We start from the raw sequence: 72,089 nt of genomic DNA on the forward strand, positions 1-72,089 counted from the left end.
TAACATTAAAGTGTATACATATTTTGTTATATTTACATGTAAGTATTTCATTTACTGAGTGATTGTAAAAGGTATTGCATTTTTAAATTTTGGTTTTCACATCCTCATTGCTAGTATATAAAAATAGAATTAATTTTTGGATACTGCTCTTGTACACCTGCAGCATGCTAAACTCAATTCTAGGAGTTTCTTTGTAGATTTCTTAGGACATGTTATATAGATAATAATGTCACCTGTGAATAGGGACAGTTTCTTCCTTTCCAATCTGTATGGTTTTATTTTCTTATCTTGTTTTATTGTAGTGTCTAGAACTTCCATTATTGTATTAAATGGCATCTTTGTCTTGTTTGCAGTCTGAAAGGAAATACATTCAGTTTTAAATCATTAAGTATGATACTGCTTGAAAGTTATCTGTGGAAGTTCTTTATCAAATTGTGGAAGTTGCCCCTATTTTCCTGGTTTTTATCATGATTGGGTGTTGAATTTCTTTAAATGCTTTTTCTGCGACACTTGATATGATCATTTGATTTCTGTTGCTGAGCCTGTCAATATCATGAATTAAATTGATTGAATATGTAATATTAAACTGACTTTGTTTTTCTGAAATGAACCCCATTTTGTCATGCTGTATAGTTCTTTTTACAAATTGTTGAATTTTATTGGCTAATATTTTGTTAAGGTCATTTGGATCTACATTCATGTGGGATATTGGTCTATAATTTTCCCTTTTCTTGTATTGTCTCGTTCTGGTTTTGGTATCAGAATAATAATTTATAAAATAAATTCAAAGCTGTTCCCTCTTTCATTTTCTGTAAGAGATTAAGTAAAATTTGTGTGAATTATTCTTTAAATACTTGATAGAATTATGTATTAAAAACACTTGGCCCTGGAGACTTCTTTTTAGGGAAGTTTTCAAATTAATATTCAATTTGTTTAATTTTTATAGGACTACTTAAATGACCTAAATATTAACTAGATATTACTAATTAAATATTAGGTGAGTTGTGACAGACTGTGCCTTTTGGGGCACTAGTCCATTTCATCAAAGTTGTCAAATCTGTGGGTTATGCTTTGATTGTTTGTCTCCTCCAAATCTCATATTGAAATATAGTTGTTGGTCAGGTGTGGTGGCTCACATCTATAATCTCAGCACTTTGGGAGACCAGAGTGGCAGAATTGCTTGAGCCTGGGAATTCAAGACTAGCCTGGGCAACATAGTGAGACCCTGTTTCTACAAATAATCAAAAAATTAGGCCAGGCACGATGGCTCACATCTGTAATCCCAGAATTTTGGGAGGCCAAGGCAGGCCGATTGCTTAAGCTCAGAAGTTTGAGACCAGCCTGGGCAACATGGCTCAACTCCATCTCTACAATGTATATATATGTAAAAAAACAAAGCCGAGCATAGTAGCAGGTGACTGTAGTCTGAGCAACTTGAGAGGCTGAAGTGAGAGGATGGCTTGAGCCCAGGAAGTGGAGATTGTAGTGAGCCGAGAATATGCCACTGCACTCCAGTTTGGTTGACAGAGTGAGACCCTGCCTCAAAAAAAAAAAAAAAAAAAAAAAAGAAAGAAAAGAAAAGAAAACAATAAAATTAGCCAGATGTTATAGCACATGCCTGTAGATACTTAGGAGGCTGATGCAGGAGGATTGCTTGAGCCTGGGCAGTCAAGGTTGAAGTGAGCTGAGATTGTGCCACTGTATTCCAGCTTGGGTGACAGAGTGAGAACCTGTCTAAAAAATAAAAAATAAAAAAGAGGCCGGGCGTGGTGGCTTACGCCTGTAATCCCAGCACTTTGGGAGGCCGAGGCAGGTGGATCACAAGGTCAGGAGATGAAGACCATCCTGGCTAACACGATGAAACCCCATCTCTACTAAAAAAAATACAAAAAAATTAGCAGGGCGAGGTGGCGGGCGCCTGTAGTGCCAGCTACTTGGGAGGCTGAGGAAGGAGAATGATGTGAACCCAGGGGGTGGAGCCTGCAGTGAGCTGAGATCACACCACTGCACTCCAGCCTGGGCGACAGCGAGACTCTGTCTCAAAAAAAAAAAAAAAAAGAAAGAAAGATAATTGTTATTGAAACAGTATTAAGAGGTGAGACCTCTAATAGGTGATTAAGCTATGAGTGTTTCATCTTCCTGGTTTGGAGTGGTGCCATTATAAAAGGGTAACTTTAGCCCCTTCTTGCTCTCTCTTGTCCTCTCGCCTCCTGCCATATAAAGAAAACACAGCAAGAAGGTCCAGTGCATTTATGTTCATTATAAATTTCCCAGGCTGCAGCATTCTGTTATTGCAACACAAAAAGAGGACTAAGACACTGTTTGCGCATTGTTAGTAGTAGTTTTTTTTTTTTTACTTTACTTTTGATGTCTGCCCAGTCTATAGATATATCCTGTTTGTTTCCTCATGTTAATTTCTTTCTTTGTCAGTCTTGCTAGAGGTTGATCAATTGTATTGACCTTTTCAAAGAGACAATTTTTTGTTTTATTGATTTTCTGTATTGTTTTCCTCTTTTCAATTCAATTATTTCTGCTTTTATCTTTCTTATTTCCTTCCTTCTGCTTGCTTTGGGTTTATATTACTCTTTATTAACTAGGTTCTGAGATTGGATCCTATATTATTGATCTGAGATATTTCGTCTTTGTTAGTATGAACATTTAGTACTATAAATTATTCTTTTTGCCTGCTTTAGCTGCATCCAACACATTATCATATGCGGTGTTTTCATTAGAGCCAGACATCAAAGAACAGAAGATCTGCCTTAAGAATACCCAAAAGCACAACTTGCAATCAAACTCTGAATTTCTGGAAAACAAAAAGAGCAAAACAAATTAATATATGAAAGAATAATCACAAAGAAGTCTGGGTGAGCCAAGTTACACACAACTGAGTATCAAACACAGAACATTATCAACTCTTGGCTCTAATCAGCATTTTTTCGTATCTTATGTTTAAATACTTCGAGTGCCTTTCTTAAGTCATTATTCCATAATTATTTCCTCTGTTTCTTCCTTGTGCACACAGTACAACAAATACACATAGCTTTATATTCCTCCACCAGTGAAGCTGATAAAATATCAAACACTCCATATAGGACAAATCAAGATGACATTTACAATTGCAGTGACACCAACAATTTACTAAAAAAGAAGGAACCAGTCTTACCTGGACTGAGCATTTTACATGTATTATTTTATTAAATACTCATGCAACTCTGAAAGTAGTTAAGATTACATTAAAAACTTAGAATGTTTTGCTGTGAATTATTTCTATATTTTTAGTAGCTAATGGTCCTAACCTGGAATCGACTGTTTGCTATGTGCCTTCTGTTGGTGCTTACAAATTCCTTCTTTGTTCTTTTCCATTCATCTCTCTGCCCTGGGAAAGGGAGGTGATCCTATGAGTCTGGCATCAAGGTACTCTCTTGCCAATGAATGAGAAGTACTGGCAGGATATTAGAGGATGGGAAGAGAATGACGTTCGTGTATTTAGTCCCATGGTCTGCTCTCTGTCAGTTGCTGCATAGTGTTTGTATCTCTGTACCTAATGTCACAGCTCTGGTTGGTTGGGTTTTGGGAGCTCTCTTCAAACAGATGCTTTTGCTGGATTCCAGTAATTGTTCTTTACTTTTTCCCTTCAAGCCAAGTACGCTAAGTGCTTCTATTGTTGTAAACCCCATTTCTTACTGGTTTCCCTTCTTATAGGTTTCCCTTAAGCCTATCTACAATGTTCTGTATAGCTTCATTCATCAAAATTTCTCAATTACCTCATTTGAGTGTGCCATCTATTTCTAGTTTTGTTCAGTGCAGACCGATTTATACATGTTTAAATTGTTAGTTTTGATCCCTTATATCTACAGTTTCCAAAGTAACTTTTGGTGGCTTCCATATAGTTTATTATTTTACAACACCATGTAAACTACTTATGTATTTCTCTCAAAATGTTCTAGAAAAAATTTCACTTTTAAAATATTGTTATTAAGGATATAACTTCCAAACATGATTCTTACTTTCAACAGCTGTTTGCCTTAGTTCAGAGAACAGCAATTACATTAGAAATATGGGATTCAACATTTTCATGATAAGTTTAGCCTGTTGAGGCCAATCTAGCATGTTAAACATATAAAAGGCTGATATTTAAACAAACACAAACAAAAAAAATTTTTTTGCTATTATAATATATTTTCTCCCAGTCCTACTGTTAACTTTACTGTTCCATTTCTAATAATCAGCCTTGGCTGCACCCGGAGAGAACTGGAAGGTTTTGATTAATTTACCAACCTACATGAGGAGGCTTCAGTGACTTATTGTGAGGTTGCTTTGGTTAGGCGTGGATGGTACATTACTGTTCTTTTCTAAGTTGATAATGTTCTGTGTTTGATACTCAGTTGTGTGTAACTTGGCTCACCCAGACTTCTTTGTGATTATTCTTTCATATATTAATTTGTTTTGATCTTTATGTTTTCCAGAAATTCATAGTTTGATTGCAAGTTGTGCTTTTGGGTATTCTTAAGGCAGATCTTCTGTTCTTTTATCAGCCTTGTTTTAGCTTCCTGTATGCCCAGCTGTGCAAGTGTACTGCCATCATCCATCAATTCCACATGTCCAGACTCGCAAAAGGGAATGGCTCTCGGCATTGCTTCCAAACTGGTAGCTGGCTGACATCCAGCTGCTCTTTGTTGGTGATTTTGTATGCTAATATCCCATAGGTAAATGTTATTGAAACTGGTTAAGCCACATCTTTGTAGTTTTTTTCCCCTCATGTGTTATGGCTTAAAGGAAGGATGGAAAATTTAGACTTCCAATATGATCAGTGTAAAGATCAATTCAAACACTCTTGTTTCTACCGAGGAGTTAGGTCCTGTAAAGAGTGTGGCCTTACAACTTTTGAATGTGGATGCATAATGAACTGATTACTATTGAATTCCTCTTTTTGGTATCATGTATGTTTACATGGTATGGATATCACCTACAGCCTTTTCCAACACCACAAATAACCGTTCTGATGCTAGAGACAACTTAGAATTAGATTCTTACTCCTTTAGTAGTTGTCTTTTCTATCATCATTTTTGAACTAAACAGTAAAGGTGATTGATACATAAGTGACAAAGAATGATGGGGACTGTAAAAATCTTAAGACAATGCAATGGCAATGGCAAGTATCTTTTGTGGATGTGTATTTCTGCTAAGCATTTGAAGTATATCCCATAATTTTCTATTTCTTATTAATAAAGTTATTGGATTTTAATAGCCTATGTATATCTTTTTCAAGCATAATTATTTTTGTCACTAACATTTCAACAAAACCAGCAACTATTCTTATTCATCTTTGAATGTACCCTGCCATTTTGCCTTAATAGGAGTAGATTTATAACCAGATTAAGCCTTGATTTTTAATCCAACGTTATTAGACAGTTAACTGAAGAAAAATAAATAATACAAATGAATTATTGCCTGAGAGTCTTCTTTTGATAGCATGGCATCTCCATCATTACTCTCATTTTTCTCTCTTAACCTTTTGTGATACCTGTGATATGTGATATACCAAATGACATCACTGTGGTTCAGAGCTCTAAAAGGCTTTCAGATAACCATTCTGAGAAGGACCACCTGCTTGACCTATGGACTTGCAAATGAAGGACTTGGCTTGAACCTCTGAATGGGGCCAAATGGCCATGACCACAACATTCTGGAACAGCTAAATTTTACCAGCAGTGCAACTCCTGAAAAGTGACAACCAATGAACTATGGACTTATATACTAAGCCAGCCACCTCCACCAATGACATTTCTTTCAAAACAACTTGTGTAATTATAATTGGCATCCTTTTAAAAAATCCCTATTACCCTTTCTCTCTTCAAAACTTGATTTGGCATCTAGCTGAACTGCGTCTCCTAAATTGCAGTTCCTAAGACCCCAATAAACACCTTGTCTTACTGTTTTGCGGTTTGATCATTTGTGTCTTCTTGGTTAATTAACCAAAAATCATTACAATTATGCCCTCAGAGCCTAGAAATCCTCTGCTTTTCAAGGTTAACGGCACTGCCCCCAATTGCTAGTGATATGAGGAGCAACTATAGCTCTTTTTGATAATGACTAATACATACATTGCCACAAGATATTTTGTGTAACAGAATTTTAAAGTTAATAAACTTACAAAGCTAACTAAAGAAACATGATAATGGAGTTGTTGAGATTGGAACCATATACCATCAGAGCATCAGTCTCTCCCAGAAATCTGTTCAATGTGCTAGGGGAAAATGTCTCTTTCTTTATATATTCATATTTTAGTAACTAAGATAGATAATACACCAATAGTAAAAAAGATGTAGATATGCTATCAGAAACTGTTGAGTTCCAGAAAGAAAAAATAAACAAAACAAAGGCAGAGAGAGTAAGGAAATGTTTTTTAGGTAGGAAAAAGAGGAAACCTCTCTGGGGAGGTGACAATGAGCAGAGATGTAAATGAAAGTGGGTCATGTGGATATCTGAGGGAATATTATTTCATGCAAAAGGAGCACAAGTTCAAGTGTGATTGGTTACTCTGGGAACATGAAGAGGAGCAGTATGATGAGAGCACTGTCAGCAAATGATAAAGTGATAGGATATCAGTTAGTTAATGTACCAAGATCTAGATCATTATAAGGTATTGCAGGTCAGAATGAGGACTTTAGTCAAAATGTGTTGGAAAACCAGTTAATGGTTGATGAGTGGTTTTAAACAAAGGGGAATAAAAAGCTCTATAGGGTCACTCTTGCTGCTGAGTGGACAACAGACTGCAGAGAAGCAGGAGTGAAGTAAAGAAGCCATTGTAAGAAAATTATAGTAGTCTAAGCAAGACATAGTCATGTTGTGGGCTAGACAATCACCTTAGATTATTGGCCATGATATCAGCAGATTTTTACAATCCTCAAAAAGAGAAATGAGGCCAGGCATGGTGGCTCACATCTGTAATCCCAGCACTTTGGGAGGCCGAGGCGGGTGGATCATCCGAGGTCAGGAGTTTGAGACCAGCCTGACCAACATGGTGAAACCTCATCTCTATTAAAAATGCAAAAATAAGCCGGGCATGGTGGCAGGCAACTGAAATCCCAGCTACTTGGGAGGCTGAGGTAAGAGAATCATTTGAACCTGGGAGGCAGAGGTTTCAGTGGGCAGAGATTGTGTCGCTGCACCCACTGCACTCCAGCCTAGGCGACAGACCAAGACTCCATCTTACACACACACACACACACACACACACACACACACACACACACACACACACACACACACACACACACACACACACACACACACACACACACACACACACAAAGAGCATGTTACAGAAAGTCATGCATTCAGTTTAGGAAGTATTTGGGAAATCTTTGAGTCAGTACAGACTAGTTCTGCCACCAAATATTAATGTCCCCTTGGGCAGAAAATTGCAATTTCCCATTTCAGTGCTCAGGGTTTGGACTAAATTATCACAATAACCTCCATCTCTGACCTTCTGTGTTTCTCAGCAGACTAATATAAATGATATAAAACATGAAAATGTGTGAGCTTTAGGACTCCAGTACAACATTAGAGTATCTTATGCCAAACTCCTTCTAATTACCAGGGAAACATTAGGAAACTACTATTATGTTGTAGAGAAAGAAAGGAGACTTTTTGGTAAGTTTTTTACAATGAATAATAAATGTGCAAAATCACTTAAAAAATCTATTCCTAGGAGCTGCTTCTTGATTTTTGTTTGATTGTCTATAATTATGCAATCCAAAGTCTCCAACTGAATTAAACATCCCATAACCATTTTAATGACTCAGGATAGAAAGAAAAAATTGCAGCATTTAAATTCTGTTTCAATATGATGACTCTTGAGAATTTTACTGACCTTGGTGGAATTTTTGGGATTTGAGTTCATTTATAATCAAACTAGAAAAAAATGTTTTGAAATGCTATTTAGATGCTCAAAAGGATTATTGGACCCTGAATAACTTTCATTACATGACATTTTGATAAGGTCATTGTAAGTGAGTCAGAAACATGGATTACATTTCCTTTAAAAATACACATCCCTTCACAACAGATTTGGTCCTAACTCATTTTGGCTTTTGCTGAATCCCAAGTGTTTTTCCTTCTATTTTTTTTCCCTTTAAATTCTCCAGTAAACTTGCTAAACCCGTAATCTAGGTGAGCTCACCTGCTCCTTCCACTCACTTCCCTGTTGAATTTAGCCTCGGGCTTTGCTTTAATAGCATGGATCCTTAGAGCAGAGAGTTTTATACACAGAAACAGGAGAAGCACAGAGTCTAATAAAGGCCTGGGAATTTTTTGTTGCTGTTGTTTCTTTTGAAAAAGGAGAGCTCTAAAGGAATGATATTGTTCCAGAGAACTGACTCAAATGTGTTCTGTATTTGAACTCTGTGATTATGAAATTTCAATTAAAGCTATAAAAAGCAAAACTAACAGACACCAGAGCATGCCAAAGAAAAACAGGATGTTCTTTTTTGATTGGGAAATAATTATCTAAGTTCAATGGCTGGGTCCAGGTAGTTGAGTTTACATTTGCTTCTCCCTCATTATAGAATCAGTTGAATTATGGTAAATTTTCCCCAAGCAGCCAAGCTGTCATTCAAAGGGGTGATTTTATTGGGGTGCAGATCCCTTTCGTTATTGCTTCAGTCCATTTTTTAAATGGATTTGAAGCCTGAGGGGAAAGTACAAATTAAGACAGACTTTTCTCTTTATGCGGTGAACCCAGCCTGTCCTGCCTGCTGCATCCCACTCTAGTACCTCCAGGGTGTTCATCTACCCGGAAAGTCCTCTGCTATTTTATTCTCTATGGAAGTGACATGTAAACAAAACTAGCTCACTTCTTTCTCACAAATCATTACACTGATTGGATTATGTCCTTAGCAACAGAATCAATCTCTCTACATGTGTATTACTCAGTGATTGAAAACTGAGGTTCAGTTTTGAGGTAAAGTAGAATGCACTAAAAAATTGTGGAATTGCAAATAGACAGTAACATTGCTAATGATTTTCCATGTCTTCCATGTGGGGGAAAGCAGGACAGAGAGTATGGCTTTTTAAAATACTGAAATTGACTCTTTAAAATTTTTAGAATTGGAGCTCTTCAGTTTATTGGAAATGACCCTGCTGAAGACAATTTAAACATTCTGTTTAAAGTAAATGAAAGAATTATACTGTAATAAAGATCTAAATGTTCACAAGGATTATAACAGAAACAAATTTATATATTACTTGCACCATTTTAACTAGATACTATAATGGAAAGGAAAAACAAAATCAGAAATGGTTATTCTCTTCTGGGGAGTCACTGGTAATGAACATACTTTCCTTAACGGCAGTGAAGGCATATTTTCTTTCTTTTTTGCCATAAGGGCAATAATGTCATAAGATATATTTTAGAGCTTAATACCCTGTCATCAGAAATTCAGTTTAATTTTTAAATATGACATCCTTACATTAAAATTTAGAAGAATAATTTTTATGTTAAGTAAGGATTTCAGTAAGTATACTATATATTTACATATATATGGAATATGAATATTTATGAAGACACACGTGAACACTCATATATTTTCTTCAGAACTTGAAATGACCTCAGAAAATTGTTAATTTTCTTCCTTTGTTTCATGGCAGCATTACCATAATCAGTTTTAGATATCATAATATGCATTATCTTGATATCCCACAAAATGGCATTTCATGAGTAATCTTCATTCTGCATCATCTAATCTAAGTTCTTCCTGCCATACCCTTAGACTTTTGTCCCTTGCTCTTTTATCAACAGAAATGGTCATCAGCATACAAACAATAATATTACTGCATTTCCTTGAAGCCTGTTATCACCGTCCTTCAAAATCTCACTCAAAGTCTGCTACCACCATCCTTGGAAATGTCACTTGGAACCAAATAATTACTATAAACTTCCTTAGCTAAACCTTTCAGTCTAGGCTTTGTATCAATTTCACTGCTCTCCTGGATTCTGTATTCATGTTGTACCCAACTATGTTAAGTCACAGAGAAGAAGACTGTTAGGTGATGGTCTAAATAATTTTGTGTATAATGGGAAAATTACGTTGGTTTTCTTCAGTGTACACTTTATTCATTCCTGAATTCTGCTTGGCTGTTAGAAATATTGCTGAATCACCTTCAAATCACATACTATTCTGAACTCAGGGACTGTCTTCTAATAAATTTCACATAGTCCAGTTACTGATTATCTAGTGTGTGTACAGTTATATTTCCTCTAAATATTTACCATATTTTATCTTTTCCTTTGATATCAATCAATTCCCTTATTTGAATAAGAAAAAGTTTTTGAATAATCATAACAGTTACTGATTACTAAACACTAACCCTGAAATATGCTGTTAAAATTGGTCTTATGATTATAATATTTGGGAGGATAGTTGCATATTATGTTTTATTCCTGTAGATTTAGAATGTATAAAGAAGCTCTATAGTAATCTATTTAATTTTGATGCAGAAGATTTTTTTTAATTCACAAACATTTTATTAAAAATATGAGCTTGTTGAATCAAATTCTTATAGGAATTTGAACTCAGACTATGGCAATTAGAAAAGTGGATGTCTTAGTCTATTTACTGTTGTTATAATAGAATAACTGAGACTGAGTCATTTATAAAGAAAAAAATTCTTATAGTTCTGGAGTTCTGGTGGTTTTTCTTAGATGAGATAACCTTATTCTTTTTCTCTTCTGATAAATGTGATAGTTTACATTGCTGAATTTTTTAAATGTTGAACTATCTTTGTATTCCTGGTATAAAAAACTCGATTTTTTTTCTTTTTTATATACATCTAGGTTGTATTTGATAATTTTAAAAAGATTTTTTAACTTATTTTCCTTTGTATCTTTCAAAATATGATCAGGTTTTAATAGCAAGTTTATGTTGAAAAAATCCAGTCTTATATTACATGTATATTGGTTTAACGATTTAACATTTTAACTCATGGACTCTGATAAGCCAGTTGTTAATCTTACTGGTTTTCTTTGTACGTGGTGAATTGTCTCTTACTGCTTTCAAGGTCTTTGTTTTTGACTTTAAACATTTGAATATAAAGTGTTGGGTATGGACCTCCTTCTGTTTATCCTAATTGGAGTTTACTGAACTTGTTGGGTTTATAGATTAATGTTGTCAACAAATCTGGGATATTTCTCACTGTAATTTCTTTGATTTTTTTTCTACTTTCTATCTTATTCATTTGGTACTCTCATTATGTACATGTTTGTGCCTTTACTGTTGTCCCACATATTTCTCTGAGTCTCAGTTCATTTTTCTTTCTTTTTTTCTCTCTGTTTTTCAGATTACATATTTTTTATGTATCTATCTAGTTTGGAGTTTCATATTTCTTTTATCTGCAAGTTCTAATATACTGCTGAGCCACTCTAATGCATTTCTTATTTTGGTTATTGCACTTTTCAACTCCAGAAATTCCATTTCATTATTTTTGAAAGTTTCGATTTTTTATCAAGTGTCTCTATTTGATAAGATACTATCATCAGTCCTTCTTTTGATTCTTTAAATGTGGTTTCTTTCAGTCTTTTAAATGTTTGTAATAGCTGCTTTGATTTATTTACCTGTTAAGTCCAAAATCTGGACCTTAATGCAGGCAATTTCTGATGCTTGCTTTTAGTCCTACGTGTACGAGTCATTTTTTTTTCTTTGGATATCTTGTAATTTGTCGAAAGTTAGACATTCTAGATAGTATATTGCAGCAGCTCTATACTGATTCCTATGGGGCTTGTTGTTATTATTGTTTGCCTGTTTATTTGTTTAGTGAGTTTTCTGGATTAGCTGAGTTATGTCTATTTCCCCTGAAGTTTTAGCTTCTAGTATCACCTTTCAGAGGGTACAACTTTGGGCAGGCACTCAGTAACCCTGGCCCTCATGCCCTATAAATGACAGGCTCTTTTTGACAATGTCTTACCTGGTATCCCTGTTAAACTACTGGGTGGTGTGCCTCTATTAGTATTACATACAGCTGTGAGCCTCCACTACTTGCTAACTAATTACTCAATTGTTTTGTCAAGTCTTTGTGCCTAAGTTGCTTCACTGTATAATCCAATTAAACTATGCCCCTCTGCTGAGATAGTCTTAGAGGCCCATCTCGGAAACTTGCTCTAATCCCAGGAGAACTCTTTTAACAGCCACATTCTTTGGTTCTCTGAAACTTCTAGTTGGTCTATCAATTTGCTTGCTCCTATCATGGTGCTTCCTACGTACTGTTGCATGTTTGTTTGTTGCATCCTCTTAATTGCTCACCACCAAAGTCTCCATTTTATTTTTACAATACTGATAGGCTTAAACTACCCCACTTTAATTACCAAATAAAGTCAGTCCCCTTAGGGAAAATTATGGATCTCTCTGTTCTTATAGCTAGCTTCTCCCATTGCAAAAAGAAAAACAAGTATCTCTGCAACACTCCGCCACTTCCTGGGGCAGGGACAGAGGCCTGTTTTTTTCAGAATGATGTTTCTGTCCTATGAGGGTAGTGCTGGAGTCCTGGGCTGGGGCAGTAACCACAGATCTTCTCCACTTGCAAATTTTGGGGAAAGTAAAATTTTGAGGCCAAGAAAATGTCTGTTTTTACTATTGCTTTCTAATTTATTTTTGTTGCAACCAAAAACATACTTTCTATGATTCAAATTATTTAAATTTATTGGGATTTGATTTGTGACCAGAAAATGATCTGTTTTGGTAAATATTACATTCAAAAGGAAAAGGATGTGTATTTTGCTATTTGAGGGTGGATGCCATATAAATGTCAATTAAGTCTGCCCTTTGATAGTGCTTTCTAGGTGTTTCTTGTCTACATTAATTTTATTCTGTGTGCTTTATTAGTTCCTGAGAGAGGTATATTAAAATCTTAACTATACTTATGTATTTGTCTACTTATCCTTTGATTTCTATCAATTTTCTTTGCATGTATTTTTAAATACATGTGTTTAAGAAAGCATGCTGATTGGGATTAAGTTTTCTTGATAAAAATAATCAAGAAAACATTATTATGAAATTTCCCTTTTTCGCCTCCCTGAAAAATTGCAGTTTCCAAAATACTGTTTGTCTGACATTAGTATAGCCACTCTAGTTTTATTTTGATTTTTTTATTATATCTTTTAAATTATTTTCACTTTAATACATTATATCACGATATTTAAATTATGATTGTTTCAGGCAGTTTAGAGGTGGGTCATGCATTTTTATGTCTGCCTTAAACATTTTTATGTTTATGACAATGTCTGCCTATCATTTGCAGTATTTAGACCATTTATATTTAATATAATTGTAAGGTTGACATTTTCAAAATTAAATCTAATATCTTTATGTCTGCTTATTTAGTTATATTTTCTTCTTTGCTTTTTTTGGAGTTACTGAATGTTTTAAATTTTCAATTTCTTGTTTGTATTGCATTATTAATTATGCCTATCTTAGTTTTTAATAATTGTTCTAGGGTTTACAATGTGCATTTTAAAATTATCACTATCTTCAAATATTATATATATTTACATATAGTTTAAGATACGTAAAAGTATAATATCATTTTCTCCTCTTGTATTGTGTTTTATTGTTTCTCTATATGTAAATTGCTGTTTCTATAAATTTAAATTCTATATATGAAAATAGAGTACTAGAATCAGTTATATGTTACTTCACAACAACTTGTTATTATAGTTTGCATTAAATAATTAATTCTAATTTAATTTAAAAAGGCTGAAAAATATCTTTTATATACATCCCAGTATTTACCTTTTTAACACACTTAATTTTGTATGTGGATTGAAATTTTCTTCTGGGATTTTCTTTTGCCTGAATAATTTGTATAAATATTTCTTGCAATGCAGGTATAGTTTTAATGGGTAACATATATTGCTATTTTCCAGGGAAAAAATTTGTTCTTATTTTAAAAATATAGTTTCATTGAGTACATTATCCTAAGGTGAAAGTGCTCATTCCCTTTTCACCTAATAAGGAGATCATATCGTTTAGATAGTATAAGTGTAAAATGTTGGAGATTTCTTAGCATAAGTTGACTCCATCACTGGTTTCCTGAGGATATAGAGGACAACAGTCCTATAGAGCAGAACAGACCCACAGTAAACTTTCTGTAAACAAGAAATTAGCTTCTCTTGTATTGGGTTCCTGAGATTTGGTGATGACTATTAACCATGGTATAATCTAACTGCATACTGACTGTTACCAAAAGTATTGCTATTAAAGGGAAACCTTTAGCACTTTGTGATTATTCAAGATAAATCATATTACATCTAGAATCTAGATTAAAGTCATAAAAAAGTAAATTACTATAAACTTATTTCGTGCTTTGATAACACTTTAAATTTAGGCTTTTTTTTTGCCATTTTTCAATGTTTATATGTTTTCATGAGGATTCAAGAAAAAAAAGAATGATTATATGTATTTAAGCTCTTTTCATGTCATTATCTTAGCAGCATCCAAAATGTTAAATTGAATTTGTGAATTATATTGTCATAAATTTATTATAAGATAGACAACTTCTGACCCTTTTCCAGTGGTTTAGTTATATAATATGCCAGATACTTAGAAGAAGGCAACTGGTTGCCTAAGTAAAATATCCTGATGGGTTGGAAATCAGGGGCTTCAACCTGGGAGGAAGAGTTATTGCTATCTTTTTTTAAGAGATGTTCCTTTCTGCAGTTTTGTCCAAAATGGAGAAATTTGTCTTTAGGATAAAGAAACAATCTGAATGTATCTAACTCTCCCAAAAAGGAATACATTCAGTATCCAAATGCAAAGTAACTATCTTAATGGGTGACAGGTTAGCAGAAAACAGAGCACTTGAATCAATTATATGTAACTGGAGGTGAGAGTGCTAATGGCAGGACTGAACCATTGTGGAGCCATTTAAATAAAACTCTTCATAGTTGCCCTATAGTTTCATTTGTAATAAGTTCACAAATGTAGCAACATTGGCTTAGTTAGGGTAGGTCTTCTCAAATCTGTCTGTATATTACTATCTTCTCCAGAGAGCTGGTTATTCTGTTTTTTGTTTTTGTTTTTGTTTTTTGTTTTTTTTTGAGATGGAGTTTCGCTCTTATTGCCCGGGGTGGAGTGCAGTGGCACAATCTCAGTTCACTGCTACCTCCACCTCCCAGGTTCAAGCGATTCTCCCACCTCAGCCTCCTGAGTAGCTGGGATTACAGGCATGCGCCACTACGCCTGGCTAATTTTGTATTTTTAGTAGAGACAGGGTTTCTCCATGTTGGTCAGGCTGGTCTCCAACTCCCGACCTCAGGTGATCTGCCTGCCTTGGCCTCCCAAAGTGCTAGGATTACAGGCATGAGCCACTGTGCCCGGCCTATTCTTTTAAATAAATGGAAATGTTCAAACCACTCACAGAAATTCTAATTCTGTACACTTACTGAGCATTTGACTTTTTAAAGTTTTCACTGCTGATTTTCATAAACATATAAGTCCTGCTGGAAATTGTTTTTGGTGTTCTTCATGTGTTATAAGGCATATTCTTGGTTTTTAGAACTGGAATAAGCCAAGCCCATGATTTGCTAAAAGAAACTTAAGAGATGAGTTTACGCTTATCTTTCCCTGGACATATTTCTAAAGCATACTCAGAAAGAGAAAAGAAAAATAAAAAAGGTGAAATATAAAGAGAATATAAGAAAATATTTCAAAAGACTATATATATAGTCTATCTATCATCTATATATCTATCTATTATCTATCTATCTATCTATCTATCTATCTATCTATCTATCTATCTATTATCTATCTATCTATCTATCTATCTATCTATCTATCTATCTATCTATCATCTATCTATCTATCCACCTATCTATCTATCTATCTGAGGTCAAATCAGAGTTTAATTTTTTGGGGCACATCTTCTGGAAAATGGCAGGAGTGATGTAATAGTTCAGTTAGAAAGGCATCCTTGCATCTCTCCAGCCACAAAACTTGATCCATAGAGAATAATGATCATTGCATTATAGTTTCCATCTATCATACTTTAAAATTAACTTTTATTCTTTAGTTTTGTCTATTATTTCTGATATATCCAAGCTACTTTCTCTGTTGCTCTGCAATAGTTTTGTATACTTACAGAACAACTTTATATTTAACACTTCCAAAAAAAGACTTAAATAATGTAATTTTTAAATGGTATATTTTATTTGGCTCCATAAAAACTTTTATAAAATAAGTAAAATTTATGAAATAAAAGAAAAAACTAAATTTTAAAATCTCTTTCACAATAGGCAAATAGGATAGCCCTTGTTATCAATTGGTGAATGATTTGATCAATATATTTTAATTATCAAGTATTGCCACTATAAGAAGATAGAAACTCCATTTTATAAAACGTGGGTGTCAAGAATAATTTGGGTTACTTGAATTCTGAAAATAATTCTTCCTGTATATGAACAATGCACTTGTTTAAACATTGAAGTACCTTGGAGTCACTGAAAATCACTAATACAACGGAAATTAATTCTGTGGAATATTTTAAATTGGCCATGAGGGACATTGTATTGAAGAGTAGACACCCTTTAAACAATAATTCTGGCTAAGGGAAATATGCTATTCATTGTAATTTTTAAAATGTATTCATTTAGTATAACATTTTTGACCTTAATATATGAAAATCATATATTAATTATGTAGATGTTTACAGTTCTTACTTTAAAAGACATATTTAATTTCCTTATACAACCCTTATGATTAAACTACTTAGATTCAATTGAAAAGACATTCATACAACCATTAAAAGGCATACAAATATTAAATACTCTCTTACCCCCTTCTACCCTACTTTCCAAGATTTATGAGCAGGGCTTATTTTCTACCAGCGACAATCTACATAAATCAAAATCTACCCATGCTATTTAACCAGAGGGTCACCTTCATTTCTAACTGTGGACCCTCCTATATACTAGTGTACCCACCTATACACAATAACAACGTATTTACTATTTTCCTCAAATAAATTCAACAATATTGCTTGGCACTTTCAGAAGTCTTAAAAAAAAAAAAACAACCAAAAAAAAACCAAAAAACAAAAGTAGCTTCTAAATTTCCCTCTTGTAATTGTTCTAATTTCAAGGCCATATATATATACACAAAGATTTTGTATTTGATGGTATGAACCCCATAAATATTTCAACAAAATTTGTGCCTGAGAAGTCAGCATAGAATCTGTAATAGTTATGTTGAATTTTATGGAAAGCAAATCAGTAATTGCATAAATAACTGTTTTATGAATTATGATGTGCTTTCATCATAAGACAGTATTTTTCTATAGGTATCAATAATATAACCATAGAATAATCTTAATTAATTAGACTCATTTATAATAAACCATTTTAATTTTTGGATGTTAGAGGGAAGAAGTAACTGCAGATTCTGTTATTAAACCACATGATTTTATACTAACGCTATCTTTGTCAAATGGAGTAGTCTATCCTTTCAGCCCAAAATATAAGCTTATACTAATTTTTCTTTGTGTATTCACTACTATGTTTCACCTTAAGTAAGCTTGGCTACAGGTGGATAAAAGTGAGCAGAAAGTTTTTACTTGTGATTCTCAAATTTTTATTTCAAATCTCTGAATTTATTAGTAAGAATTTTTTAGATATGTGTAATGTTCAAGATTGTTTTTATTTTAAAACTATCTCAGTCATTCTTTAAAATGTTAATTCATGTTATTCAAATGCTAAATATAATATTCCAGCCGTTTTATGTGCTATTCAAAAGATATACTTCTGCTAGGAATGGAAACACTTCACAACTTAATTTTACTCCCCTATCTTCTTGGTTACCATAGTTAATCTCCTCAGAAGTAAGTATCATCACTTAAAGGTAATATAAATGTATGGTAACCCTTTAAGCCACACTTAGCTAATAGATTGTATTTTTTTACAAGCCAATTTGTGTTTATCCTAAGATAATGTACTTACTTGAAACCATAATTGTTCACTGGTAGATTTGCTAACTATAAAATGTGTGTGTACATTTTTAAGCTAAATATAATAAATGGATTTCATAGGTATATGAAAATATAATAAAATAAATTAGGATCTACAGAGAGCTTTTAACTAGTATATATTTCAACCATTCAAGTTTCAATTTGTTAAATTTTTTATGTGCACATTCCAATATTACATGTAATATTAGAAGCTATGATTAGAAACAAGCCTGGGGGACTAGATGAATCATAGGGTTGCTAATAGGATATTAAGTCTTTTACATCTACATAGTCATTTGGTTGAAATCTAGCCAGCATTAATAGAAAACCATATTATAATCTGCCAAATTAAATGACTATGTTATGAGGCCCCGTTCTGTTGAATAGAGGGCTACAGTTCTTTATGCTGACCAATGCAATCATCATAAGATCAAAGATAGTTCACTTTATACTCACTCATGATTATCAATAATTGCTCTCTGAAAAATCAATAGCAGTCCTTAATTAGTATCTAGTGTGAGGACGTTTTATGTGATGTAAATATCAGGGTAGAAGGAATTAGACATTTAAATATCCTGTATCATAAGGACATTTTCAGAGACACATATTTTCTTTAAATGTCCTAACTACAATATGATAACAGAGCTAAACCTCAAAATATAGTAAATAAAAAAGCACCAAAGAGAGAAGTGAAGTTATTAATCAAGTTACGTGTCTCTTTAACATATTTCATGGTCTTAAATATAAAAAGTGACAACTTAATAGTCATTAGATCTGAAGCTAGTTCTATGAGATAAAGGAAGTAATCTGTACTAGAGTAACAATTGCACATGTTCATAAAAATTTATGGTTAAAGTTTAGAGATTTGCTGTAATATTTTTAATATAAAGCATGATTATAAAATTATTTTGATTTTATTTCAGATTGCTAAATTTGTTTTTTACCCATCCAGCCTTATGTCTGTGAGAGAGTTGTTTTAACATGCTCTTGGCATAAAGTATAAAATATATTGAAAGATAAGCACTTTTTAATGTACTTCTGGGCATTAAGAACATGAACAGTTCTCTAATTCATTAATTTGCTAGCAATTCTCTTCTGATGAAGAAATTTGCCAGTGGCTGTGACCTCAGCTCATAACTGAAGTAATGTGATGGGTTTCCATGAGCCATACATGGAAATTAGCTCCATTAATTCATAGTGGTTGTTTTCCAATTTGTTCTGTATCCCAAAATACCTGGAAAATTTAAAATCATTCATTGACAATAGTTGTTCAATAGGCAATAATTCTCAAATAGAGGTGGGGTTGTGGCACCTATCAAAATTTATTGAAAATGGGCATGTGATTATCTCACATGTCACTTCACCTTAAGGTATCACTATTTCTAGAAAACGTCTTACATGGCTAGAACAGGAGCAAGAGAGAGAGATGGGGGCTGTGCTACACACTTTTAAATAACCAGATCTCGTGAGAACTCACACTCACTGTCATGATAACAGCACCAAGGTGATGGTGCTACACCATTCATGAAGAATCCACCCCCATGACCCAATCACCTCCCACTAGGCCCCATCTCCAACACTGGGGATTACAATTCCACATGAGGTGGGTGAGGACAAAGATCCAAACCCTATCACCTACTCATCCAAATCTGAAAACAGTAGATCTAGAATAGGTTCAGAATTGGCATGACTCTGATGCAGGTGGGAGTTTAAGGACCACATGACACTTGGAATTTAGGGACCATTCCAATAAATTATGAAAACACAATGTATTTTTTTTACTTAGAGATGTGAGGAGGTAAGAGTGAGACACAATTCTTGCTCTTAAGAGTCATATATGGAAACTCATTAAAATAAAATGTAAGAAAGTATATACAATTGCTATACAAAAGGGGAGGAATGAAACTTCACTTATTCTGTTGTGGAGGTATCAGAAGTCTCCTAAATAAGTGTCACATGATATGAATCCAGTTGATAAACAGGAGTCAGTGAAACAGAGTGAAGGGTAGGATATGGAGTCATTGCAATTAAGGAAGCAATGTGAGAAAAAGTACAGAGACTTTTGTAAAATAGGTAACACGTATTAGTTTTCTATTTCCTGTAACAAATTAGCAAAAATAAGTGACTTATAACAACATACATCTATTATCTCATGGTTTCCATGGGTTAGGAGGTTGGCATAGTACAGCTGAGAACTCTGCTTTTGGGCACTGCAAGGATTCAATATAAGTGTTGACTGACATGTATTCCTTTCTGAAGCTGGGAGTCCTTTTCCAAGCTCACACGTTGTTGGCAGAATTCATTTCCTTGCAGTTGTAAGATTAAGGTCGCTGTTTTCTTATTGAAGATCTCCATTCCTTGTCATTTGAAACTTTCACAAGCCCTCTCTTAACAACATGGCAGCTTACTTTTTCAAAGCCCGTAGGAGAATCTCTTACTTGAGATAGATAATCATGAGAATAACTGTGCCATCATATTCACAATAGAACGTAACCTAATTAGGAGAATGGTATCCCAACACCTCTGGCATATTTTCTTGGCTCTGCCTACACTCCAGGGGATGGAATTGTACAAAGGCGTGACTCATTAGGGTTCATCTTAGAATGCTGCCTACCACAGAGCATCCAGGCCTAGTAAGAAAAATAGCCATAGGTTTCATACCACAGGCTTCTGTTTGAAGGATGAATCCTTTATATAGGGGCAAATGTAAAGCAAAATAGAGCAGGAAATATTCTAGGACATTTTGATGCATAAAGGAAGAAGTTTATCTATATTATCATAATATTTAGGCATGAAATATTGCTTACAGTACTTACTGGCATTCTGATTAAGAAACTAAGTTAATTGTATTCTTCTACCCCAAGGAAGCACAGTGACTGGTTTTTTGAATGTTTTTTGTAACGTGTTATAAATGTTTCATTTCTTTTGAATACTCAAATCACTAAAAATAAATAATATCACTCATTAAATATGATTGTTCCATACCATGCTTGGCACTGTACTTAATCTAAGCTTATTATATTGACATTTTTCACATAGATGTACTATTAGCATTTACATTTGCTGACAGAATATGGAAAACATGTTGTTTGCTGCAAAATCATTAGTGCAATGCAGTGTAGATCGAAGGGGAGTGTTCAACAAAATGGATGTAAATAATTCAAAATGAACTTAATTAAAAATAATGTCATTTTTTAAACAATAGTTTTTCATCGATGTTCTAATAAGCTATTAATAGCAAAACCTTTAAGCAACAGAATAGAATTTTACTAAAGAAGAACTATCACTTGGACAGTAGCCAGACCTAGAGAAAAAAAACCCTAGTATTTACTAGGTAAAAATGGGGAGAAGGTTTACCATCAATAACTCTATTGTCCAGCCTGTGGCAGAGTTGCTCCACTTAATTATACGTGTATATTATAAAATAAAACTCTGAACTTTGATTTCTAGTTTCTAGGCTATTTCTTTTTCTCAACTATAACAGATAATTACTCATCTTTTCACTAGGGTTGATTTTGAAGAAACTTCCAGGACTCATTTAAAAATAGGAGAATCTAGATTCTGTAGGCTTTTATACATGTATATTGAAAATGTTTAAATGCTATATATACTGTGCTATGAATATGTTATATTTTCCTTTAGAAATAATACTCATTGATGGCTTTTTTAGCCCCTACTAGTTGGAACATTGGCTACTGAGGTTCAGTTCAACACTGTACTTCTTTTAAAAAATATGTTTGGAAATGGACATAAGGAATAAATCACTTTACAAAAAAACACTCCTAACCTGCAATATGAAACACAGGTTTTACTTCATTGTATCCTTACAATCCCCCTATGCTATGAGTACTTTTATCACTCTTCTGCACTGATAAAGAGCCTGAAGCGCAGATCTGCCATTTTGTCTATTGCAAAATAAGAACTTCAGTCTAGGTCCATTTGACTTGAGAGCCTATGCCAAGTGCTTCCAAAACCCCATTCATTGGCTGAATAATTGCTCTGAATGAATTTTCAGAGTACCAAGATATTGACACTTCAGCCCTAGAGCTGCCAGACAGAGTTTGTGGTCTCTGAAGCCCTTAAGCTTGTTACTTCTGGGCCAATTCAAATGGTGTGGAGAAATCTTGTCATTTTATAACACATTAAAATTTAGTTAAGGACAGTGCCAAGTTCAGAGAACACTATTGTGAGTTGCACAGATCTGACATTGGACATTTGGAATTTAGATTCTAGTAGGAAAAGACATCACCTTCAAAAAGTAAACAAAAAATTCGTCAGAAATGTACCAAAAATAGGTTGAACATGCAAGCTCAAAGAAGAAGAAAGTACAATAAATTACATGATACATGAATGGTGTGAATAACATCATGAATGGTGTGAAATTACACGAATGATGTATGTCTTCGTCTGCTTTACAGAGACTAGTCAGTGAAGGCTTTTTTTGAGAAGGTGCTGTTTGAACTGATAGGAGAAAAGCATGAAGAATCTAGTCATTTGAAAAATCTGAGGGAAAAGTGTGCTAATCCAATCAAATTATCAAGGGCAAAAACAAGCAGTGCACCATGTTGTTTGAAATTCAAGTATCCTGTTTTATAAACTGCATTAAGCTAATCTATCCTAAAAATGCCTTTAAAATCAAAACTAGTGCTTAACCCAGGAAAACCAAATGCCCCTTATTATTATTTATAAAGTAATGAATAATTTTGATGATTATTCCTGGTTGCTGTGAGGTATTAGAGTATTCCATTCTGCAGGGTAGATTTGAACACATTGCTCTAAATTTGTCTCTGTTGGTGTATCTTATAATGGCTGAAGGTATTCAATAGCCCCTGGATAGATATGCTTCTTTGAAATTGGTTGATTAATAAAAATGGACAAACTTAATATCACTGTAACTTTTGAGTAATTAAAATTTATTGTTTTGGCCAATTATATTATTTAGTAAGTTCTCTCTACCATCTGGTATTAACATAGTGGCATTTCTGGAGGATTCATTACGGCTTTGTTAATTTTTCTGGTTCTATGCACTTGAACTCTTGTAGCCAGAAATTATTTAACTGAGATTGTCAAGTCATGTCAGAAAAAATATTATACTTCAGGTTTAAATTGGAATTTCAGATAAACAAATAATTATTGTCTAATATAAGCATGTCCCAAATTGCATGTGACATACTTATGCTGCAGAATATTAATTGTTCTTGTGTAACAAAAGAAATAAAATTATTACTACATTTTAATTTTAAGACATGCATAGTAAAAGGACGCTTTGGGGATTTGTGATACATAATAATTACATTTGAAAAAAATGTCATGGAGAAAGTATAACTGCTATAGAAGACAAGGTCAATTAAGGTTTTTCTCTCAGAAAACTTAATTTTTTTCTATTTAGGAGTTAAAATTTTAATTAAATTGCTTTTCTATGATGTTTAAATCATTCTTATGTGTATCTGGGTGTGGTAGCTCACATCTGTAATCCCAGAACTTTGGGAGGTTGAGGTGGGAGGATCACTTGAGGTCAGGAGTTTGAGACCAGCCTGGCCAACATAGCAAAAACCTGTCTCTAGTAAAAATACAAAAATTAGCTGGGCGTGGTGGTGCACACCTGTAATCCCAGCTACTCAGAAGGCTGAGACAGAAGAATCACTTGAACCCGGGAGGCAGAGGTTGCAGTGAGCCGAGATCACACCACTGCACTCCAGCCTGGGTGACAGAGTGAGACTCTGTCTCAAAACAAACAAACAAACATCATTCCCATGTGTGATTAGATTAAAATGACCACAACATATAGGAATGTTTAGCAACGTAAAAGGAAGAAATATATAGTGCGTTACTTATTCAATTTTGGTTATTATCATTTTCTACATGAAAGTGTAGCAACACATATTTACCAATTTACTAAGGCTGCCATAACGCAGTACTGCAAATGCAAACTGAGTGGCATAAACAATAAAAATGTATTGTCTCATATTTCTGGAGCTTAGATGTCCAAGCATAAGGTGATGGCAGGGCTGGCTCCTTTTGATAGCTGTGAGGGAGAATCTGTTGTTTGCCTCTCCCCTGGCTTCTGGTGATTTGCTGGTAATCTCTGGCATTCCTTGGCTTGCAGGAACATCACCATGATCTCTGCATTCATCTTCACATGACATTTTCTTTGTGGGTGTGTCTGTGTTACAAATTTCCCTTCTATAAGGACACTAGTCATATAAGCTGCTCACCCTGCTCCAGTATGACCTCAGCTTAACTAATCGTATCTGCAATGACCCTATTTCCAAATAAGATAACATTCTGAGGTATTGTGGTTAGAACTTCAAAATATTTATTTGGGGTTGGGATGAGGCATTCACAGGTGTTCAACCCATAATAACATGGCAGAAAAAAATGGACATGAAATTTCAAAATACCTAACACCCTATCTTCAAATTTGGTTCTTCACTACCTGAACTCCGCTTGGAAAATCTCTTAATTTCTTTTTCTCAGCTACATGATCTGTAAAATGGAGCTAATAATTTTAGCTTTGTTTACTTTGCAGGGATTTTGTGTTAACCCAAAAGAAATTGTGATTTTTTTTACACGTACTACCAAGTAAAATATAAATCAGCCATTTAGGATAAATTTGGAGCTAAATAAACTATTAGTCAAAAGATAACTGGTAAAAGCACACCATTAATTTTTAGTGTTTGAAATAAAACGTAGAAAATAACTTTGGAGTCACTCTCAACTACTTCTCTGCATTTTATCAATCCAGTCAACAGAGGGACCTACTAGTGTCAGTTCAGCCCCTTTTCTCTGCCAGTATAACCACTTCCTTGTTCTATGAAGTTTATCTCTTAACAGGTTTTTAAATCTGCATTATTAATCCTTTGTACCTGTCCTCATTCTTTTTTCAGTATAATATTATTAAGAATAATATGTGAACTTGGCCTTGGTTGTGCAAAGAAGAAAGTCCGGGAGGACCTCACCTTAACTAATTGCCATGACCCTATTTCCCACTTTCAAGAATTCTCCCTGCTTGATGTGCTTACAATCTATGGTGAACACAGCAGACAAAACAGAAAAGAAATAGAAACCTTATTAATAATGTCTATTTAGTTTTCATATTCTGATTTTAAATAATGAATAATAATATCAGGAGAAAAAACAGAAAATTAGGAGCCAGTATTGTTTGTGAATGAGATGCAGCAGAAAAAACAACAGCAAATTAATCCACCAGATTAATCTCTTATGGCCATGAATAGTTTATTCCAATAACTCAATGATGGTTCATAATAAAAACATTTATATATTTCTTTAACTTTTTAAAGGAAAATTACTTAAATGATTATATTGAAGATACCAAAATACTAAATTCAGCACTATTTCTTATTGAAAAACAACCTTCTGTGAGCTAGACATGTAATGAAAATATTTTTATATAAAATGCATGTACCTGACACTATCAGCAACATCATTTCTTATTCAGTAATTTTGAAATTCAAATGCACAGAAAAGAGTATAATAAATTGCAAGAATATGGCAATGAACATTTGTATATACATTTAGATTCACTATCTTTGAATATTTTACTACTTTTGTTTCATCTTCCTTTTTTCCTTTCAACTATTTGAGAGATATTTGACAGACAGGATACTAATTTATTCCTAAACACTTTATTACATGTTGCTTAAGTGATAGCATTCTCCTACATAGCCTTAATACAATGGTTATGCTCAGAAAATTTAGTAGTAAAAACATTATCTACTGTAGACCCCATATTTAAATATCCTCATTTATCTCAATGGACTTTTCCCCAGTCTTTGATTGTATGTTGTATTTAACTGATGTGCTGCGCTAGTCTCCATCATAGTAGAGCGTTTTCCCCATTGTTGTTGTTGTCAATGACATTCAGTTTTTAACAAAAATCAGATAAGTTCTACAACTTATCTCTTAATCTGAATTTGTCTGGCTAGTTTCAGGTTAAAATTTTTGGCAGGAATTCTACTTAGATTATGCCTGTTGCATTGTCATGTTCAGGGTTTCACACTTGGAGACTTGGGAATATCACTGTGTTTCATTTTGTTAATATGTTTTGTCATTGTATTAGTTTTTTATTGCTGTGCAACAAATTATCAAAATATTAGTACCTTAAAACAATACAAATTTGTCTCACAATTTCTGAGAATCTCAAGTCTGACACATTTTAACTGGGCTGTCTGCTCAGGATCTCACATGGCTGAAATCAAAGCATCTGTCTGATGCATCTGGAGGCTTGGACTAGGGAAAAGTCAGCTTCCTCTTTCAACTTGGCAGAATCATTTTCTTGCAGCTGTATTACCACAGTCCCTATTTGCTTGCTAACTCTTGGCCAGATCACTGTCAGCTTCTAGATCCTGCCCATAATTCCTTGCCACGTGGCTTCCATGGGCAATGCAGATGGATAGCTGCTGCTTCTCTTTCAGGCAAGCAGGAGCAAGTTTCTCTGTTTCCTCCCTCACCAAAAAGCCAGAGAAAACACTGTACTTTGAAAATCCTCACTTGATTAAGACAGGACAAATCAGGATAATTTCATTTTTGCTATATAACATAACATAGTTATGGGAGTGATATTTCATTATATTCATAGGTTCTACTCACATGCAATGGGAAGTTACTTTACAGAACTTTTATGCCAGAAAGTGACAACTATCAGATTTTACATCGTTTAAAAAAAGTGTGAGGGCAGGGGTGGGGGGCAGGTAGGGGTTGGGGGTTGGGGACAACTTAGAATTACTTGGTCTTTGAAGGTCTTAAGGATTTACATAAAGCATTATTTGACCTTTGTCTTTTGTATGGGTAGTTATTTGATACATTGTGTTACTTCCAAGGAAATTGATTCCTTTAAGTACTCAATCAGTTCTCCTGGGGTCAAGTATAATTGAAAAATATTTTAATTTAATATTTTCATTAAAAACACTTTATAAAATAAAATGTTATTAAAATGTTTATATAAAATATTTTGTATAAGCCTTAAAATGTGTCTGGGCCAGGTGCATTGGCTCATGCCTGTAATCCCAGCACTTTGGGAGGCCATGGCGGGCAGATCACCTGAGGTCCCCTGACCAGGTTCGAGACCAGCCTGGCCAACATGGTGAAACCCCATCTCTACTAAAAATACAAAGATGAGCTGGGCATGGTGGCACATGCCTGTAATCCCAGCTACTCAGGAGGCTGAGGCAGGAGAATCACTTGAACCCGGGAGGTGGAGGTTGCAGTGAGCCGAGATGGCACCACTGCACTCCAGCCTTGGCGGCAGAGTGAGACTCTATCTCAAAAAAAAAAAAAAAAAGTGTCTAAAATTTTGCAAAATATCCTTTATAATTCTATTGTTGCTTTGTTTTCATAACCTCCCTTTGTCATTTCTGATTTTGTATATGTATGTTCTGTATATGTATGTTATCTAGTTGCTTTGTTAAAAGTACAGCATTTTTATTCACTACTTTTCTACTTCTGTTTGCCTTTAACCTCTTAAATTGCTAATTTTGTCGTTATAGTTTCCTTCCTGGAGTGTTAAATGACCTCTTCAGATTTTATACTGGTTTTAAGAAAAAGAATAGCAGTAATATTTTCCTATGTGTTCTTTAAACAAAAAGTTCTCCTTGATCATATCAATTAAGTGCTGATCTGCTTCGTGTCACCTCTGTCTTTGAAACTAATACTTCACTTTTTAAATCCGCTTTTAAAAATTATATTTTATTCTTATAATTGTATAATCTTATATTTTTATATATTGCCTTGGTGAGCATAATTGAATTGCTTGTTTCTTACTCTTTATTCTTTGAATGAACCTCAGTATTCAAAAATGATCTTTTTTTTTAATTTATTTTCATTTTTTTATTATACTTTAGGTTTTAGGGTACATGTGCACAATGTGCAGGTTTGTTACATATGTATCCATGTGCCACGTTGATTTCCTGCACCCATTAACTCATCATTTAGCATTAGGTATATCTCCTAATGCTGTCCCTCCCCCCTCCCCTCACCCCACAACAGTCCCCGGAGTGTGATGTTCCCCTTCCTGTGTTCATGAGTTCTCATTGTTCAATTCCCACCTATGAGTGAGAACATGCGGTGTTTGGTTTTTTGTCTTTGCGATAGTTTACTGAGAATGATGTTTTCCAGTTTCATCCATGTCCCTACAAAGGATATGAACTCATCCTTTTTTATGGCTGCATAGTATTCCATGGTGTATATGTGCCACATTTTCTTAATCCAGTCTATCGTTGTTGGACATTTGGGTTGGTTCCAAGTCTTTGCTATTGTGAATAGTGCCGCAATAAACATACGTGTGCATGTGTCTTTATAGCAGCATGATTTATAGTCCTTTGGGTATATACCCAGTAATGGGATGGCTGGGTCAAATGGTATTTCTAGTTCTAGATCCCTGAGGAATCGCCACACTGACTTCCACAATGGTTGAACTAGTTTACAGTCCCACCAACAGTGTAAAAGTGTTCCTATTTCTCCACATCCTCTCTAGCACCTGTTGTTTCCTGATTTTTTAATGATGGCCATTCTAACTGGTGTGAATGGTATTTCACTGTGGTTTTGATTTGCATTTCTCTGATGGCCAGTGATGATGAGCATTTCTTCATGTGTTTTTTGGCTGCATAAATGTCTTCTTTTGAGAAGTGTCTGTTCATGTCCTTTGCCCACTTTTTGATGGGGTTGTTTGTTTTTTTCTTGTAAGTATATTTGAGTTCATTGTAGATTCTGGATATTAGCCCTTTGTCAGATGAGTAAGTTGCAAAAATTTTCTCCCATTCTGTAGGTTGCCTGTTCAAAAGCAAAAGCCAAAATTGACAAATGGGATCTAATTAAACTAAAGAGCTTCTGCACAGCAAAAATGATCTTTTAATATAATAGTTTTACAAATACTTTTAGCCTTTATTTTCATAGACAAGTGAGAATGACTTATATTTTTCTTATTATCTTTGTCTTATTTTAAACTAAAGACCATATTTACCTTAAGAAATTAGTTGAAGATGATGACATTTTTCTTCTTTGTTTAAAGGTATTTTCTACAACCTAATGATTTTGTTTTCTTTTTTTACAAGTTAGAAAGAACTGACCTATAAGCCAATCCTTGGATGTTCTTTAGTTTCTTGCTGCTGTTAGCACTTTTACCTATTTTGTTCACAATTTTTACTGTCCTATTTAAGTTGTCTCATTGGTATGTTAATTTTGGTCATTGTCTTTTTTTTTTTTTTTTTTTTTTTTTGAGACTGTGTCTTATTCTATTGGTCACGCTAGAGTGTAGTAGCGTGAACATAGTTCACTGCATCCTTGACCTCCCAGGCTCAAAGTACCCTCTCACCTCAGCCTCCTGAGTAGCTGGGACTATAGGCCCGTGCCACCACACTTGGCTAATATTTTTGAGAAATGATGTCTCACTATGTTGCCTACGCTGGTCTCCAACTCCTGGGCTCAAGCAACCCTCCCTCCTCAGCTTCCCAAACTGGTGAGATTATAGGTGTGAGCCACCTCGCCCAGCCAGTAATTGTCATTTTAAAATAAAACTATTTAAATATGGTTTCAGAAGTCTTCACATATATACACATATTGTATTTATATAAATTGATTATCTTTTTAAAAATTTCTACTAATATTATTGAAATTTGCAGATTGTTCAATTAGTACTGAAAGTAGAAAAACTAACATTATTTCTTTTAACAATTAAATTTTGTATTGATCTGGTAATTTTGCTTTAACTTTTCATTATTTTCTACTTTATTCCTTGGTTAACTTGTTCTTGTGCTAAAAACAAAATGCAAATCTTCAATTTGTTAATTTTTTCTCATCATTTTTGATTCATAAAAAATTTAAAGGAATGAAATACTTTACCCACACTCCAAAGTTTTGCTGTAGAGTATATGTTGGGCATTTAAAAATGTGTTAGTGATATCTGCATTTTTTTTCCTGAGCTCATTTGTGTGTGTGTGTGTGCACTTTCAATGCTTCTGTTTGGTTACTTAAAATTATAACTCTATTTGCTATAATGTGACTTGAAATATGTATATATCATTTACATTTAAATATTAATGATTCATTTTTCCCATACCCTTTTAAATATGCATATTTTTCTTATTCTATAAATTTGATAATGTAATTTTTAATATTTAATTTATTAAATATTTGCTTCCTTTACTCATAAGATATGAAAGTGATGTACTCAAGTTTTCTTCTAAAACTATTTTTCCCCTTTTCCTTGAATTCTTATTTTTTCCTTAATGAATCGTATTGCTCTGTTTCTACAGATAATCTAAAATGGGCCAACTCCTGATAAGCAGTAAAAAGATGTATAATAATAACAACAACAGTAACAATGGAAATTTTCTTATAAGATGATAATGATAGTTGTTGAGAGTTCCACCACTGACTATGTGTGTGGTGTGGTATGATACGGGAAATAAGAAAAAAAGCATGAAGCAGGAAAGGTGGCCAGAGTAGTATGATATTACTTCTGACATTAAGAGCAAGTAATAGTCTTGACATGTGTGGATTGCTTAATAATATTTTTTTATGGGAGTCCAACATACGGCTAAAAAGCTAAACATGTCTGCTGTTCAATTTCTATGTCAGTATCTTTTCTATCTTGCAAATGCCATCCAGGTTGAGTACAGAAAATAACAAATAAAAGAATATAAACCACTATTAATAATATCCAGAAAATAAAATACTAAACATATGTATATATTTAGAAAATAAATATACTGAGGGTGTATTTTAGTTATTTCTTTTCTATGCATGTTAACATTCACGCTGATTTGTTGAGAATATATGATTAAACTGATTCTTTATTTTAGCATCCTTCTTTCCCCCAACCAATAATATATTTTAAAATGTTTCGCATGTCATTAAATCGTCTTACATTACATTATATAAATGGCTCTATAATGACCCTGTAGGGCGAAGGCTGGCTAGGTGAATAATCCTAATTCTTCTTCCTGGCACAGAGGAAATTTCCCAGCCTAAAATATGTGCCTGTCTGATTTAAAAATCCTACACATACCATTAGGATCGTTTTGAGTAGTCAGAATGGCAATGATGAATCAGTAAATGCCAAGGTCAACAATGACCTTTATTCAATGTAAACACATTGAATAAAACCCCCTCTCTGTATCATGTTGATAATTGAAGTATTCTGATTTACTGCTATTACTTAAACAAAGAAACAGATAATATGACCTGTAAACAAGCACTTCTTTGAATGCAGGCATTTCTGGGAAGCAGGAGATTTAGAAGGGTTTAATTTGTGTTGTCACCATTGTCCTGCATCAGGAGAGTATTTGTGTTCTTGTGTTCAATTCAGAACCTCCCTACCCAGGCCTCACTGTTTTAACAATAGACAGGTAGAGAAATATCAATGTGAAAAATCTCTGTATGGAATTATTGGGGTGAAAACTCTTTTACAGAAAATGAGCCCATATACAGCTACAGTCCAGTGGATGGAATAAAAAACAAACAAAACATCTTAAATACCCACTTTATTCTCATGAAAAATGTGAATCTTTGTGTGCAATACATTTCTTTCCTAAATATCCTTCAACTAAAAGTCAAGGAACTGGCAAGTTAGCACTTCTGCGTGCTCTAGAGAAATGACCTTTGCAACCCTTTCATTTTCTTTCCTCCTGTTTCACTCTTATTCTGTTTTCCAACTATAATTTTTTTCTTTTAGTTGGCATTCCATGCAAACCAATGTTGTTACCTTTGGTTATGATTTTATATTTTAACCTTATTTCCTCCTTGACATTTACCTTTCCATCCATGATCTGTTTTTCCCTAGCAGCGGGACCTTCTTCTCCTTCTGTGCCACATAATAATAAGATCAAAAGGGTAGATGTGGGGTGCTCACAGCCTGATCTCTACTGCAGTTAAGTCTGCAAGGTTAGAACTATTATTATTTTACATTTAGCTTCTTTTGAGCTGTGCCTGTGAAACAAGTAATGAATGTTTTCTGAACTCTCATATTTTCCTTCCACCTTCCCTCTCCACTTTTCAGCAGCATTAACAGCCAGAAAAACAAATATTGTTTTGACAGCAGATTCCAGGTAATATATACAGACCAGGTTTTGTATATAACAATCATTCTTGAGTTAGCCAGTTTTAAAGAACAGTTAATAGAGAAAATCACATCGATGTGAAAAATGATGTCATTAAATCTTTTGTTTTTCTGCTCTCTCCTCTTGCTGTAAGCAAACACTTATCATAAATGTCACAGAAGGAAAATGTCCTGAGAGATTCTTGTCCTTTCAGCTTGAATGTTATGGCTGTAATTCTGAGGAAGACTGTTGCAATATTTTAAGATAAAAATACGAGTTTTGTTTCACCTGAAATTCTCCTGAAACCTCACGTGTTTCACCTCAAAGAAATAATTATATGCAGATAAGACAGCTATTGTTAACTCAGTTTAACAAATGTAACTTGCTCCCTTCAAAATTACCTGTGTATACTTTGAGTGTATATCTAGCCAAGAGATATTAAAAGTTCCAACTTCCTCTTATACTAAGTAGGCCACTGCGTAGGCAGTGATGTTAGTCAGCAGAATCACCAATCCGTGGTGATGAGTAATACCTCTTAACATTTTCCAAACCTATGTACACACAAATTGCCTTCATATTCCCCTACACACTTTTTAGAGAAATGGGGAAAATGTGAAGTATGAAGGTTTTTTAGAATACGTGTTAATTCCAAACAGTTTTAAAATAATACAATGAGATTTCAATCCGAACAAGTTGTAGTAGTTGCGAATTTACTTATCTCAGTGTCTCAGCAGTTTTGCATTTCAACAATAATAGCTGAGGGCTAATTTGAGATGATTGTATTGTTAATTGGAGTGGTTAGGAGGGTGTGTTTTTAATTTTTTTGTTTTTCATAGAAGCAAAGACTCTGTTATTTTAAAATAATATGCTCAAGCATTACTTTGTTATCATTTATTTGACAAAGCCAAGCTTGAGGTACATTTAACTATCAACTTACCATTGAAGCCTCATGATGTGTGTTGAGACACTGTTTTAGAAGATGAGAGCTCACAATATAGTGGAAAGTGATTAAGGTAAAATAATAAAGTGATTTCCTGTTTCTCTGAAGTACTTTTCAAAATTTATTGGTTCTTTTGGACAAAATCCTATTTTTTGTGTGTGTTAGATGGCGTTACTGGCCCAATTCTTCAACCATCCCTGTACCATTCCCCTACTATGAAATCATTATGGTTGGAGCATATTTCCTACCCTTGACTTTGGAATTGATTGTGTGATTTGCTTTCATGAATAGAAAGAGTCAAAAGTGACTGCTATTTTCAAGTCAAGGATTTAAGAGGCCTTGCATGTTTCTGTTTGCCCTATTTCACTTCTGCCATTATCATGAGAAGAATCTGTGCTAGTCAATCTGCCAGTCAAAAATGGATGACAAACATATCAGGCAGAGCCACCCAATGTTATCTAGAGGCTTTCAGAAAGATGGATATTAGTGCAAGCCTCTGCACGTGATCCTGGTTTAAATCAGCCGAGCTTTACAACATTGTGTATCTGTGAGGATAAATGAGTATTATATTAAAACACTAGGATTTGAATAATAGCTTTAGTGAGATTTAACTGAGTTATAATGAATAGCACATATTTAAGTTATACAATTTGGTGAGTTTTGACATATATTTCTACTCCTAAAATCATCATCACAAAATTACCATCACAAGATAATGAACATAATTATTCCCCAAATTCCAAAGTTTTCCCACACTATTTTGTTGTCCCTGATTTCTTCAATTCATTCCTTACCCCATTCACAGAAACCACAGATCTGCTTTTGGTCACTATAGATTTGTTTGTATTTTCTGAAGTTTTATCTGAATGAAATAATATAGTAGATATTATTTTTTGTCTAATTTCTGTCAGTAAAATTATTTTGAAGATCATCCATGTAGGAGTATGTATCAGTAGTTTCATCGTTTTTTTGTTTCTGAATAGTATTCTATTGCATAGTTGCACCACAATTGTGTTACTCATTAACCTTTTGAAAGCTCTTTGAGTTTTTTCAGTTTGACATTTTTAAAAACAAAGTTTTGTGAGCATTGAAGTACAACATTTTATATAAACAAATACTTTTCTTTCTCTTAAGTACATAACTGATACATATGGTAGATTACATTTGACTTATTAAAAACTGCCAGACTGTTTTCCAAAGTGATCATGCCATTTTGTTGCAAGATTTTTCTCTTGTCCCTTTGCCAGTGGGGGACCTCTGGCCAGTGATGCCAAAGGCCTCACTCAGGACATGCTACCTGCTGCAAGAGGCACCTTGTCCAATCGGCCCACTGGGCAGAGTCTGGCTTGTGCACTGGTTCCTGAGTTCTTGTACCACACCCAAGAAGAATGAGGATGCAGTGACAATGGAAGAGTGAGCAAGGCAGGGAGTTTTATTGAGTGATGAAACAGCTTTCAGCAGAGAGGGGATGTGTGGTGGTACTCCAACCCAAAGGCAAGAAAGTTCCCTCAGTGTGGCTGAGACCTGGGGCTTTATATGGGCTCAGAATAGGGGAGGGGCAGCCAAACAGGAACAGAAGTTCTCACTCTGTGTTGTGGGTTTCACCTGGGACCAGCAGTCCAGTCTTTCAGCCTTCGTGTGATTTTTGGCTTGAAGGTGGGGTTTCCCTGGGGAACCCCCTTTATCTGCCTAGGCATATGGCTTTCTTCTGTTGCTATCAATTTTACATTCCTCAAAAATAGTATATGAGGTTTCCAGTTTACCAATATCCTGATGAACACTTGATATTGTCAGTCTTTTTAATTTTAGACACCCTGATATAATAGAGTGGTATATCCTTGTGATTTTCATTTGTATTTCCCTGAAAAACTTTGATGTGGAGTATCTTTTTATTTTCTTATTTGTCAACCACATATCTTCTGCGGTGAAGTGCCCAAATTTTTGCCCATTTTTAATTAGGTTCTTTTTTCTTATTAGTGAGTTTTGTGAGTTCTGTATATACTTTAGATAGTCTTTTATTAGGTATGAGAATTTCAAATATTTTCTTCTAGTCTGTGAGTTATTTTTTATTCCCTTAGTGGTTGGTGTTTGTGAAAGATTAGACACCTTTAATTTTGATGAAATCCCATTTATCAATTTTTCCTCCATGAATTGTGCTTATTTGTTTTTAATACAAGAAATTATTGCAAAACCCAAGATTACACAAATTTCCTTCTCTGTTTCTCCTGGAAAGTTTGTAGTTTTGGATTTTAAATTTTGGGCTATAATCTATTTTGAGATAAGTACTTTATATATATGTAAGTTGAAGGTCAAAGGTCTTTTGGATTCCTGTTTTGCATATTGTTAACCAATAATTCTGACACTGTTATCTTTTCTCCCATTGAATTACCATAGCATTTAGTAAATAATAAAATTAGGCATTACTTAGTTTCATTGTTCTGTTTGTGTATCCTAACTCTAAAATAACAGTTTTATTTACTGTTGCATTATAATCAAACTTGAAATCTGGTAATGTAGTACTGTCATTTTGTTCTTGTTCTTTTAAGTTTTTTCTTTTTAACATACTTTATTTTCTTGCATATTTTTATATATTTTTAAATCAGCCTGTCAATTACTATAAAAAAATCTACTGAAATTTTGATTTGTATTGAATTGATTCTGTGGATTAATTTGCAGAGAATGGACCACTTATAAAAATATTGATTTTTCTGATCCATGATAATGGTATATCTATCCATTTATTTAGTTCTCCTTTAATCATTTCTATTTCTCTTAGCCACATTTGCAGTTTTTAGTATACAGTTACTACACATCTCTTGTCAAATTTATTCCTTACTAGATCATATTCTTGATGCTTATATAAATGACATTGCCTTTCAATTTAATTTCTTATTTTTGGCCCTTATTATATAGAAATAAAATGTATTAGTATATTAATCTTGTATTATATAAACTTACAAGGCTCAGTTATTAGTTCTAGTAGTTTTGAGTAAATTTAATAGGTTTTTCTACATTGCCAATTTGTCATGAGCTAAAACACACAATATTTATTTTTTCCTTTATTAACTACATGTCTATAACCTCTTTTCTTCTTACCCTTTTCCAGTTGTTGAACTGCTTATGTCATGTGAAATAGAAGTGATGACAGCAAATGTCTTTGCCTTGCTCCTGATCCTCAATTATAGTATTCTCTTTTTCAGCATTGAATATATTATTAGCTGTATTGTCTGGATTCCCTTGATCATGTTTACAAACTTTACTTGTGTTTCTAGTTTGCTGAGAAATTGTAACAGAAATATATGCATGCTAAATTTCCTAAACTGATTTTTCTGATGTCTCTTGAGATACTTATTATTTGTCTCTTAACTGGTATATTGCATTAATTTGATTTAAAAATATTAAATTAACTGGGAGACAAATACTGTACGTCACAATATATTATCTTTTTTATATATTGAGTTTGATTTGCTAACAGTTTTTTAGAGTTTTTTCATTTATGTTCATGAAAGACATTGGTCCATATTTCTCTTTTAGTTTCTTGTTATGAGTAATGTTGACTCACAGAAGTTACAGGGAAATATTCTGTCCTCTTCTATTTTTTTAAATAGTTTATGTAAAATTGGTATTGTTTCTTCCTTAGATGTTTGTTGACTTCAACAGTTAAATATATGGGACTGGTATCTTTTTTTTTTGATAAGGTTTCTGTTATACGTTCTATTTCTTTTATCGATATATACGTCAATTCAGATTACCTATTTCTTCTTTAATGAACTTTGGCAAATTATCTCTTTTAAGAAATTTTCCCTTTTCAGCCAAATTTATTGGTATTAGGTCATTAATATTTCCTTAATAACTTGTTAATATCTGTGGTGATGTAACTATTCTATTTACAGTTATGGGTTATTTGCATTTATTAAATGTTAATCATTTTTTGTTTATTTATTGACTATTAGTGAAAGGGAATCTCATTGAAAGTCAGAATTTAGTTTCATTGGCTACCACTACTGTTACTGTTTTCTGTCATTTAATCCTGCTCCTGTCTATCTTATTTCCTTTCTTCTGCTGACTTTTGTTTTCTTTTATTTTCTCTTTCTTTAAAGGTAGAGGCTAAGGTAATAGACTAGAGACCTTTCTACGTTTCTAATGTTTACTACTAGTGTTACAAATTACTCTCTCAATATTTCTTTGGTAGCATTTCACTAACTTTGATATATTTGGTTTTTAATTTCTTTTCCTGCATATTATTTTTACTTTCTCTTTCAATTTCATATTTTATTGATTGCTTATTAGAATTAGATTATCTGGCTTTCAAATATTTCGTGATTGTCTTGATATGGTTGATAAAAGAAAAGTTCTTTTACCTAATTAAATTCAGAGGAGTTTAACTGAGCAATGAATGCTTCATGAATCAGGCAGCCTTCTGAGCCAGGGTAGGCTCAGAGACTCCAGCACAGCTACATGGTGAAAGAACATTTATGGACAGAAAAAGGAAAGTGACGCACAGAAAATGGAAGTGAGATACAGGAACAGTTGGATTGGTTAAGGCTCATTGTTTGCCTTATTTGAACACAATTCAAATAATTGGCTACATATGATTGGCCAAGACTTAGTGGTTGGCACAAGTGTAGGCTACAGTCTGTTTACACCTCCACTTTTTATAGTTCATAATGTGCAGAAAAACCTTCAGGCCAAACTTAAAATATTTAAGGAGGCAGCTTTAGGCTAAACTTGATTTAACATGGTTCAATTAGTTGTTATTAATTCAATTACACTGGTCACAGAATATATGGTGTATCACTGAAGTACTTTAAAATATAATGAGACTTATTTTATAACACTTAGTATATCAACCTTCTTAAGTGTTTCATGTACACTTGTACGAATGTGTATTCTGCCCTTGTTGGGTGATATGTCCTACACATACAATTTAGGTTGATTTGTTTAATAGTACTGTTTAAATGTTTTGTACCCTTATTGAGTTTCTACCTGTCTTTCCTACCCATTATTGAGACAAGATCATTGAAAATTTTGATTAGAATTGTTTATTTGTATATTTCTTCTTAAAGTTATGCAAATATTTTGATTTATGTATTTTGAAGTCCTTTTATTAGGTGAAAAAAATAGAATTATTTTGTCTTCTTAATGAATTGATTCCTTTAGTATTATGAAATGGCCCTCTTTACCCCATCCAATATTCTTTGTTCTGAAATCAACTATCTGAGTTTAACACAGCACTTCAGGTTTCTTTTTATTATTTGCATGATAAATATTTTTCTATTCTGTTACTTTTGCTTTATTTACGTTGACATTAGTTATGTATAGGCAGCACATATATGGGTCAATTTTTTCACATTTTCTAATCTGAGTCACTTTTTTGGGGAGTAAACACTTCATGATTAATGTCATTATTAACGAGATTGGGTTATATCAATGATCTTGCTATTTAATTTATATTTTTCCCATATCATCATTGTTTTGCTGTTCCTCTTTTTCTGTTTCTTTTTAGATTGAATACTATTTTTTAAAATTATCTTCTTTATTGGCTTATTATCTGTACCTTTTTTGGATTATTTTAGTGATTGTTTTAGATTTTTTTGGTATACATGTTTCACTTTCATAGTCTGTCTGCAAGTAATATTATATCATTTCACATTTAGTATAAAGATTTTATAATAGTATACTTTAATTTCTCCCCTCCTAGCCTTTATGCTCTTATTGTCATACATACACTATTTATGTAAATCCTACAGTGTGTTGCCATTTTTTGCTTTAAATGACTCTCATGATTTAATATATAAGAAAGTGTGTTATATTTAATCACATGTTTACATTTTTGCTGCTTTTCTCTGTAGATATAGACTCCCATCTGAAATCACTATCTTCTTATAGAATTTTTAAAAATATTTATTGTAGTGAAGGTCTGCTAGTGATGGATTCTTTCAACTTTTGTATATGTGAAGATGTCTTTATATTCTCTTTATTTTTTGACAATAGAAAGGTTTTTGAAAACCTTTTGGCTGGATATAGAATTTGGGGTTGTCAGTTTTTTCTTTTAGTACTTTAAAAATGTTGCTTCATTGTCTTCTAACTTGTATTGCTTTGGATGAGCAATCTGCGGTTATATTTGCTTTCCTGCCTGTATATGACATTTCCCCGCTCTGGCTGATTTTAAGGTGTTCTCCTTATCTTTGATTTTAAACAATAAAATTATATGCGCTTTTTGCACTTAGAGTTCACAAAACATATTGGATAGATGAGTTTATTGTTTTTATGAAATGTGGAAAATATACCCAATATTCCTTTATATATATTTTATAATGCTCCCTGTCCCTCAGAGACTCTAAGTATACATGTAGTGAGTCTCTTGAAGTTGTTTTGCCACTCACAGTGCTCTTTTCAATTTTAAAATTCTTTTTTACTGTTTGTATTTTATTTTAGACAGTTTATATTGCTAGCTTTCTAGTTCATTGATTTTTTTCATCAACGTTTAATCTACTGTTAATCTTAAGTAGTGTATTTTTTAACTCCAAATTGTATTGTTTAGCTCTAGAAGTTCTATTTCAATGTTCATCTTTAATGTTGCAACTCTTTACTTTAAATACTCAATTTTGTCGTCTATCTTTTTGAGTGCAATAGTTATCATTGCTATTTTATTAACAGTTTGCTTGAGTAATAGAATTAGCTACTATTAGCTAACACTTGAATGATAGAATTAGCTACTATTTTATAACAGCCTGCCTTCTAATTCTATTACTTGAGTCATTTCTGAGTGTGTTTCTATTGACTGAAATTTCTTCTCATTATGTGTCATATTTTTCTGCTACTTTGCATACTTAGTAATCATAATAGGATGTCAGACATTTAAATTTTATATTTTTGGCTGCTGATTTATTTATTTATTTATTTATTTATTTATTTATTTTGAGACAGAGTTTTGCTCTTGTCTCCCAGGCTAGTGTGCAGTGGTGTGATCTCAGCTCACTGCAACCTCCACCTCCCAGGTTCAAGCAATTATCCTGCCTCAGCCTCCTGAGTAGCTGGGATTACAGGGCCTGTCACCAAGCCTGGCTAATTTTTTTGTATTTTCAGTAGAGATGGGTTTTTGCCATGTTGGGTAGGCTGGTCTCGAACTCCTGACCTCGGCCTCCCAAAGTGCTGGGGTTACAGGTGTGAGCCACCACGCCCGGCCAGGTGCTGAATATTTTTGTATTTCTATAAATATACTTAAATTGTATTCTGAAGCAGTATTTTTCACCTGAGTATAATTTGATTCTTTCTAATCTTGCTTTTAAATTTGTTATAAGTGCGCTGGGTGCAGTGGCTCACACCTGTAATCCCAGCACTTTGGGAGGCCGGGGCAGGTGGATCATGAGGTCAGGAGATCGAGACCATCCTGGCTAACATGGTGAAACCTCATCTCTACTAAAAATAAAAAAAAAAAATAGCCAGGTGTGGTGGCAGGCACCTGCAGTCTCAGCTACCTGGGAGGCTGAAGCAGGAGAATTGCTTGAACTCGGGAGGCAGAAGTTGCTGTGAGCCTAGATTGTGCCACTGCACTCCAACCTGGGCAACAGAATGAGACTCTGTCTCAAAAAAAAAAAAGAAAAAACTTGTTATAAGTGATCACAACTGCCTTTATTTTACTTCTCGACTGAGGCAACACTCGTTACGTACTTTTTCCAATGCCTTATGACTCACCAGATTTTCTACTTTGGTTTGTTGGAGCACAAGCAATTCCTGACCTTGTATAATCTTTGAGGATTTTTCTCTCCCTTTTATTTGAGCGCTTTTTCTCTGGCCTCTGCTGTTTTCCTTATATGCGTTTACTGATTAGAATCTATCTGCTGACTTGGGATACCATTCACTGGTTTTCAGAACTCTTTTTCTCTAGTTAACTCTCTCTTTCCTAGTTCCCTGCAAATTCTACCTGTATCAGCTTCACTACTCTCATTTTCTCAACTCAAGTCCTGTGCACTGCATCTCAGCTCCACTGCCCTAGGCAGTGTTCTGGAAACTTTATGCAGATACTAAGCTGGAGCACTTCTAGGACTTACCTCACTTTCCTCTTCTCTCAGAGATCACCTTGCTGCCTAGTGTCAAATATCAGTAAGCCATGATTTCATGTATTTTGTCTATTTTATTTTAGTTATTTTGAGTATGAGCATTAAGCCAGCCCTGTTACTCAGTCTTTGCCAGAAGCAAAATTCCAGTCTGTGAATTCTTAACATAGGCATAAAAGCAATTCAATGATCAACCATGAGTCTTTTTCATAAGTGGCACTGGGACAACTTTGTAAACATATGGGAAAAATTAACTTTGGTCCGTACCTCAGGCTATGCCCAGATTTAACCTGAGATGTATCACAGACTTAAGGTGAAAGCCAAAAGTTTAAACTAGAAGAAAAATTTATATAAGCTATTTTCTTTTTTTTTTTTTTCCTTAGAGATGGTACAAAATAAGCACATATTAAGATATAATCAAAATTAATTACTTCTCAACATTCTCAACACAAAACATCATTAAGAATATGCAAATAGTCTGGAGGACTATTTAACAAGTCACTTGCTTCCAGAATATCAAAAATTATGTATAGAATTCAACACTAAAAAAGATAAACAATTTAAAAATTTAATACAAAAAGTTAAATAGACCCTTCTCAAAGAGAAAAATTAATGAGTGAACAAAAAGCTCATAAAATATTGCTCATCATCATCAGTCATGAAGGGAATGAAAATTATAATCAGGTGAAATAAATTTTTGCAGCCACTATGATGCTCAGAATTAGAAACTATGACAATAATAAATCTCATTGAGAATGCAAAGCAACTGGAATATAGTAGAATCATTTTGAAAAAACGTATTGTTAGACAGACAGATAGAGGGCTAGATATATGTGTGTATGTGTGTGTGTGTGTATGTATGTATATCTGATCAAGGGATTTAATTTCTATGTTTTTATCCAAGATAAATAAAACAAAAGAATTGTGCAAGAATGTGTATAGTGGCTTTCTTCATATTAACTAAAGACTGGAAACAAAGCAAATGTCCATCAATATAAACACACATGATATATTCTTACTATAGACTAATATTTATCAAGAAAAATCAAATAATAAATTACAGATGCACAAAAGAATATAACAAAATTTAAAACATTATGCTAATTTTTAAACAATTTGGAACAATGAAATATGTTAAACATTATGAAAATTGTATATATGAATAATTTAACTACTGTAATGTTTAAAAATAGGCAAAACCAGTCTTTAGTGGTGGAAATAAGAATTGTCTGCAGTGGGTGCAACTAGAAAAAGAATGAGATCATTTTCTGTTGTAAAGACAGTATACTACACCCTGATTTAGGCATTGGTTGAATAGATTACACATTTATTAAAATTCATTGATCTGTACCTTGAAAATCCATTCATTGCAAACTATACAAACTGTTCTTCAATATAAATAAAATAGAATCAAGCAGATAAAAGAATAGACCTTCTAACACTATGACAATTAAACTTTGGGCATTTTTGAGAGGTCATGTATATTTTAAAATATATTGCATGATAATTGTATATTCTAAATACAGACACCTGAAATTGAGTATCCTTATCCATGATGGGCATTTTGGTCAAAATGTTGTACAGAAAATCACATAAGAAGATATTCAGTGCACTTTTCAGTCTTTACAGGAAAGGCAATTGGTTGATACAATAAACATATGGGTATAACGTAGGCAATTCGGGCAAATCTTCTTTTTTCTTTTTTTTTTTTTTTTTTGTTGGTTGATTGGTTGGTTTGTTTGAAATGGGATCTGGCTCTGTCATCCAGGCTGGAATGCAGTGGTGTGATTACAACTCACTACAACTTCTACCTCCTGGGCTCAAGCGATCCTTCCACCTCAGCCTCCTGAGTAGATGGGACTACGGGTGGGAGCCTCCACAGTCAACTATTTTTTTTTTTGTATTTTTTGTAGACATGGGATTTCACTATGTTGACCATGCTGGTCTGGAACTCCTGGGCTCAAGCAAATGGCTCTTCTCAGCCTCCCAAAGTGCTAGGATTATAGGCATGACCCACCATGCCCAGCAAGTCAGGAAAACCTTTGCTCAAGATTTCAGAACTAATGAGTGCCTCTACCTCTGTGATCTCCTTGAATTAGAAATAATAGATTAGAAGATGAAAGAAAGGAAGTATAAATTTTCAGATCCAATTACCTAAATGTAACCCTGAGCTTTGTTTTTGTGAAAGTAAAATGTATCATTCAGGGTTCTTCAGAGAAACAGAATCAGTAGAATATATATATGTATATGTGTGTCTTTGTGCACGAGTTTGTGTATTATAAGGAATTTGCTTACACTATTATAGAAGCTGAGAAGTCTCGGCTGTGAAGTCTCACAGTCTGTAGTCAGAAAGCTGGAGACCCAAGATAGCAGTGATGTAATTGCAGTCCAAATCTGGCATCCAAAGGCAGAAGACCAGAATCCCAGTTAGAAGACAGTCAGATAAAGAAAGTGAATTCTCCCTTACTCATCCTTTTTGTTCAATTCAGGTTTTCCATGGATTGGATGAGGCTCACCCATATTGGGGAGCGCAATTTACTTTACTGAGTCTATCCATTCAAATGTTAATATCACCCAGAAACACCCTCGTAGACATGTCCAGAATAATGTTTAACCAAATATCTGGGCACCCTGTGGCAAAGTCAACTTGACACATAAGATTAATTATCATAAGCAAAGTGAACAATCAGATTTCCCGTGCAAAGCTCTGCTCACTGGAAAGATCTCCCTTCATCACTGTCATTCGGGGATGTCCCAGAAAGGAGCTGTAATGTTGTAGTTGCCCACTTTGGGGTGATGCTTGCATGTAATGTAGGCCTGAGTCTTCTCTTCGTCTGTTGATCACAGGAAGTCTCCATAAGCCAATATGTGAAGGCTGGAAGAGAGAAGGGAGTGTGGCAGCAATGGGTGTCATGGACATTTGGTCCACTTCTTCATGTAACTTACTTGGATATTCCGGGCCTGCTTGGGCTTCATCATGCATGTTCCATTTCCATTTGATGTGCTGTGCACTCCTAACTTTACGGCTTGGGGGTTAGATAAAACCCAGTTCATGATAGAGGTTCAGGTCACATGATAATTTGGTGGCCCACAGTTAATTGTTCAGTTTCTAAGGCCCGATTACAGGCCAAGAGCTGTTTTCTCAAAAGGAGAATAGTTATCTGCAGAGGATGGCAGAACTTTGCTCCCAAAACCCAAGGGAGGAAACAGCATCCTTTTCTATCACTAACACTTCAAACACTATTGGATCAGCTGGATCATATGTCCAAGTGCAGAACAGCTTGCACTGCAGCCTGGACCTGCTGCAGAGTCTTCTATTGTTCTGGGCACCACTCAACTTTAACTGCTTTTCAAGTCACTTGGTGTATGTGCTGCAGTAACATATCTAAATGAGGAATATGGCCTCCGAAATCTGAAGAGGTCCATTAGGCATTCTGCTTCTGTTTTGGTTATAGGATTTGGATATGTAACAACTTATCCTGTATCTTGAATAACTCAACATGCTCCACACCACTAGACCCCTAGAAATTTCACTGAGGTGAAATTGCTTTCATTATACTCTGTGTTTTTCATATTTACTTCTTTTCTGTCCTATGCTATTTTCAAGTAATATTGTACAAAATGTTTCCATCTTGACACATATATAAAAGTGAAGAGTTAAAAAAAATATAGAAAACTTGTTGGTGAAAAAAATTACAAATTAGTTTCTGATTTTTTTTCTAAAAAGGAAAAACACTGTACCATGGAATAGAAATAAAATTATCATTGTAGTGAATCACTCTTTTAATAAGCTGTCTTAATTCCTAACATTTTGTTTTGGTTAGCAGGATATTACATTCATATATCCAGTATGAATATAAGTAGAATATATGTTTTACTAACATTTAGAAATAATTTACTAATGATCACCTAATGTGCTTACTTTTTTCTTACAAATTCGTCTAGTAAATGACCGTGACTAACATATCTTTTGAGCCTTATTGCAACAAGGAATGTGCTAGGCACATAAAAGAAATTCAGCAATGTGTACTTGATAAATTGCACATTTCACACGTCTGGTTAATTTATATTATTTCTCCAAGGCATTTATTCACATAGATACAAGTTGAAATTTTTTATTGCTTATTTCATTGAGATTTTTATTATTTCTTTTCCTATTACTGAGATTAGCAATTATTACAGTGAATACATTCTATGGTAACTTATGGTTTATGTTCAGTGTAAAGTTATTTGCACTATTCATTATGAACATCAGATCCCTTTTCTATTCAGTATTATTCTGAATAATATTATTTACTGGTAGGCTGTTCGCATTCATTAATATGCTGAAGTATGTGGATAAACGTATTTCCTATTACATGACTCATAATGTAACAGGCTTAGAAATCTACTGTCATAATAGAACACTCACACCATTAAGCTATATTGGCAATATTTTCATATTAGCATACTGTCAAGAAAACATATTATGTGGAGTACATTGAAATAAACATATATATGTTGGTGAAGCCAAGGATTTCAATGTTTTGCTATTTAATTAGGATAGAATATGAGAGGCTGATATTGTGGTAATTAATTGCTACACTCTTACTGTTAGATATTTGAGTCATGCTTGCATTGTAAATCTATATGGTCCTCATTTTGTCACTCACCATGATCTTTAGATAGTTTCTTTCTGTATTAGGGCCAGAAACAAAGTCAGCGAAGTCAGTTTTATCTGTAAATTGAAGAGAACTAAGAGAATTACAGTATACAAACTTTAAGTAAAACAGATTTGGGAAGTTTGATTTATTTTATCAGATATGTGTCATTTTTCTTCTGGAAAAAATGATTTCCATCTTTCTGAACAGCAAGTATGTTTAAACACAAAATACTGACAAGGTATTCAAATTCTAAATATAGCCTTCAGAATTTTCTGGGCTAGGAAATATTTGTTGATATGGAATAAATTTTACTTATGGAAACAAATAGGATTGTTTCAGCTAGCTCTCTTGGTCATAGCTTTATTCTGTATTCTTCCACAATGTAACAAGTATGCTGTAAGACAAGAAAGTATATATCTGTGTTCAATCTTTTGACTCCACCTGAAATGAAGTTGCTGTGCCCCTAAATCAATATCTCAGTGTTGAGTTGATTACATGTTTGACGTTTGTAAGGAATGAAAGAAATCTGAGGTATTGCTCTTTTGAGAAGTGGGAATGTGCGAGAACAACCCAAGTTATAACTACACGGAGTTATTATTTTCTCTTTTCTTGTCAGACCACGTTGCACAGAACTGATTTGGGAATCTGACTCCTGTTGTAAACTGTAGTTAGTGCAAACTACCGCTGAATTGAGAGGGGCTGGCTAGGACAGAAAGATGTAACAGTCAAGGCTGTCTTTTCAAGAAGAATACTAATCAATGCACCAAAATTATTACTAACTTAATTCACTTATAATTCTGGGTTAACTATCTGGACATTGTCTACTCTTCCATCCAGAAAGAAGTTATTCTTATATTAATTGTGTGTATGTCTAGGATGGAAGGCACTGCTGTTAAGGGAAGGGCACAGATGTGCTGACATTTACTGGTTAATACCCATTGGGTGTGGAGTTCTAGAAAAGGCTATGTCCTTCTTGAGGTTGGGAGGAACGAAAATAACAGATAGCTGGATGACTTTAGTAAGAGGAAACCTGTGCTTTCTTATTCTGGTGCAGTAGGACGTGATACTTCATCGTCTAGGGAACATCTAACTAGTTAGGAGAATTGGAACTGTCATCCAAGACATCTCCTTTTATTTTTCTCATGCAGTAAGAGAACAGCCACATATAAAAGGAGGTTGAAGAGGCACTTCTCAAAAGTAATTTAGAAGAATGTTCTCAAAGTATCTTCCACTGGCCTGCCCTTTCTAGCTTTTAGTGTATAGCTGTCAACAAATATGAGACTGATTTATCTAGAAGGATACTACTAATTGGCCTTTTGTAGCTTGAGAGCAGAGCATTTAAAAATTACTCATAATTGTACGTTACTTTTGAGATTTTATAGCAGAGTGATTTTTTTGGGGAAAGACTACTTTTATTTTTAGAGAGTTTTAGGTTAAGAGCAAAATTGAAAGGAAAGTAGAGGGATATCCCATATACTCCCTGCCCCCATGGCAGCATACATCCTTTACCAGATTGGTACATTTGTTACAATTGATGACACTATATGGACACATCATTTTTATCTGAAGCCCATAGTTTACATTAGGGTTCACTGTTGGTGCTGTACATTCTACGGATTTGAACAAATGTATAATGACACATATACACAATTAACAGTATCATACAGAATAGTTTCACTGTCCTGAAAATAATCTGTGCTTTGCCTATTCATCCCTCCTTTTCCCCTAATCCCTGGCAAACATTGATCTCTTTACTGTCTCCACAGTTTTTTTTTTTTTTTTTCTAGAATAGCATGTAGTGGGAATCATATAGCATGCAGCCATTTCAGACTGGGTTCTTTCACTTATGAAAATACATTTAAGTGCAGGGCGCGGTGGCTCACATCTGTAATCCCAGCACTTTGGGAGGCCAAGGCGGGTGGATCACCTGAGCTCAGGAGTTCGAGACCACCCAGGGCAACATGAAACCGCGTCTCTACTACAAAAAAATTAACCAGTGTGGTGTCACGCACCTCTAGTCCCACCTACTTGGGAGGCTGAGGCAGGAGAATTGCTTGAGCCCCAGAGGTGAAGGTTGCAGTGAGCCAAGATTGTGCCACTGCACTCCAGCTTGGGCTACAGAGTGACACTCCATCTCAAAAAAATATATGTATATTTAAGTTTCTTACATGTCTTTTCATGGTGTGATAACTCCCTTCTTTTTAGGACTAAATGATATTTCATTGTCTGGGTATACCACACTTTGTGTGTTTATTCACCTTGAGAAGGACATCTTGGTTGCTTCCAACTTTTGGTAATTAAGAATTGCTAAAGCTGCTATAAGCATCCATGTGCAGGTTTTGGTGTGGAGATAAATTTGTAACTCCTTTGCTTAAATACTAAAAAGCACAGTCACTGCATCATATGGTAAAAGTATGTTTAATTTTGTGAGAAACTGCCAAATTATCTTACAAAGTGACTGTAACATATTGTATTCCCACCAGGAATCAATGAGAGTTCTTGTTGTTTCACATCCTCGTCAGCATTTGGTGTTGCTGGGATTCTGGATTTTGACCATTCTAATAGGTGTATAGTGATATCTCATTGTAGTCATAATTTGCATTTCTCATATGATATATGATATGGTGCATCTTTTCATATGTTTATTTGCAGTCTTTATATTCTTGTTAGTGAAGTGTCTATTAAGGTCTTTAGTTCATTTTTTACTCTAGTTATTTGTTTTCTTATTATTGAGTTTTAACCCTTTTCCTGTTTGCTCCAAGAATACTTGCCAGGGGCGCTTGTGGCTACAGCATTTACCCTGAGATAACTTTGTCACAAACTATCTCACTTTTATTATTATTTTTGCATTGTTCTAGCATATCGACTTTGGAAAGAAAAGACACTATTCTATTTATAGCATTCTGTTTTAGTAGTAGTATTTCCATTTACAAAATATAGGAATTCTTGATTGCTGAAAATGGCAAATCCTAGAAAATGTAGCATTCCTAAGCATGATGTTAACATCTTTCTCAAAGAGTTGTTGGCCAAAGAATCATTTGATAAATCTGATTTTTCCAAAATAGGTGATTCTGCTGATTCAGATGATTCTGATATTAGTTCTATTTAGAAATAACTCCAAGAACAGTTTTTATATTTTATTTTCTCATCAAAAATCAGTCAGATTTGCTTCAGCCTCAAAGAGCATCTTGATGTAAAATTAAATGAGTGCTGGCAGTGAGCCGCACGTTTTTTTTTTTCAAAATGGGAAAAGAGTTAAGAGTTATTTGCATATTTTGGATAACATTATTTTATCAAATATGTCTTTTGCAAATACTTGTCTCCCAGTCTCTGGTTTCTGTTTTCATTCTCTTGATTGAGTGATTTTTAAACCATGTTCTATGTAGTTCTAGAAGCAGCACAAAGACTGCCATTGAGGATGAGAGGGATACCATTTGCTGGCCTTGGGTGTCTTATCTATATCAACAACAGCTGTTTCATCCTCATCGATTTTCTGTTTCCCCATAACATTTTTCTTTTTTTTTTTTTGATACGGAGTCTCGCTCTGTTGCCCAGGCTGGAGTGCAGTGGCGCAATCTCGGCTCACTACAAGCTCCGCCTCCCGGATTCACGCCATTCTCCCGCCTCAGCCTCCTGAGTAGCTGGGACTATAGGCGACCGCCACTGCGCCCAGCTAATTTTTTTTTTTTTTTGTATTTTTAGTAGAGACAGGGTTTCACCATGGTCTCGATCTCCTGACCTCGTGATCCACCCGCCTCGGCCTCCCAAAGTGCTGGGATTACAGGCATGAGCCACCGCACCCAGCCTCCCCCATAACATTTTATTTGAATAATATTTACTGCTAAAAATGTGATAAGATGTAGGTCAGGTGTGGGGGAGGTGTTGGGAATTAGAAGTAATTTCTTCCTCACTCGTTTTTGTATGCCACAAATCCTTATTGAGCACGTTTGTAGCTTAAGACAGCTAAAAGCCACAGAGGAGGGAATGGGATTTTCCAATATTTAGTGGAAACAGAGTAAATAGAAAGAGGTGGGGTAGCTGTTCTGATTATCTTAGCAAGGCAGTAAGTGATACAAAAGGAAAAGTGGAGCCATATATGCAGAGGTAACACAAGGTTAACTTGGCATCTGTCCTGACTAGAAACAAGTTAATGACTTCCAGTCTATGAAATCAAATCATAGATCAGTTTGTTTGAGTTTTAAGCTCTTTATTGGTAGTTTATACTTTTCCTTTAATATACTTAAGTAAAACATTTTTGTGAGACCTCAATGGCCTCTGTCATTTAATATTGAATCATATATAATAGATAATAGAAATATATATAATTGAAAAAAGTCAAATACAAACTATTTTATTACATAAAAGCTTTGATGTCCTGCGAATTGTGACAAAAGAAAGTCTGGAAAAATGTTTATAATTAACAGTCTGCACTACTAATTCATTTGCATAAATCCCAAATCATGGGTTTCAGTCTTTCTGTAAGGCATATTAATGGCTCACAAGTATAAATGCTTTATTTTTGGTATAGACACTTATTATGACAACTTAAAAAGTCACATTGCATATTATGCAGTAATTTTCTGTTAGAGGTTACTTACAATTTCAAAGGACTTCATATTTTTGGGAAAAAAACCAAGTTTGTAAAAAATTCCAATTTTACTGTTTTAATTTTAAGGTATAATTAATATGCTTTCAGTTTATCTTTAAAGGTTCTTTTTGATTAAGCATTCAAAGTCATGAAGAAGTTTAATTAAATTAAGCATGTTCTTACAATACTGATGAAATTAATCATTCTGATCGCTGTTTAAGTAACCCTTTTTCAAAGACTATCAAATTAAACATAAGTCTACACTTGAAAAAGAGAATCTAGATATTAAACCATATAATTAATGCCAGAAAATATTAATAGTTTTAATATGTTAATATTTTTGACTCTATACCTACCATTAATTTACACAAAATATTGTGTAGTGAAAGGTCACTGAATCGGGGCCCCCAAGTCCTGGTATCTAGCCCCCAAATTGAATTCATGACCTTGAGAAGATGACTTGACTTTTCTAAGCCCGTGATTCTGCAAATTTATAATGGGAGGGTTATTTTGATCCTTTTCAATTCTGCAAATGTACATGTATTTTTATTTGGATAGCTACCGAAGTTTTCACTTTGTTTTCATGAAACAAACTTTAGTAGTTATAAAAAATATGCTCAACTAAAGTTCTTTTTCTTGTATATATGTCTGAAATATATATCCTGCTAAGAATTACTTCAAAAATATGCTTTGCTTACTATATACAGCCAACATGAGAAGCTCTATCCTACCTCATGAAGGAGCACAGTATTGTAGAAAGCATTTCTTTACTTTTTTTTTTTTTAAACTCACATGTTCTGTAGCTCTCCTTTTCTAGTGGGACTAAACACCACCACTTGTATTGATAAATGATAGATGGATAGATAGATAGATAGATAGATAGATAGATAGATAGATAGATAGATAAAAAATATACAGAGTTAGATGAGTGGATGATTATTGTGCATAATACAATATCATATACATAGAAATGCTTGCTTGTAGTTGAGAAGATGCTCAAAATGCCTATATTGATCAACATACTGTATAATATGTTTGTTGAAAAGGACCACTTTATAATTGCAATATGAATAGCCAAACATTGATATTAAAAGTAAGTATCTCTGGCCACATAGACTCCAGGGAAGTCTTGGGCAATGTTAAAAATAGCATATCCCTGGCCACATAGATTCCAGGGAAGTCTTGAGCAATGGCAGGCAGCAAACTGTTCCCAGAGCAATGAGGACCCACGAAAATTAAGAGTCAGATCTACTGGCCAGTTCTGGTAATGTTAAAGGTACGTTAGCCTAAAATCTAAACTCTATAAAGCTGAGCTTATTTCTACTATCTCAGCAGTATTTCCCATTCAAGTGAAGTATGACATGGAAAAAAACTTCAAAATCAATCAAACTATTAACATTTCTGAATCAGTGAATTGGAATTACATACCATGATACATATAACCTCTAAGTGAAATCTCCTGTAAATCTGTTAAATCTCAGTCTTATATTGTATGCCATAGCTTCTGTCCTTGACATTCAGTCTTTTATTTCTCCTTCTCTATTCTTAAACTAATCCACCCAGAAGAGTCTTTCCCTTCTACTGTGTATTTTTACAGCTCTTACTGTGCCCTTTAATGTCAAGTAGTCTAGACTTTCTAATATGCTTCTAATTCTCTTCACTCACAACTAGAATTGCCATAACAAAGTGGGGCATAAATTCTCAAATACTAATAGATTTTGTCTTTATTACATGAACCAGTACAACACTATGAGATAAAAATAAGAAACCCAGTATAAGCACGTGTCAATATCCTTGAGGTCCACTGGGAAGGGAAGTTGAAAACTAAACTTCCAGCCAAAAGAATCCTGGTTGGCTTCAGACTTTATAGTAGGTGAACTAGCTGTAATCAGTAGATTTAAAGCAGATGGATGGAATTATCTGAAGTAAGATCCAATCTCAGGCAAAGTAGGATCCTGAAAATTATCTAAAGATAGAACTTTGGGCTGTTAGCTCTAGTGATCCTATGGGGAACAAGGAATCAGGGGACAGCAAACAGACAGTAAATTCTTGTATCAAGAATCTAGAATGAAGAGAACACTAACCAAATTAAGACCACAACAAGGAGGACATGAAAACAAAGTAGCTTCAGGGTGCTCTCATATGTACATATAATTGTGATTTCCGTTTAGACACAGCCATCAACTTTAAAAAAGTTGGATTCTTACAGAATTTAGAAATGCTCATGGGCTGGTTTGAATTTGACGAATCATAATTGTAAACATTGTGGTGGCAACAGAAGAGTAAGGGCCTAGCAGTTATTATCCTACTCAATAATTACAAAATATTAAACTGTGTCTATTTATCTAGAGATTATTGAAATTCAACCATTTCTGAGGCACTTACTTTGCAAGAGACATCCATATGGTTCTACATCTTTAAATGTACATATCTTGTTTTCTAAAATGCCGTTCTTCAGTCTCAATTTTCTGTCAGGCAAATGTCTATTTAAACAAAGTCAATATGAGATTATTGAAATTCAACCATTTCTGAGGCACTGAACAGGCAAACTCTTATAATTCATACTGACAGATACACACACACACGTCATTGATTGAATGTGCCCCCTCAGAATTCATCTACAGATGTTCCTTTGACTTACGATGGAGTTGTGTCTTAATAAACCCATCATAAGTTGAAAATATGGTAAGTCAAAATGCATTTACTATGCCTAACCTATTGAACATCATAGCTTAGGCTGGGCTAGCTTAAATATGCTCAGGACACTTACATTAGCCTACAGTTGGGAAAAATCATCTAATGCAAAATTTATTTTATAATAAAGTATTGAGTATCCCATGTAATTTATTACATATTGTACCGAAAGTGAAAAACAGAATATGTTTCACTTTCATGTCATTATAAAGTTGAAAAATTATAAGTCTAACCATTTTAAGTCGAGGACCACCTGTATTGAAATACTAACCCCCAATAAGATGCTATTAGGAGTTGAGGCTTTGGGGAGGTGATTAGGTCATGAAAGTGGAGCCCTCATGAATGGGATCAGTGCCCTTGTAAAAGAGACTTCAGAGCTCCTTCACCACTTCTGCCTTGTAAGAACACAGCAAAAAAAAAAAAAAACAAAACAAGACAAAAAACAAAAAACAAAAAAACAAAAAAAATCGAAACGGTACCATCTATGAACAAGAAAGCAGGCCCTCAACCAGGCACTGAGTTTCCTGGTGCCTTGATCTTGAACTTTCCAGTCTCCAGAACTGTGAGAAATAAATGTCTGTCATTTTAATCACCCAGTCTCTAGCAGTTTGAATTGACTAAAGCAATAGACAATCAGCATTCACCAAAATCCTTCCATGGTTTCCCCAGTCTTGTACTCAAATATGTTTTGGAACATAGAAGAGAGACGGGTAGACATGTGTGCTTCCATAGGCATTCATACCCCTGAGAGCCTCCCACCTTGATCCTGTAAGGCAACCATCACCATTAGGGATGTATTCCTAAAAGGGTTTATTCTCGGCAGAATGAAGTTCCGAACCATAGGGGTCATATCTATAATTGTGGATCTGAAAATTGAGATGTCTTCCCCAACTTCAGCTTCCTTTGGCTGTTCCACTGGATTTATGAAGATCCTGTTCACTATAATATATTGACCTATACTTAAAATATCAAGAGGAGCTTCTGCTTTTCTTATACATAGAGCAATTGAGCAATTAAAAATCACCCTTTGTTGAGGTTTTACTGTTGCTGTCTAGGCAATAATCATTGATGACAGAAAGATGATTTTAAAAATCCCTTCTTTCTAGAAGTTATTAGAAAAGAATATTTTATTCTTAGTTATTAGTCAAGTATATTTTCTTTTCTTTTTTCTTTTTTTGAGACAGAGTTTCTCTCTTGTTGCCCAGGCTGGGCACACAGTGGCATGATCTTGGCTCATAGCAACCTCCACATCCTGGGTTCAAGCGATGATTCTCCTGCCTCAGCCTAGTGAGTAGCTGGGATTACAGGCATGTGCCACCATGCCCAGCTAATTTTTGTATTTTTAGTAGAGACTGGGTTTCTCCATGTTGCTCAGGCTGGTCTTGAACTCCCGACCTCAGGTGATCCACCCACCTTGGTCTCCCAAAGTGCTGGGATTACAGGCATGAGCCACGGCGCCCGGGTGGGCCAAGTATATTTTCAAATACCTTGGTAAATAATAGGTAAAATGTTTGGGGCTGTGCTAAGCACACTTCTAAATTTTCCACATGCATTATCTTATTTAATGCTTACAACAGTCATAATTACTCTTATGCCCATTTCAGTAAGGAGGAAACTGAAACCTGTAAAGATTGAAGAATATGCGCAAGGTTGCACAGCTCATCAATGATAGAGTCATGATTCAAACTCAGGGTGTCTGACTCTGGAGCCAGGGTTCTCAGTGTGCTAGCATCACCTAAACAACAAGAGAATATAAAGTGCCATGGAATAAAATATAAATGTGATACATTTGGTTGGGTCAGTGGAAGGAAATTAGGTCAGAGATGGAAGCGGTGGAATAGAAATAATATTGGTATTGACTTTGTTTAAATAGACATTTGCCTGACAGAAAATTGAGACTGAAGAATGACATTTTAGAAAACAAGATATGTACATTTAAAGATGTAGAACCATAAAAATATACAGAATATTTAGCAAATGTTCAGAAGCCAAATGTGCCTAGAATTCTGGCTCCATGGATGAGAGAATGACATAGGAGTCTGCAGTGGTAGAATGGAGCCCTGGATGTCTCTTGCAAAATAAGTAAATTATGTATTTTTTAATTCTGGCATGTCTTTAAATCCAATCACTAAAAATAACTAAATTATTTTTGTGTCCTTGGTTGTGAATAAGGAAAAATGAGATCAGCACATTATGGGCAAGACATATAGTGAGGTTATCCCAGGTTCGGAGAATGAATGCCATAAAAACTACTTTCAGGTTTGTGAACTAAGGCTCATGACAATTTCTCTTTTGAGTCTATAGGTACTTTTTGAACCATCAGTGGTTTTGTGTAGAACAGGATGAGAAGATGTCAGTAATCAATTGTAAGAGGGGAGAGCTGTCAGATTATAAATTTTGTGCATGGTGTCTTGTAAAGGATGAAGATTTCCAGGACAGGCTCTTGGCATTAAAGGAAAGTCACCAAGAGCATTTGTGTGAGGTCCTCACACTCAGAATGTGCCTTTGATAATCTATTGTAGTGGATTCAAGAATAATAGAACTTGTATTTGTACATTTAATCAAAAGCACTAACATGTACTTTTTATGGGTTTTTTATGCATAGTGACTACTACTCAATTTGGTATTTTAGCTGTTACCTTTTAATTTTTAAATTTAAATGTTCCTTAAATGTATTTTAAGCTACAAGATCTGCCACTATCTGTTTCATTTCCATTCAATTTATATGATACTCATTACCATAGTTCTTTTGAGTACTTGATATTTTTCTTAAATGTCTTCAGGCCCACATCACCAAGTATACTTATGTGCAAATAAGGGGCAACATGTATATTTTGCTAATAAAGATGTTAGATTTGGTAAGTGGAATTTGTTATTTGTAGATAAGAATAGAGTTTTAGTATAAATTACTTAGAAGCATTTGTCACACAAATTGAACTATTATTAGAGTAAATTCGTAGGACTCAAATTAATTTTATGCACTTTCAGCCATGAGGAAAAGGCTTCTTTAATTTCTGTTCTATTTTTAAGCTTTAAAATTAGCATATATCTTTCACGTATTTTAATATAAATAAAGATCCTCTAAATTGTTACAATTACACTGAGGTCATAGCAGAGATAGTGATCCCAAAGGTATTAAAAAGAAGTAGATATTTCTGTTAAATATTTTTTTCTATCTTCTGATGTGACCTGCTAATTACTTAGTACACACAAAAAATGATACACTAAGTGAATAAATTAGCTAAGTTAAAAAAAACCCAATTTCTAAAAAGGTTAGTTATATTTTCTCAGTTATGTTTCTGCCTTTTTAAATTTTAACTAATTACAATCTAATTTCTCGTATTTATTATTTTAATGAAGTAGAATATTTAGGATATCAGAATTTCAATTGTTGAGTGGTAAGAATTTAAGGTTAAATATACATTATGCTGTTGGAACTTATTTTCATTTAAAATTAAAATAATTCTTTATTTCATTTATTTAAAATAAATTATTATTATTTGTTATTGTAGGCTATACTAGGCATAAAATGTTATTTCAAATGTATTTATCAATTAAAATATTGAACAATTAACCAAAATACATTGTTACAAATTTTAAAAATTGTTAATGTCTAAAATATTGGGAGTACCTACTAAGGTATCAGAAGTATGTTACTTTTAACTAGTAACTCTAAATTTTACAGTAAAACATTTTAGGTGTTATTATACATTTAACTTAAATATGAAAAGTGAGCTTCAGCATAGTTTAAAGAACATGTTCAAGGATGCATATCAAATAAATAGGAGTGCTAAGATTCAAAACCAGGTCTGTCAACATGAAAACCATTCTTTTTTTACTGTGCTGACTGTAGACACTTTAATTGATACGTACCATATTTATACTTATTTTAAGGGCATATGTACTATTTTTAATATTAAAATGTTTATTGAAATTATTGTAGATTCACATGCAGATGTAAGAAATAATAGCGATCCTGAGTACCCTTTACCCAGTTTCTTTCAAAGGTAATGTTTTACAATATTACAATTATTATATGTAATAGTACATGCATATCCACAGATCGTGTTCAGATTTTCCAGTTTTCCTTATACTTGTGTATGTATTTATAAATGCATTAGTTCCACGCAGTTTTATCACATGTATAGACTCATGTATCCACCACCACAGTGAAGATACCAAACAATTTTATTACCACAAAGTGACCTTCTGTTGTTTTTTTACAACCACACTGAGCCCTCTCTTGCCACCCCCACCTCCCAGTCACTAACCTCTGACAATCACTAAAATATGCATTCCCAATCTGTATGTTTTTGTAATTTCCAGAATGTTCTATACATGAAATCATAAATGTCACCTTTGATATAGGCTTTTTTTTTTCACTCAGCATAAGACCTGTGAGATCCATCCAAATTGTTGTGTATATAAACAGCTTATTGCTTTTTATTGCTAATATTCCATCCATGGTATATTATATGTTGGTGTAACCATTTATCTGTTGAAAAATATCTGAACTTGTTTCAGTAGTTTTTAGCTATTACAAATAAAGCAGCAATGAATATTCATGTACAGGTTTTTGTGTGAACTACATTTTTATTTCTCTGGGATAAATATCCAAGAGTGCAATTGCTTGGACATATGGTAATTGCATGTTTAGTTTTATACCAAACTGCTGAACTATTTTTGGAGTGGCTGTACCATATTTTTTTATTTTAACATCTCCACCAGCAGTGCTTCAGTAATCCAGTTTCTTCACATTGTCACCAGTAGCATCTGATGTCATCACTATTCGTAATTTCAACCATTCTGATAAATGTGTGTGAGATTTCATTGTGGTTTTAATTTTGTTTCTCTTTTGGCTAAAGATGTTGAACACCTTTTTATGAGATTATTTGCAATTTATATATCCTCTTCAGTGATATACCCCTTTATTCATTTTTTCCATTTTCTAATTGTATTATTTATATTTTCACTGTTAAGTTTTGGGAGTTCTTTATAAGTTCTAGATACAGGTTCTTTGCTATATATGTGGTTTAACAAACATGATCTTCCATTCTGTAGCTTTCTATTTATCCTATTCAGATGGTGTTTCACAGAGTAAAAGTTTTTATTCTGATGAGGTCTAACTTACCACTTTTCCTTTTATAGATTATGCTTGTAATGTTATGTTTAAGAACTCTTTCCAGGCATGGAAGTTTTAACACAATTGTTTATTCAAAAAAAGATCATACTTTTAGGTTTTATATTTGAATATATTTTCTATGTTGAATCCATTTTTGTGAAAAGTGTGAAGTTTGCTACGACTTGGATGTAGTTTGTTTGTCCCCACTAAAATTCATGCTGAAATTTGATTGCCAATGTATTGGGGTTGAGATTAGGACCTAGTGGGAGGTATTTTGCTTATAAGGTTGGAAGATCCCTCATGACTGACTTGGTGGTGTTCTTGGGGAATTGAGTTCTTGCTCTTGCAAGACTAGACTGATTCTTGCTAGGATGGATTAGTTTCTGTGAGAGCAAGTTGTTACAAAACCAGGACACCCCACGAGTTTTCTCCTTATTGCGTGTGTCTGGTTTCCCCTTGATCTTCTCCACCATGTTTGTGACACTGCATGGAAAGCCCTGGTCAGAAACCAGGGCCATGCCCTCATATTTCTCAGCCTGCAGAACCCTGAGCTAATTAATCCTCTTTTATTGATAAATTACCCTGTTTCAGATATTCTTTTAGAGCAATACAAAATGGACTAAGAATGGATTAAGACAAAGTTTAACTGAGAATCATGTGTGTGTTTTGGTTTTGGTTTTGTTCTGTGGTTCTCCAAATTTCTCTAGCACCATTTGTTGAAAGGCTATACTTCTTCCATTGAATTGTTTTTCATCTTTATTAGAATTTAGTTGGATTTATTTGTGTACTACATAGTCTTGATTACTGTAGTTACAGAATAAATACTGAATTTAGAAGACTGATTTCTCTCAATATATTCATATTTTTCAAAATGTTTTTGCTATTTTAGTTCCTTTGTTCTTTATATAAACTTTAGAAAAATCTTGTCTATATCTATAAAAAAAAAAAAAAAAACTGGCTAGGCATGGTGGCTCATGCCTGTAATCCCAGCATTTTGGGAGGCTGAGGCAGGCAGATCACAAAGTCAGAAGATCAAGATCATCCTGGCTAACGCAGTGAAACCCCATCTCTACTAAAAATACAAAAAAAAAAAAATTAGCCAGGCATGGTGGTGGGCGCCTGTAGTCCCAACTACTTGGGAGGCCAAGGCAGGAGAATGGCGTGGGCCCCAGAGACAAAGCTTACAGTGAGCCGAGGTGGCGCCACTGCACTCCAGCCTGGGTGACAGAGTGAGACTCCATCTTAAAAAAAAAAAAAAAACTTGTGAATATGATAAGAATTAGGTTAAATCTATATATTAATCTGGGGAACATTGACATACTACATCAATTTTTCCAATTTATGAATATTTTATGTCTCTCCATTTATTTACATCTGTTTGGATTTATTCCATCAATATTCTGTGGCTTTCAGCATACAAGTCTTACATATGTTTTGTTACTTTTTGCACAATTGTAAATGGTATCATATATTTAATTTTCACATGCTATGTTCATGGATAGTATATAGAAATATAATTGATTTTTATATGTTGATCTTATATTACCTTGTTAAACTCACAAACTTTTGTTTTTGTAAATTCTTTAGTTTTTTCTACATGTCCTATCATGTCATTGCAAATAGAAAGTTTTATTTCTTCCTTTCTATTTGTCTGTATGGTTCTATTTGCTTTTTTTACCTTACTGAACTTACTAGACTCCTAGTACTATAGAAAGCAAACTTTTCCAACCCTTGGTGTGCAGGACACATGAGGTCCAGGACGGCTTTCAATGTGGCCCAACACAAATTAGTAAACTTTCTTAAAACATTATAACATATTGTGTATGATTTTTTTTTTTTAGCTCATCAGCTGCTGTTAGCATTAGTGTATTTTATGTGTGGCCCAAGACAATTCTTCATCCAATGTGGCCCAAGGAAGCCAAAAGATTGGACAGCCCTGAAAGTATATTAAATAAGATGAATGAAAGCAGAAATTCTGTCTTTCACTATTAAGTGTGATGTTAGCTACAGAATTTTTGTAAGTTATTTTTATTAAGTTAAAGGAATTCCCCTGTATTTTTAACTTGCTGAGAGTTTTAATAAAAACCAGTGTTGGATTTTGTCAAACTCTTAATCTGCATCAATTGATATGGTCACATTTTGTTTTTCTTTTTAGCTTCTTGATGTGGTGGATTACATTTATTGATTTTCAAGTATGAAACCACCCTTTGCTAGGGTCAGAATATTTGTGTCATCCTGAAATTTATACATTGAAATCCTAACTCCCAAGACAATGATGACTGGGAGGTGGAGACATTTGAGTCATGAGGGTGGAGTTCTTATGCATGGTATTAGTGTCTTTATAAAAGAGGCCACAGAGAGATGCCTTGCTTTTTCCACTATCTGAGAACACAGTGAGAGGCACCATCTATGAACCAGAAAACAAGTCCTAACAGAACAACGATTCTATCATGATCTTGACTTCCCAGTCCCTAGAACTATAAGATATAAGTTTCTGTTGTTGACAAGCTAGCCAATCAATGGTATTTTGTTATAGCAGTCTGAACAGACTAAGACAGCCTAGTATCTATGTAATTACATAGATGTGATATATAATTATTTTTATATATTGCTGGATTAGCTAATATTTTATGAAATATTTTTGTCTATATTTATGAAGGCTATTTGTATTTTTAAAAAATACATTCACTCGTTTGGATATTCAGATAAAACTGCCTTTATAAAATGAATTGAGAAATGTGTCTCCTATTTTCTGGAAGAGTTTGATTTGAATTGGTGTTAATTATATAAATTTTTAGTAGAATTATCTACTAAAATCATCTGGACCCAGAGATTCATTTTTGGGAGCATTTCATTATGACTTTAATTTTCTTGATTATTATAAAGCTATTCAAATCATCTGTTTTATATTTGGTCAGTTATGGTAGTTGTGTTTTGGAGGAAGAAATCAATTTAAGCTAATTTGTTAAATTTATGTGTGTAGAGTTGTTTTTAATAGTTCCTTATTGTCCTTTTGATATCTAAAGTGTATATAGCAATATCCTGTTTGATTTCTAATATTTATAATTTGTGTCTTCTCTCTTTTTTCAGTTGTTAGTTTTTAATTTTTATTTAGTTAGTTTTTGCACATGAACTGCCAATTTTTCTGGAAAATTTGTTGAAACATACTATTATTTTCCCAGTGAATTGCTCTTATACTTTTGTGGAAACTCAATTGACCATATACATGTGGGTCTATTTCTGCACTCCCTACTGTTCCATTGATTTATTTGTCTAGTCCTATGACAATAGACCACTGTCTTGATGACTCCAACTCTGTAACTCTAAGTACTGTAACCATGACATTAAACATAAGATGTGAAACTATAAAAGTTTTAGAAGAAAACATGGCAGAAAACATTTTTATAGCCATTAAAAAATGACAAGAGGAGAAAAATGTCCCATAAATATAAAACAAAAAAATCTGGTAATATTAAATATATATATATAACAACCAAGTTTAATTTACTTTTGTAAGTGGAGGCTGTTTTAATCAATGCATATAACCCACAACACTAACAAAAATAATGTGATTATCACAATAAAATTCAGAATAAACATTTAATAAATTTCAATATCCAGTCATGGTAATAACTCTTAGCCAACTAGGTGTAGGAAGGAAATTTCTTAATTTGATAAAAATATCTAAAATAGTTCTATTGCAAACATTGAATTGCGATATTTTGAAACTTTGCTCTGAGAATAAAAATGACAATAATACCTATCATTGTTTTTATTAGACATCTTATTAAAGACTCATATAGTGATATAAGGCAGTAGAAAAATGTATGAAGATTAAAAGAAAGATGTAAACATCTTCTCACTCACAGATTATATGATTCTGATATATAACCTCCAAAAAACCCAGCACATACATTATGAGAATTAGTTAATTCATTTAGCAAAATCACTGGCTAAATGGTCAATATACAAAAGCAATTAGGTCTCCATATGCCAAAAACAAAAGGCAGAAAAAATATATTTGAAATTATGTAACTTATTTCCATATGAACAAATGTCATCTGTTTCCTAAAAACCTACTGAAATAAAAATAATAAAAATAAAATTGTAAATAAATACAATTTTGTAACTTAAAATGATATTGAATATATAAAATAAATATTATAAATCTGAAAAAAGATGGACAAGAATTCAACAAAAAAATTCACAAAATGTTAGTAGAATAGAAAGAAGAGAGATGCTTTCATGAATTTGAGGTTGTAATGTTGTAAATATGTCAACATTTATCAAAATGTTCTCTATATTAACTGTCATCTTAATCAGATGCCAGCAAAACTTTGTGTAGGCAGTATGTGTAATACAAGGGACCACACATAACTAAGCTGATCTTGAAAAAGTAGTGGAAAGACTTATTTTTATGGATATCAGAAGTTATTTTAGAGAACTTGTGCCCAGGATCTTATCTCAAAATGGCACTTCACTGAGGCATTCACATAGAAAACATATTGTTTTGTGTAACTTAGATTTACATTAGAGACAAAACTTTGATGCTCTGGTATATTAGAAGATGAAATAATTTTTTGTTTTTTGACTTAGTTATTTATATTCAAATAATTCTTTAAAATGTAATTTTGCATTTTCTTTCAGGAAATCAAATAAATTTATCCCTAATTTTTTTTACTAATTTTGAAATTATTTACTCTTAAGTTTTATTAAATTATTACATAAATGTAAATTTAATATACTTGGTGTTTAGTTATTAAAACAGTATGGTGGTATTGGTACAGAGACAAAGATAATAATAGAGGAGAATGGGTCATCCAGAAACAAAGTCTACAACATGTACAGTTGTTTTACAGCAAAATTATACTGCACAGAAGAAAGGAAATAATCGTTTTATTCAAATGATGCTAAATTAATTGGATATATGTATTAAAGACATATCTATAGCTAGGCATGGTGTTGTGTGCCTTTAATCCCAGCTACTCAGGAGACTGAGGCAGGAGAATTGGTTGATCCTAGGTAGAATCTGGAATGAGCTAGGATGGTACCACTGCACTCTAGCCTGGGCGACAGAGTGAGATCCTGTTTCAGAAAAAGAAAATTAAAAATAAAAACTAAAACCCACATATCTTGACACCTACCTCACCCTCTAGTAACACAGAGGCTTCTAGTTATGAAATGACAACATTAAGAGAATGTAATGCTAAGCAACATGTATGACAATAATACTTATAATTCATGTAACTGACATAGTGGTAGTCTTCATAATACTTAAACAATGCCTACAAATCAATAACAAGGGAGGAAAAAGAAACAGTAAAACAACCAACCAAAAATCATCAACTCAATAATAACATGGACAAAAAATATGAAAATGCATTTTCCAAAAGAAAATAGCCGAATTATATGACATGATGCTTAACCTCATTATTAGTTAGGAAAAATACAAATTAAACACTTTGAGATACCATAAACAAGACACATGAATGGTTTAAATAAAAAACACAAGGCCAGGTGCAGTGGCTCACACCTGTAATCCAAGCAGTTTGGGAAGCCAAGGCAGCGGATCACCTGAGGTCAGGAGTTCGAGACCAGCCTGGGCGACATGGTGAAACCCCGTCTCCACTTAAAAAACAAAAACGAAAACAAAAATCAGCTGGGCATGGTGGTGGGCTGCTGTAATCCCAGCTACTTAGAAGGCTGAGGCAGGAGAATCGCTTGAATCTGGGAGATGGAGGTTGTAGTGAGCCCAGATCACGCCACTGCACTCCAGCCTGGGCAACAGAGGGAGACTCTGTCTCAAAACAAAACAAAACAAACACAAACACAAACAATAGCATTTTTTGGCAGATATGTGCAGCAATATCAACTTTAACATGTTCCTGGTGGGAGTACAAATTGGAAAACTACTTGAGAAAAAAAATAATTGGTAGTATTTACTAATGCTGGGTATTTTATGTTATTTAATGCAGCACTTTGACTCCAGTGTTTATACCCAACAGAACTGAGTACATACATGCAACAGAACACCTTTGCAAAAATAGTAATTGTAGAATTATTTATAATATCTCCAAACTAGCAGCCAGAGTGGAATGTCTAAATTGTAGTAGATTCATACAATGAATACTCTCCAGTGATGAAAATAAATTAACTATCTCTACCCACAGCAGCATGAATGAAATATATTTTGAGTAAAAGGAAACAAGCCACAAATAAGTTGATTATAAAATTATATTTACATACATTTTCTAAAACGAAAAAAGTTATATGGCAATTGAAATAGAATAGGAGTAATCTTTTAGGAGTAAGGCTTTATAATAATTATGAAGAAACAAAAAGGGAGCTTCTAGGGTATTGTTCATTCTCTCTCTCTCTCTCTCTCTCTCACACACACACACACACACACACACACACACACACACCTTTTTGGCCTACACAATGCATCAAAGTATACATTTTCAATCTGTAAATTTTTTTGTCTGCATGGTAACTTGCAATAAAAATCAATGAACAAATTTCAGGATCAAATAAGTTTAGAAACAAATTTGGGAAATATGTTAACATTTAATAAGTTCAATTACTTCATAATGTTTAAGTCATTAAAATACTAATTTGTATTTTCCCTGTAAAAATGTAATATATTGTATATATGCCCCAGTTTACCTCTAGAGAATACATGTTGGGAAATATTAATCTATGTGCAAAATTATTAATCTATGTGCAACATATGCTGTTTATGACCTCTCTCCTACTAGCTTTCTCAGCTTCTGTTTTCTTTATTTCCAGGTTATTTCCTATATGTCAACTATGCTAGATTATATGGGCTCTTCAACACATAAGTCCACCTCTTTCATTTCTCTCTACCTTATAATGTAATGATATTCTTCCTGAAATATTTTTCTTTGTGTAACATACTTAAGCCCTAAGTAATTTCAAGACTCAAATTATTGTCATCCCCTTCAGAAAGACTGTTATAATTACCTAGACTGGATTAAATGTTCCCCTTTTGCTTCTCATAGTAACCTGGCCTCACTCTATCACGGCACTTACAATACTGAGTTGAAAATTAGAATATGAATACCATGTGTGACTGGCTTATTTTGCTTAGTATAATGTCCTCAGGGTTCATCCATGATTTTGTATGTGGTAGGATTTCCTTTTTTAAAGTAGAGAATAGTGCTTCATTAATGTGTCTAGTACATTTTCTTTCTTCATTCATCTACCAATAAACATTTAGGTTGCTTTCATATATTGTCTATTGGGAATAATGCTGCAATGAACATGGATGTGCTGGTATCTCTTTGAGATCCTGGTTTTAATTCTTTTGCATATATACTCAAAGGTGGAATAGCTGAATCAAATGGTAGATCTATTTTTAATTTGGGGGGATCCTCCATACTGTTTTCTATAATAGTTGCACCATTTTACATTCATATCAACAGTTTACAAAGATTTCAGTTTCTCCACATTCTTGCCAACACATCTTTTCTTTTAAAAAAACAGAAAATTTTACAGGTGTGAAATGACCTCTCGTTGTGATTTTGATTTGTATTTCCCTGATGATTAGCGATGTTGAAGATCTTTTCATTATCTATTAGACTTTTGTATGTCTTCTTTGGAGAAATGTGTCTTCAAGTTCTTTGCCTTTTAAAAATCAGGTTTTTTGTGTTTTTGCTATTAAGTCATAGGATTTTCCTGCACAGTTTAGGTACTAACCTTTTATCAGACATACGGTTTGCAAATATTTTTCCCATTACAAAGGTTGCCTTTTTATTCTGTTGATTGGGCCAGTCACAGAATGACAAATACTACATGATTTCATTTATATAAACTATTTAAAACAGTCAAACTCAAAGAAGTAGAAAGTAGTATGGTGGTTGACAGGGTCTGAGAAGAGGGGAAATGGGGAGCTGTAGCTCAACAGGTCTAAACTTTCAGTTATGAATGATAAGTAAATTCTAAAGATCTGTACAGTGTATTGCCTGTAGTAAACAATATTGTATAATCCACTTAAAATTTTGTTAAGACAGTAGATTTCATATTAAGTATTCTTACCATAAATAAACAAACAAACAAAAACCAAAGGACACAAGGAAACATATGGAAGTGATGGATGTGTCTAATAGCTTGACCATGGTGATGGTTTCATGGGTGTACGCTGTGAGAAAAGGAAAACTTTGCTTTTACCCATTTAGGGTCTCTGAATGGGCCTGCAGATTAATTTGCCATATGGCAGATTAACAGGAGAAAAAAATACATATTTGTTTAATAAAAGTTTTAATGAAAGTTTTATGTGACACAGGAGCCCTCATAAGGAAATAAAGACCAAAAGAACTGGCAAACCCTACATTCTTTTATATTGAATTGTGATATGGTTTGGCTGTATCCCCATGAAAATCTCATCTTGAGTTCCCATGTGTTGTGGGAGGGACTGGATGGGAGGTGATTGAACTTTGGGGGCGGGTCTTTCCTGTGCAGTTTTTGTGGTGGTGGATTAGTCTCAAGAGATCTGATGGTTTTAAAAAGAGGAGTTCCCCTGCACAAGCTCTCTTTTCTTGTCTGCTGCCATGTGAGATGTGCCTTTCACCTTCCACCATGACTGTGGGGCCTCCCTAGCCACGTGGAGCTGTGAGTCCGTTGAACCTCTTTCTTTTGTAAGTTGCCTAGTCCTGGCTGTGTCTTTCTGAGCAGCATGAAATCGGACTAATACAGATTGAAAAAACAGACAACAGTTGAAAAGCAGCTAAAATATATGAGAAGGCTAGAGGAAGATAAGAATTATTTTAACAAAGTCTATTTGTACAGAATTCTCTGTCATTTTTCTGTCCTTGAGGATGTTTCCTTTTTTTTTTTCTTTTTTTTCTCTTGGTCGCATAGGGAGGGCAGCTCTTACATGGGAATTTCATCTCTTTTTTTTTTTTTTTTTCTTTTTTTGAGATGGAGTCTCTCTGTGTCAGGATGGTCTCGATCTTTGACCTTGTGATCTGCCGCCTTGGCCTCCCAAAGTGTGGTTACAGGGTGAGACCGGCCGGCCCCATCTTTTTTAAGAAAAAAAAAAAAAAAGGGAGATGACAGTGTCCTTCTTACATCTGCTGTTTTTTAAGTTCCTTAACTCAAAAGAATCAATATACAGGAGTGACTTTTTTTAGGGTGAAGTTTTCTAAACTCTTTCAATGCATTTGTTCAAACTTATCAAATTTTTGTATACATTAAATATGTGCCACTAGGGGGTATATCAATTATACTTAATAAAATTGTTTAAAACAAGCATATCATCACCATGAAAATATTTCATTTATCTGTGTACCCCAAGCATCTATCACAGTTTGTACACATTAAGTATCAAATGGGTAAATTTATTGCATTTAGAAATCAAATAAATTTCAGCCTTCATCCTTATTTATCAAGTAGGGAAATCAAGGTCTAGCCAGAGTGTTGTGATGTTTCCTTTATGCTTATACATAACTAGAGAGATGTAGTGTCAAGGTCGAAATTCAGGTATCCAGACTTCCAACATATTGCTCTTTCATCATCAGCGTCTATGTAGAAAGCAACACAGTGCATCTCAGTATATTGGGATACTTCTACAATCTTCATTTCTATGTTGATGCAGTGTTTCTTTGGCAATGGTAGACAATATCTCCAGCTGCAGATTTCCTTACTGATAAAGGAATTATATATTTTCTGTGTGTCTGTGTTTTTCTCTGAATTGCTCTGTCAGCACATGAATGAATATGAAATACGCTTAGATAAGGAAGCACACCAATGTTAGATCAGATGGCTGGTTCTCAGCTTTGTATTTTATATGCTCTCAGGGTTATTCTGAGGATTAATTGATTTAATACATGTAAGGAGCTTAGACTAGTGCCTGGCACATAATAAAGCCTAGGTGACTGCTAATTATTGTCACCATTTTTCTTTATTATGTAAAGATTTGTCTTTGTACTACTATGGAAACGTGAAAAAGCATAAAAACACATAGTATATCTTTGTGTTAATGCAAGTGGATGCTATGTTGAAATAAAGAACAGTTAGGTACAAAATTGAACTTCATTACTAAAATGATTTCAGTGAAAAATGAACAAGGAAACTTAATACCATTCTCCTCTTCTTGTCATAGTGCTCATGTGTACAGGAGCTTACTTATACCTGACAAGCTGGAGTGGATAAGACATAGTCTATAGCGTCTCTCCCACTTTTTGTAGTTCTTGCTATGGTTGAAATGAAACTTTGTTATGATGCTCAGGTACCATTGATTGCTCATAAATATAAGTGAGAATGACAGTTTCTAAGGTTGAAATGGTTCCATTTTAAAATGAAAGATTAAGAAGTGCCAATATCTCTGAAAACTTGAGCTATGTAGCTTTCATCATGGCCTCGGGGTTATTTTAAAGAGTTTAAATTAGTAGGCAAGTATTATATGCATACAAACAATTTTCTACATAAAACATGGGAATCTGATATTATCTAGATCAAAGAACTCTTAGAAAGGAGACTTTCTATTCTTTTGTAAATGATCTGTAGACCCTTTTAACATAGCATACATTAAGAATGTTTAGTTCAAAAAATTTTGTTATGAATTGTACGAATCCTATTTAAGCTATTTAAGCGTGTTACTGTGGCTTATCTTAAAAAGAGAACTGTTTAATTTTCAGTCAGCTTCTAATTTGATATCAAATGATATTTACCTTCCAAAATAAAGTGGATGGGTTCAATGACACAAAAATATGTTATTAATTAAAAGTATGAAATGTGTTTTTATTAAAAATGCTTTCAGATGAGCTATATTTATTAATGCTCTCAATGCAAAAATAATTTTAGGTAATCTATTTACTTTATGCCACACATTTCTATTAATTATCGATGCATTTTTCTATTGGTTAATTTATGTTCTTGTTATTGATAGAATTTGATTTAATTTGAGAGCTGGAAGTTATGCTATAACTTTATACACTGGCAAATGTTATTTTATAATATAAGTTTATTAGTTCCCTGGGGCTGCAGTAACAAAGTACACACACTAAGTGGCTGAAGATAATGGATATGAATTATCTCCCAGATCTGGAAAATACAAGTTTGAGATCTGTAGGGTAGAGCCATATACCCTCTGAGACTCTAAGTAGACTCCTTCTTGCCTTTTCCTTGCTTCTGGTGGTTGCAGGCAACCCTTAGCATTCCTTGGCTTACAGCTGCATTAGCACGTTCCTCTATTTTCAAATGGCATCTTCCTGTGTGTCTTCTCATTGTCTTTCCTCTGTGTATGTCTGTCTCTGTCTAAACTTACCTTTCTTACAAGTACAGCAGTTACATTGGACTAGGGCCTACCTAACGTTATTTTAACTTCACTGGCTCCATAAAGACCTTATTTCCAAGAACCACATTTTGAGGTACTCAAGTTTAGGACTTCAACATATCTTTTTTGGGGTTGGGGAGGGGGTGATACAATTCAATCAATAACAGCAACTGTTAATGCAATTTGAAAATGTGGACATTGATCCAGTTGATTTCATTTAAAAGAAATTGGGGTGAGAAACATATAGCATGTCAAATATGTACAATGTCTTTTTGATTCAAAAGATCAGTAGCAAATTCAAAAATTTAAGAAATTGGCTGGGTGTGGTGGCTCACTCCTGTAATCCCAGCACTTTTGGAGGCTGAGGCAGGCAGATCACATGAGGCCAGGAGTTCTAGACCAGCCTGGCCAACATGGCAAAACTCCCTCTTGACTAAAAATACAAAAATTAGCTGGGCGTGGTGGCACACGCCTGGATCCCAGCTACTTAGGAGGCTGAAGCAGAAGAATCAGTTGAACCTGGGAGATGAAGTTTGCCATGAGCTGAGGTTGTGCCACTGCACTCCAGCCTGGGCAACAGAGTGGGGCTCAGTCTCAAAAAAAAAAAAAAAAAAGAAATTTTTTATGTTCTTATGAATTTTCTTTTTGTTGTTAAAAAGAAAATCAAAACCTCCAGTAACTCATTCATCTCATTCTTACATTATTTCTATTAAGACATAAGGTTCTGAATTTGCTTATTAGGTTCCCTTTTGAATAGGTACATTTAATAGAATTTAAAAATCCATATATCTTGAAAAGGTTCTATCTCGGTTTCCAAAAGATTACTCAAATTTTGGTTACACTTTAATTTTTTTGATGTAACACAGTAATGTGTTTTATTCCTTGGACATTTATATTTTTATCCAGTTATTTTTATTGTAACAGATATCAATCAATTTGTAATATAAATCGGAATCTGTTGACTCAAAATTTATATGTGTTTTTCTCAAAAGTTATTTGGTACACAGGCATATATTCTCAATCTCTCGCATAAAAAATAAATTAGTATTGAAGGTGCATTAGTTTGCTTGGGCTGCCATAATAAAATGTCACAGGCTGAATAGCTTCAATGACAAATTTATTTTCTCACAGTTAGGGAGGGTAGAAGTCTGTGATCACGGTGAAGATGTATTTAGCTTCTTGTGAGGGCTCTCTTCCTAGCTTGCAGATGGCCACCTTCTCACAGTGTGCTCACGTGCTTTTCCTTGGTATGTGTGTGGGCATACATAGAGAAAGACAAAAAGGAAGGGAGAGAGAAGGAGAGAGCAGGGGATCTCTGGTGCTCTGGTGTCTCTTCTTATAAGAACATTAACACTTTCAGATCAGGGCTTGCCCCATAAGGTAATGGTACCCTATGTAACCTTAATTATTTAGAGGCTTTGTCTCCAAATACAGACATACTGAGGCTTTGGGCTCAACATATGAATTTTGGGGGTTCACAAAAATTCAGCTCACAACAGAAGGCGTTGAACAAGTTCTTTGAGGATGACAGCTGTGTTGAAGCTTTTTGATAGCCTTTTAATGTAAAGCATTTTGCGCTTGCTTGTTGATATTGCCTACAAAATTAAGTTAGCTCCATTCTATTGTATGGATATAGAACGATTACCATTATTTGCTCTCTTGGGAAAGCGTGTTGCTATTGAAGAAAGACTGAATTAGAGAGGATCAAATGAGCGCAAATATATTATCTTAAAAGAAAACCTCTATTATACAATTCCCTAAATGTTTCTGAAGTTATATTTATGTGAATTATATTGATTTTTCTGCATATGATTGATCAGTTATCAGTGAGGTTCAGAGAAGGCCTGTTTTAAGTAACAGTAAACTCAGTGGAAATCAAAAGTATGATTTTGCTGCCAAAATTTTTCCAAATAAGGTTGATATGGTTTAGCTGTGTCTCCATCAAAATCTCATCTTGAACTGTAGCTCCCATAATTCCCATGTGTTGTGGGAGGGACCTGGTGGGAGATAATTGAACCATGGGGGCGGTTTCCTCCATTCTGTTCTTATCATAGTGAATAAATCTCATGATATCTGATGGTTTTACAAGGGAAAACCCTTTTGCTTGGTTCTCATTTTTTTCTTTTTTGCTGCTGCCATGTAAGATGTGCCCTTTGCCTCCTGCCATGACTGTGAGGCCTCCCCAGCCACATAGAACTGTGAGTCCATTAAACCTCTTTTTCTTTATAAATTACCCATTCTCAGGTATGTCTTTGTCAGCAGTGTGAAAATAGACTAATACAAAGGTGTAACAGTAGTAATTTAGTCTCTAGAATTTGTATTGGTTGATAATTATCTAAATTTTTTTTTAGTTAATTAAAACATTAGGGTAAGAAATACATTAATGAAAAATATATTTAGGAGAAGTAATTTATGTTATAAGAGATGAGGTGACCTATGATATGAAGAATGTTGAAGAAATAATTGAGTATGAGATGCCCAATAATATGTATTTGAGATCTCTAATATGAAATATTGAGGGAAAGATTAAATATATTTCTAATAGAAATTCCTGTTGACATGAAAACTGCCTTTGCTTTGAATAGAAATTTGGATTTAATAGAAGGCAATTTTATTTGAAAACCAAATATGTGAAGGCATTGTCTTTGGTAGTTACTTTATCTATACAATCTCATTTAATTTTCATAAATAACTGTTG

The sequence above is a fragment of the Hylobates moloch genome, unplaced genomic scaffold, assembly GCF_009828535.3.
Source record: "Hylobates moloch isolate HMO894 unplaced genomic scaffold, HMol_V3 SCAFFOLD_2, whole genome shotgun sequence".
Classification (NCBI taxonomy): Eukaryota; Metazoa; Chordata; class Mammalia; order Primates; family Hylobatidae; genus Hylobates; species Hylobates moloch.